The sequence below is a fragment of the Photinus pyralis genome, unplaced genomic scaffold, assembly GCF_008802855.1.
Source record: "Photinus pyralis isolate 1611_PpyrPB1 unplaced genomic scaffold, Ppyr1.3 Ppyr1.4_LG8, whole genome shotgun sequence".
Classification (NCBI taxonomy): Eukaryota; Metazoa; Arthropoda; class Insecta; order Coleoptera; family Lampyridae; genus Photinus; species Photinus pyralis.
Window position 1 is genome coordinate 14,356,918 of NW_022170819.1, and position 71,465 is coordinate 14,428,382.

The 71,465-nt window shown below is 37.6% G+C and overlaps 6 protein-coding genes across 16 annotated transcripts in view; 2 read left to right on the forward strand and 4 right to left on the reverse strand.

Annotated features, from left to right (window-relative positions):
• Positions 1-3,541, reverse strand: part of LOC116177673 (protein alan shepard) — a 148,760-nt gene extending 145,219 nt beyond the window's left edge. The window contains exons 1-2 of one of the 4 annotated variants that reach the window (XM_031496707.1): positions 3,161-3,541; positions 2,686-2,717 (exon numbers count right to left, since the gene is read on the reverse strand). The gene's annotated coding sequence lies outside the window, so the exon portion shown is untranslated. The remainder of the gene's footprint in view (positions 1-2,685; positions 2,718-3,160) is intronic. The other 3 variants (XM_031496709.1, XM_031496708.1, XM_031496711.1) reach the window with 3 other exon arrangements.
• Positions 3,542-8,148: 4,607 nt separating this feature from the next.
• Positions 8,149-9,511, reverse strand: LOC116177690 (methyltransferase-like protein). Of its 2 annotated transcripts, none has more exons than XM_031496739.1 (4): positions 9,354-9,511; positions 8,695-9,186; positions 8,473-8,645; positions 8,149-8,428 (listed from the first exon to the last, which is right to left on the reverse strand). In XM_031496739.1, the coding sequence occupies exons 1-4, from the start codon at positions 9,434-9,436 to the stop codon at positions 8,289-8,291; spliced, it is 888 nt and encodes a 295-aa protein (XP_031352599.1). In that variant the 5' UTR covers positions 9,437-9,511; the 3' UTR covers positions 8,149-8,288. The 2 variants fall into 2 exon arrangements, with proteins under 2 accessions (XP_031352599.1, XP_031352598.1); XM_031496738.1 differs by having other exon boundaries at positions 9,236-9,476.
• An 893-nt stretch (positions 9,512-10,404) lies between these two features.
• LOC116177666 (tyrosine-protein phosphatase non-receptor type 4) lies at positions 10,405-25,251 on the forward strand. 5 transcript variants are annotated; one of them, XM_031496695.1, is made up of 17 exons: positions 10,405-10,650; positions 10,703-10,873; positions 10,924-10,992; positions 11,046-11,159; positions 11,208-11,356; positions 11,407-11,623; positions 13,255-13,375; positions 14,611-14,698; positions 14,748-14,900; positions 14,952-15,200; positions 18,570-18,724; positions 18,854-19,083; positions 19,133-19,333; positions 19,808-20,083; positions 20,141-20,490; positions 20,540-20,824; positions 23,934-25,251. In XM_031496695.1, the coding sequence occupies exons 3-17, from the start codon at positions 10,989-10,991 to the stop codon at positions 24,015-24,017; spliced, it is 2,676 nt and encodes an 891-aa protein (XP_031352555.1). In that variant the 5' UTR covers positions 10,405-10,650; positions 10,703-10,873; positions 10,924-10,988; the 3' UTR covers positions 24,018-25,251. The 5 variants fall into 5 exon arrangements, with proteins under 5 accessions (XP_031352555.1, XP_031352552.1, XP_031352553.1 ...); XM_031496692.1 differs by having other exon boundaries at positions 11,046-11,356; XM_031496693.1 differs by having other exon boundaries at positions 10,703-10,828; positions 11,046-11,356.
• A 1,228-nt stretch (positions 25,252-26,479) lies between these two features.
• LOC116177700 (zinc finger HIT domain-containing protein 3) lies at positions 26,480-27,132 on the forward strand. Its single transcript, XM_031496752.1, has 3 exons — positions 26,480-26,651; positions 26,706-26,848; positions 26,895-27,132. Exons 1-3 carry the CDS (start codon positions 26,584-26,586, stop codon positions 27,071-27,073), a joined length of 390 nt encoding a protein of 129 aa, XP_031352612.1. The 5' UTR covers positions 26,480-26,583; the 3' UTR covers positions 27,074-27,132.
• Positions 27,133-29,037: 1,905 nt separating this feature from the next.
• Positions 29,038-54,471, reverse strand: LOC116177671 (beta-glucuronidase). 3 transcript variants are annotated; one of them, XM_031496704.1, is made up of 10 exons: positions 54,328-54,471; positions 31,432-31,644; positions 31,198-31,383; positions 30,976-31,142; positions 30,273-30,926; positions 30,085-30,228; positions 29,779-29,863; positions 29,548-29,724; positions 29,357-29,495; positions 29,038-29,310 (listed from the first exon to the last, which is right to left on the reverse strand). In XM_031496704.1, exons 2-10 carry the CDS (start codon positions 31,630-31,632, stop codon positions 29,132-29,134), a joined length of 1,932 nt encoding a protein of 643 aa, XP_031352564.1. In that variant the 5' UTR covers positions 31,633-31,644; positions 54,328-54,471; the 3' UTR covers positions 29,038-29,131. The 3 variants fall into 3 exon arrangements, with proteins under 3 accessions (XP_031352564.1, XP_031352563.1, XP_031352562.1); XM_031496703.1 differs by lacking the exon at positions 54,328-54,471 and adding an exon at positions 44,819-45,092; XM_031496702.1 differs by lacking the exon at positions 54,328-54,471 and adding an exon at positions 31,767-31,900.
• A 16,693-nt stretch (positions 54,472-71,164) lies between these two features.
• Positions 71,165-71,465, reverse strand: part of LOC116177674 (cytochrome P450 9e2-like) — a 1,862-nt gene continuing 1,561 nt past the window's right edge. The window contains exons 5-6 of the mRNA XM_031496714.1: positions 71,436-71,465; positions 71,165-71,386 (exon numbers count right to left, since the gene is read on the reverse strand). The exon at positions 71,436-71,465 is cut by the window's right edge and continues 237 nt beyond it. Of these exons, the coding sequence (XP_031352574.1) occupies positions 71,214-71,386; positions 71,436-71,465 (203 nt within the window). The 3' untranslated portion in view covers positions 71,165-71,213. The remainder of the gene's footprint in view (positions 71,387-71,435) is intronic.

The window sequence follows — 71,465 nt, forward strand, 5'->3', positions numbered from 1 at the left end:
GTTTTATACCCCCCTCCCCACCGCGGGGGGCTGCCGTAGGAGGCGAAAACCCCACTTTTTCGGGCGGGAAGTTATTCCACATACGGGGTTGGTACTTTCGCAATCCGCAGCCGTTAGGGAGTGGGCACTTTTCGATTTGGCTTCGGAGGTGTCGAGTCGCACCTCCCTCTCATCCCCCAAATTGTTCATAAATGGCACTTTCCTCTTACTGTGGCGTTTATTCGAAAACTACGAGGGCCAGAACGATGCCGTTTCTTACGTTGGATTCCTATATCGATCGATTGTACTCTAGAATCGACGGCCATTTGGGCTCGCACTACCCCATCCCCTTCCGCTGCGGTTTGGGCGTTGACCTTGCAGATCCATTGCGCTTCCGAGGCAGCGGGTCGCACCACTCCTCGATTTGTGTAAATGCGCGAAGCCTGAAATGTGTCTTGTGCGAGGCGAAGCCGAGCAATGTGTCAACAGCCCTATACAAGTGTGGAATTGGGTGTCACCTACATTCGGCCGTTGCCCCCCCCCTCCCTCCCAATCGCCTATGCGCATGCGCAAAACGCAACTTTCATATATATGGAGCAATTGAATCCAAATTTCTATGGTAGATCCCTCTAATAAAAGCAAACTAAATGCATACCTACGCAGAAAGTGGTACTGCGCATGTTCAAAACTCGACTTATTTATGTTAAGTAAATGATCAAGTACAATTAAAACAGAGTCGTATGCCATTTATAGCATGGAACGAAATGAGATACCAAAATCAAATAGGTATATATTACACCGAAAAAATGAAGAGACAAACGTAAAGAAAAGAAAAACTCACGCTAATCAAGTCTTAAAATGCGAAGCATTTTTACCAACCTATACGATGAAATTGATTTTAAAATTGACAATCGATATATTGGTGTTTTTTTGAGCCGAATCAAATCTCTTTTTTTGTATTTTACACGTTTTACGTATCATTACCTAAAAACAACTCTCTTAACAATTAAACAAAAAAAAAGAAATTCTGTACGGTAAAACCTCGGGTACAACATTATAAAACGGCGTATGCTAACAAAACGGCGGTGATATCTATACATATCTAGTTAATTTGACATAAATAAATAACGCAATTAAATTTACGTTACCCTACGCTTACTTACAAAGCTTTTACACCCCAGAAGAATCGTATACCAGAATTTCTAAAAATCTTTCGAAAATTATCTCAAAAACACCTCTAGAATCTCTGAAGTTTTACGGTACATTTTAAGGTACAGAACCAGTGGGGGTACACCGGTGGCAAAGTCGGTTGAAATCCGAGGATGTTTGTAAATTAAAATTTTGGTTTATTTTCTATAAACATGTGATGAATTTTTAAACAAGAAAAAAAATCTTCGCACTTTCCATGTACAGAGAAATACTTCCCGAAAGACTATATGGACACAAGCACTTTTATTGTTTAACAATTTACCATACGCACTCCCCGCATTCGATTTTTGATTTGTGCTATGCAATGTATACGATGTACTAGAAGCATCTGTTGTTAAAATTAAAAAAAACATCCAAGTAAATTAAAAAGTTGATATTGCGCAGTCTGCGCATGCACACAACTGATTTTTACATATGCGATATGTTTGTCTTTACTAGATGCATCTATGGTTAAAATTTTAAAAAAAAGTTGACATTGCGCAGCTTGCGCATGCGCACATTAATCGCCAAGATCTCTCTTGGCTCAGGTGTTGGGGCTATAAGCTACCGAACTATGTAAACAGAATGAAAACTGTAAGAGCTCGGACGGACGGACAGAGAAAGTGTCTGCAAGGAACATACGCTAAAAATGGGGCGTCTCATTCCTTGGACTGTGATTATTTGAAATGATTTACTCGCAATTTTAGCAAAGGCGAAATTAGATAATGATGTGCTAATTTTACATCATTTTTGGGCGTAGCTCACCAACGAAAGAGGGTCAAACCCTCAGTTTGATTTGAAAAAAAATATCCTCGTGTTGTTCCCCTTTAACTCAATTTATTTATCGACAAACTTAACATGTCACACCCTGTAGACACAAATAAAGGAATGAGCTGTACCCACTTCTGATTAAGTTTCAGAATGGATAAGTATGACTTTTCCTACTCCAACATGTGGAAAATGTGATATCCTGGGGTCTTTGAACGTGAAAATAGAGAATCCAAACTTAGGAACTGAATTGTGAATGAGATTCCCACTTGGGGTAAGGCAAATTCAATGTTAATAATTCATGAACATGAATAGGTTATCTATTTAAACAGAATTAGCCTCGGAATTAGCGATGCACAATACTTTTGATATTGATATCGTATAGATTTTGGTGGCAACGCCCCCATCCCCCACATGCCGCGCATTGATTTTTTGAGACTTTCGTTTATAGAGTTTCAATTACGAAGTGATTGCAATATAATTGCGTTTTCCTTTTATTCGGCTCGTTTAGAAGCAACCCGACTCCCTCGAACCCGTTTTATTGTCCTCTTCCCGAAATCGGAGTGCATTCACCCTATACACCTCACTTAACGACTAAAGAAAATTTTGAAATTACACAGCCTCAAAATCAAGCCTTCCTTAACAGCGCCAACCGTTATCAAAGAAGGCCAAAGAGCATGCAAATAGCGTAATTTAATCTACTTTATTTATAAAATTTCAATATTTTTTTATATAAAGAAAGTTACATACCACATTCGCTTAGGGGAATTTTCGACAAGTCTCTGAAAAATCCAAAAGAAAAAATAATGACCAAAAAAACGTATTAAGTTCATTTAAATATTTAAAGTACCCCCAACTTCAACCGGCCTCTTATGGCGACTAAAAAAATAAATAAAGGCGCACAAGGCGTATAAATCAATAACGGCTTACTTTATTTCATAAATTCCTTCCGATGATAATAATAATAAAACGTGCAGGATTTTTTAAACTAAAATTTTTACACTAAATTAGGAAAAACGAAATGAAAGATAAATTAAGAACTCCACCCTCTTGCAAAAAGTCATTGATCTAAAAAAGCAAATTGGGAAAGTGAAACGGAATTTTCGTAAAAAAACTGATAATGTCGGGCAAATTGTTCTGGGAAAAAAAACCTACTTTTATAAACTTGAAAATTGAAAATCAAAGGCGGCCGGAAAAACCAGGCAATTAGCATGCGAAGTCCTACCTTAACGTGTAGAAAAATTGGTGTCCAGCAAATTTTTTGTGCACATTTGTTCAAGGCACTTTTGTTGTAATTATTATAAAAACACTCGGTTTGTTCAGTTCAATAATTTAGAAAATTGAGAATTCTCCGAAAACGTCACCGCCCTCTACTTTGACAGATGTCAAAATCACGCCCTACACACACGTCAAAGATTTACGAATTATATCACTGATCACTTAATTTGTACTTTAGGAGCGAGTATATAAATTGATATAAAAACAATTCCGTCCAAAACTTACGTGTCAATTATCATAGAGTAACACCGCTACCCATTTAGCAACAAATCCCCATCACACCCCAAAGCTAAAATGACATTTACATCGTGACGTCATACAACAACACGGTATACCGACTTCTTCGATAAACTCGTGCGCAATGCGCAATAACGCATTTGCAGAAAACCAGGAAATGCACAAATGTACGGAAATTTGAAAAATCCAACCGACCCCCTTTTATCGCACACACAAACCCTAATTTCATAACGGGGTAGAACGCACTTTTACTAAAGAGACAGGAGCGCATTCGAAGGTGTAGATTTGCGATATTTTTAATTAATTCTTTTAGAAGTGCGGGTTTATCGTACTAGAAATAGGCAACACAGCTCGCAAACGTGTCTTTCATTGTCTAAGATTGAAGATCTTGGATCCTGTATTTTCTTTGAAATACAATTTACTGGCCGTTATAAGCCATTTTCCTTCTGTACAAAAATAATCAATTTCTTTTCACATGTCTCCTGGAAACACACTTTCCAGGTTCTGGGGAGTACGTAACTTCGGACTCGCCAAAATAAAGAGCTGAGTCGGTGTAAGCCCTATCAACTGGAAAGTAGCTGCCTGTGTGTTTACCGAGGAATCTCCCTGAGATGGGCGGTCAACACGCTCAGCCTATTTAAGAGTGCATGACCGGACGGGATATTCCCGGCTTTTGTACAGAAGGGCCTGGAGTCGCTGGTCTTACATTTGTTGCACCTCTTTAAAGCCTCCCCGTCTTTTAGGGTATATCCCCGAAGGTCCAAAAGTTGGAGAAAGATAAGAGTTATGGGATGTGCCAAATATGACATGGCTAAGATTACAGGCCCATTAGCCTATGATCGTTTTTTCTAAAAATGGTGGAGGCAGACATAAGAAATGGGGTACTGGGCCTAGAGCACTACTACATCCATTCCAACATGCTTCAGGGCTGGTATGTCCATGGAGACGGTTCCTCAACGCCTTGTGTGAAGGCCGGTGAGGGGAATGTCTAACGCGGGAGGGGGGGGGATGGCATTAGTGTTGCTGCTGAAGGCTTTGGTATTGCTCGGAAGAAGCAGGGTCATTATATCTTCAATCTGGACGACGGAGATGAGCTCCTTAGCTTCCACTGCTGTGGTGCCTGGCAAGACGAGCTCTCCTACACTTTGAACGAGGATGAAGAGTATCTGCGTATGTATACACGAGGCATACGCCATACGCGGACTAAACCACAACGAAAGCGCTCATGAAGGGGGCTCTTGAACAGGTGTATAGGTGATACAGTAGCCATGGCCTTTTCGTTATTCAGGAAAAAACCGGGGTTGTTCGGCCGTTTACGAACAGAAGGAGAGCGGACGTTAATAGGTTCACTATTCAAGGACGTTAATTGGGTCTGACCACGCCAGAGAAATATTTGGGAATCATCATATACTGCCGCCTGACCTAGGAAGCGCACATGCCTATGGGCATTATGTAGCAGGACTTTTATAGCTGTACAGTGTGTTCTATTTTGGTTGATACTGCAGTGTATTTTCAGCTGTTTATAGACACTCTTTGCCACTTTTCTGTGAAACTGTTAATATCACAAACAGAATGAAATATAGCTAATTTTATATTTCTAAGATACAGGGTGAAGATAAGTTTCACTTTTTAGGACGTTATTCCATGTAAGATAGAAAAAAGGTAAATACTGCCTATTTTAGATATTTTACGTAGAATCCAGGGGTGTAAAAAATGTTGGACCACCATTTCTGAGGTTTGACACAAACTTGCAGTATTTGCAGGTATTTTTGAAATGCAACACTCTGTATATCTTTCGTTAACTTTTTTGCAATTTTTTTCCTGATTACATATTGATGTATCACAATCTATATTTTTTTTTATTTGTGCCATGGACAAAAAATAAAAACTTTATTTTTTTTACGTTTTTTAAATAGTAGGTCATGGATTTATAGAGATTTTGTTTTGTTTATTGTATTTAAGTATAGTAACAAAGACTATAATAAAAATCTCCGACCAAAGAAGCAAATCGTTTCAAAATTTTAAAAGATTTGATATAATGTACCTATAATAGCTAATAGGTACTAACGTTTAAATAAAATGGTACTTATATCAAAGAGTACCTATCTCTTTGCTAATATGTATACCTATAATCATTGAATATCCAATATTCAGTGCTATAACATTGAATAAGTATAATTATAGGTAACTTATTCAATGTACATAATCATATAAAAAAGTAGGTATAGATTGTGATACATCAATGTAATCAGAAAAAGAGTGTAAAAAATTGAAGAGAAGATATACAGGGCATTTCAAAAATACCAAGTTTGAGTTGAATCTCAGAAACAGTTACTCCAAAATTTTTTTACTACGCCACTGATGGATTTTCCATAAAAATATCTAAAATAGGCTGCTCTTACATTTTTCTAACATAGGTAGTAAGATAGATTTAGTCCAAAAAAAGTTGAACTTTTCGCTTCCCCCCTTTATCTCAGAAACAATAAACGTAGCTAGAATGATTCTGTTTGTTTTCACAAAAAAGTGGCACAGGGTCGCGAAAACCGCAAATCTATATCTCTAAAAACAGCTTGAGATACACTGCAGTCTCAACCAACATAGGACACACTGTGTATACATATATAGAGTTGGAACCCTCGATTTGGTTTTACACTGTAGTGATAAAGCCAATATGTACCTACTGTACGGCGCATTTGTATGGTGGCCTGCCATGCCTAGGGAACCTACCCCTACAGGTAGCACTTAGGTAAGGTACAGAAACTTTGCTTGTCTAGGAGTCACTGGAAGCATGAAAACAACGCCAACTTTGGCCACAGAGGCGCTTTTGGGACTAGAGTGTTTTACTATATCAAAAACCTTCGCGGGCATAGGTAATTGATTTGTTTGACAGTTTTTACGCCTCTGGCCTGAAGTCGTGGTTATGGATTCTTCGCTAGAGCCGTAGTATAGATCTCGCTTTGGTGCCATCTACTAGTTATATTGCGGTTTAAAATGAGGAAAATTGTTCTCTTACGTCCGTACAATACACAACAAAAAAAGAATTATATAATTTGGTGCAGTAGTTTTGAAGTTATGCGTGTACATACATTTCGGCGATTCACATTTCCCACCCGCACGTTTGTAAGAGAGGTATTCCATTGGGGTAAAAAATGACACCCCTCCCCACTTTTTTTTACGGAAATACACGTTTTGAAACACTAGGACTCCGAATCAAACAAAATCTCGATGATGTCGATCTGTCTGTACTCTCAATGGGGGCATCCCGGCTTCATTTTTTTACCTCTGATCTACATAAAGTACATTAAAAATGAAAAGACCCGTGTGTCTTCAATTTTTATTTGCGAGTAAAATAAACCCAAAAACTATTGAAAAGCTGTGTTTTAGTCCGAATTTGAAACCCTTCTGTCTAAATACGTCACAAACCTACAACCTATCACGTAGAAGTGAGCCGGCAACCTTGTGCGAGGGTCTGACGTTTGTCGGATTTGATGTTCTTTAACTGCATCTAATGCGAAAGTGAACGACAAGTGACATAAGTGTCTGGTGACCACAGCCGTCTATAATTATAGACTACAGCCGTCTATAATTATAGACGGCTGTGCTGTGACAGGTGACGCAAGTTACAAATGACATTCTCCTGCAATATTGCCAATTCGTTATGACATCTGAATGGTTCTAGGAGCTGATTGGTCGGGCTTATTACGTCACAGAGCCCGCCACAATCATATCGTTTTGAATAAACCCTTAAAACCGCACATGTTCATTTTTTTTTGATAATTAGCCTCTAATTTTAAATAAACTTTTACTGTCCAAAAAATTGTTTTATGGTTTCAGGTACACGCCACGCTTATTAAATTAGAACTACGGAATTTAACTATACTGATGTAAACCCCCGCCCATTCCGGCTAAACCAATTGGAACCCAATTTGGTACTTACACATATCTTTAGACATAAAAGGGCAGAATCGCGCATGCGCAGGTGGTATCTGTGCTAGCCACAGCAAATTTTTCTTTGGTGCGCGTAAAAAAAACGCGCGCGCTTGGGTTCGAACCAGCGTTATCAACCTCTATGGAGTCTCTAGAAAGCACTGGAACGGCCCAAAAGAGTATGGGTATTACAAACGCTTTCTAGGCACATTTCGGAGCCATCTAAGGCCCTTTTTCAGAAGTCTCTACACTTACTTTATCAGAAAAGAGAATACAATCTTCGTGAATGTTGCTCTATATGCATACTGAAATAATATCCGGTCCAGGTCTAGTAGGTAGACACGCAAGTTTGTTGATTAACGATCAAGCGGTAATAAATATTATCCCCTGCCCTATCAGGTTTCCAAAAATTTTGAATCCTGTTTGCAATTTGTTAATGCTCCAAATTGTATCCTTAAGCCATAAAAATCTTGTTTTAAACAAGAATTGTATTAGTTGGTACCACTTGGTATGATAATGTATCTCTTTTACACCTTAAATCCCAGTATTTAAAATGAATATGGTACAAAATAATCTAGAAGACGCAATACTTTGCAATCCAAAACTTTGAAAGAAATTCGTCTCAATACGCAACAACTTTAAGAAGGGGGCAGTGTAATGTACTTGTGGCATTAGACTGTGAAATGAGATTTTATTCAAGTTCTGAGATTAAATCAAATGTAATTTTACATTCTTTACCCACAAATCACCGCCAAAAGCAATGCAGCCAGCAACAAACAATATTGAATTTATTTTAAAAAGTTAAGTGAAATGTACAGGTCCAGTTGGACATGCTGCGCAGGTTCAATAGATGCACATAATTGACACCCTTTAAAATAGTCCTAAATAGCTATATAAAACAAGAATTTGTATCACAAAGGTTTCTTATATTTTGCTTGAATCCAAACTCGATACATTTTTAACATTCTTCCCCTATTGACTTGCAGCCTCCTGTCAACATGTATTTCTTCTTTAACAAATCCAACCCTTTCAAATAAATTCTTCACCTCATCTAAAAAAGAATCTAATTACCTACTTATTGCAAATTCCGTATACCTTCAGTAAAGAAATACGCCTGTGTTCCATCCCCTCTTACATAAAAATTCTCCTCCAAGCACTGGCCCGGCTTAAATCTCAACTGTGCCAAATCATACCGACCGTAATCTCTAAACAGTACCATTCCCCCTGGTTTTACATACCGATACAACTTCTTCATGATGGAGACGACTCTAAATGGCGACAATGGTGAACTATATCGACGCTACCCTTAACACTTACTTCTCGGGTTTAATTGCAGATAACACAAAAATTAGCACAACAATATCCAGAGAGTTTTCTTCAAAGGGAACGCACCAATTTTCCGCAGTCGCATCCAAAGCAAATGCGTTACATCGATCTGCGTGGTACTCAGGATTCTCACGAAGCAAATCGATCGCCTGCGATGAAAAATCGCAACAGTACACAAACACATTTCTCTCCTTCGAATACTGCAGTATAGGGAAAACGGTATTGCCGACTCCACAGCCTAACTCGAAAACCGTTTTGGGTTGCTCGTCAGACGTACTAAAATTTAGTTCGGGAAATTCTGTAAATAACCAATGCCTGTCTTTGAAGAATCTGTTCGTGTGTATGTTATAAAAGGCGTCCCAGTGCTTCGATGCGTCTCTCTCATACGTTTCTGCTTTGACACGATCTAATTTAGTGGTACTATTCAGAGTCACCTTCTTTTGCGCCTCTGCTTCCTGAATGGCGTCCCACTCGACGTCGTCCCTACAATAACAAAGGACTAAAAAGTATTTTCGGGTTGCTTCGCGCTTACCATGCATTAAATTCAAATACTTTCTGTGCATCCAGTAAGTATCTCGATCCATGCAATGGTTTTTTGCGATATTTTGTATGGCAAAATTTGATTAATGTTATTAAACTGTAGTGCCTACCAAGCATTATGTTGGAAAACGTCTTCTTCATTTATTAAGAAACGATTACCAAAATGAGGCCTTTTAGAACTTTCTGTATCCATTTTTCTAGAGGTTATGTTCACATTTTTGTGGTTATGTTAACTTGACATAAGTTGATTGTGTCTAAAGTACCGTATTATGTATACTGGGGCTAAATTTTTTATATACAGGGAAGTGGTTTGCTTCACAAACTCTTTAGTACTTATTCACAATGGATAAATAATGCAAGATTGGGTAAATTAAATTTTTACAAAAACCAATACTATACTGTATTCATTATAAGAAGGTAGTAGATGGCGCTGTGTTTGAAGATAAGCACACACAGGAAAAATATAAAACTGCACCAAATTATTGTAAAGTAGAAATATCCAGCACTGCAAACAGAAATAAATCTTTGACACAAACATTTAATGACACTTCAACAGTTTAGATGGCAACAGAAACTACCAGCTTGCAAAATTCGCCACTCGTTTTATGTTTCAGCGTAATACTGACTCGTGTTTTAACCAATCACACTGAAGGTCAAAGCTTTCCTATGCTTTCTACCGCTACCTTCTTTAAAATGAATACAGTATAATTCCGTATTTAATTAAACTGTAGAAAATAAAATACCACACTCATTTTCGTAAGAGATCGTAAAGAACGTTCAATGTTATGTTTGTAGTGTACTGAACGCCCAGATTCTACGCTTCACGATTTCACGACTCACACTACAGTAACATGGAAAAAAAATCAACTCGGCAACGATTAAAAATTGCCACTCCGAATGGCTATTCCCTCCAAAAACTTAACAGATTTGCTTAAATTTGAAAGTGGAACGTGATAAAAAATCAAAAGCAGAAGGCCTCCTTACGTTAATTGTAAACAAGAACGTTTTAAAGCACAATCCACCTATACACGCCATTTGTAAATTACAACAGCGCCTCTGAATGTCGAAGTATTCATGAACCAAACCATCCTGTATAGTGTACACAAAGAACGTGACAGCCTGTATATGTTCAAATTATAGCAAATGTTTACGATTAATTAATGGACCTGCCATTAAAACGTCACGTATCATATGATATGTTTACTAAATTCCATCCAAAAAAGATAAAGGTGATCTTTTTATGTACAACCGCCTCTGTCCTAAATATTTGGTTCACAATTCAAGAAATGAAGGCAACTTTTTAAAACTCGCGCGTTTTGCGAATTGTCATCACAGATCACAAGACGGCAGCAAAATGGATGTCGTTGAGAGTAATCGCCGAAATTAACGAAACTAATAAATGAAGAGGTAAATGTTGGAATTACGTTCGCGATGTTCCCTTCTCAATTTCCGGATTTAGGTTAGAAAATGCCGACTACGAAAGAACGATCCCGAAAAGAACGCGAAAAATGAAGATGAGTCACTAAACCACAGCTGATAGGATGTGATATCCCCATTCAAAGGGAAAATTTTATTTTTATTTGAGGTAATTTATTATCAACGTAACTACATTACTCCATCCTACTATAAAGTAATCTTATCAATTACAACAAGACCCATTCATAATCCCTGGTATTTTAGGTTAGGTTTTTTTTATCTATTCCATTAGATAAATATTTAATTTGCCAAGGATCATATTATGTGAAATGTGTAATATTTCCCACTTACTTTGTCTGTGGTTTATTTCCAACGAGTTCTTTTAGATTTGTCGTTATGTTTGGACAGAACGATGATCGAAAGTCTTTCTAGAAGAGCGTTGAGTGGTTCTAGCGGGACATATCACGTACATGCACTAGAACTGGCTGCCGCACGTGAGCGTAAGTTGAAGGGTCTAAATGTGACCGTAACGTTTCTTGATGACACAGAGCACACCTTTCATGTTGAGAAACGTGCAAAGGGCTGTGTACTGCTCGATCAAGTTTATCAGCATTTGGAACTGGTGGAGAAAGACTATTTTGGATTACAGTTTTCCGAGAAAGGTTGCATACCGATCAATAATAAGCCCGAGTGTATGGTGAGTACGTCGCGTTAACCGAGCTCATTTTCTATTCGTCCACTTTGCAGCGTTGGCTAGATCCGTCCAAATCGATTAAGAAACAATTAGGAAACTGCCAATACCCGTTGTTTTTTCGGGTGAAATTTTACGTATCCGATCCTAGTAAATTACAAGAAGAGTATACCCGATATCAGTTTTATTTACAAGTTCGTAGAGATATTTTAGAGGAACGATTGCATTTACCGCCGAGTACTGCCTGCCTTTTAGCTAGTTACTCTGTTCAATGTAAGTCAAACATACTTGATTTTACATGTAAATCAATGAATCGATCTGAAATTGGCAACGATATACAATCTGCTAAAAAAAGTTGTGAATTAACACTATACTATTCAAGAACACCCCTAATTATGAAACAAACCATCTTGCCATTAGATATTCAGGTTTTATTTGATTATATAGTAAGTTTGGCAACCATGTTGTACAGTACAGGGTGACTAAACGATTGCATGGAGTGCTATTCTTGTATGATAATATGGTGCAATATTTTGAATTAATTATACAGGGTGTGATCACAAAGTTGGGGGTGAAAAAGTTCGATTTTTTCTCATTCTACACGAAATTCTACATGTTTTTTTATATATGTTCACCAAAAAAGTTATGGTCTATCATTATAAACTTGTAACATTTCATACTTGTATATCTTTTAAGGGAACACCCTATATATTTTTGTGTCATCGTTTAACTTATTCAATAATCTTTAACTTTTATTAACAATGTCATGTGGCTATCTCCAATGGTTTTCGAAATATCTGGATTTTCTTGGTTTGTTGCATTTTTATAGAGTAATTTGGCAAATGAAGTTACTCATAAAAAAAAAAGATTTACATATAAGCAAAACAAATGAAAGTAAATAAATTACGCTGTGTCTAAGACATAAATAATTATTTATTTTGCATTGTTATTTCTAATTATGAATATCATTGTTCCATGGGAGTTATGATCATTCAAGTTTTTTTAATTTTAGGTATCAAGTATAAAGTACAATATAAAATCATGCCCACTAAGTAATTGACTGAGCCATATTTTGTAAGGTGTTTCTCAAATGACACTATTTTACAAAAAAAAGTTACAAAATTGTACAAGTATTAGTAATTATTCTTTTTTAAATACAGGGTGTAAGGAGCAAAATTGTTTCTGGTCACCAGTGGCGTATCAAACTTCGTTTTTTTATATGGGATTACTTGAAAAGTACTTATGTTTTGTGTAACATGTTATACCCTTAACTTTATTGATTTCTGTTTTCAAAATTTGACCAATTTTCATTTTTTAGAGAAACTAAATCGCGCTGGCGGTTAAGTTTTGTATTGAGGCACAGAGTAAGACCTCTTTCACATAATTTTTTTAGGTAGTTTATCAAAAAAATAAAATTGTTGATTTTATTAAATTTCAAATTACACCCGCTTCAACAAATTATAGTTCTAGATAGCTGAAACTACAAAATTTCCATTGATATACAAAAATCTACACGGCACATATGGAAATTTCAAAGAAAAAACGAGTAGAACCGCCAATTTGTAGAAAAATGATCTTTTCCAACTCATAGTGTGCCATGATAATACAAAAGATGTTCACTTGTCACAATTAACAGTAAACTGTCGTCAGAATCAACATTGCGAAAATTAATTTTATTTCTTTATTTTTTATTTATAACTTTTAAAAACCATTAACGCTCAGGCATGTTTGATCAGTGAGCGCAGACCCATATATTTATGTTGGTTACATATGATGTAACATGTCACTTGTCACATTGATCGTCATGGCATATGTCACGTCACCTCGGTGAGCGCTCCGCCTTAGTCTACTTAAAGAATTCTAAAACTACCTCAAAAATTATCTTTTCTTCTGTATTATTACAGCAGAAATTGGTGATTACCAACCTGATGAGCACGGACCAAATTACCTATCTCATCTCCAATTAGTACCTGGACAATCGGATGATATGGAGAAAAAAATTGCTGAGCTACACAAACTACACAAGTAGGTAGAATTTTTTTCTTTTTACAGAACTTGTACGTATCAATCATGTTCCTCACACTAGCAGAACAAATACATGATAGTGTTAATTAATTTCCTGGCTTCTGGTCATCATGAAAATCGGGGGCATATTCCAAAATCTCAATTAATTAAGCGCGCTCCTAGTGAAACCACTTACGACTTAATCAGATGTTGTTTACTGCAACTCATTTAATTAGTTACTATTAATAGACTTATATGGGCGAGATCAAATTTTTAAATTATACTTATAATTAACCCCCATTGTCTCTTGGAAGTTATGAGGTTAGGTAAAAGGTCTCTTATCAAACAGATACTGGCGTAAAACCGCCTGGCCCTGCAGTTTTAAATCAACAAACAATTTTTTTGGTAGCTGTTCGAATGGGATACGCTTTTAACTTTTATTAAACAAGAATTGTCGACCAACGGCGAGCAATTAAAAAATAAGACGCAATTAAAAAATAAGTGACGTCACTCTCTTACTATCTTTCTCACTTCACTATTCTGAAATAGACGTTGGAAATTAAATACTACAAACATGAACTGAACAAAAACATTACAAGCACAATAGAAAATTACAATTTAAAATGTACAATACAAACCCTTTTCCACACCACCCAGGAGGTAGAATTAATGGTCTGCTTTTTTAACGTGGTATCCCCTGTACGCCTAATCCACCGAATATTTACAACTTAAAACTAAATATTTACATTAATTATTTATACTACACTGTTTTACAATTACGCAGGCAGTGAATCATATCCCTCAGCCATCCATTGACTTTTCGTATGATGCACGATATTTTTTCCTCTCCGGTCTTGAAATTACATCAATTAGTTTATAAAAAAGGGCGCTTATTTGAGGTGTGGTGGTGATTCATTTTTTGAATGTTTACTAAATATGTGATGACTTTTTCTAATCTTTTTTATTTTCACACCGCGCATCCTGACAGCACACGGCATGCTAGACTTCATAAGTTTCTAAATATTGAATCACAAATTTCTCTATTTTTTTTGTATACAACGATATGCATAGGCATTGACTCTTATCTCGAACGCACTGTTTATATGCATACCCTTTTCCACCACATCTACAAAGGCAACAATTTGGTATACAGGTTGCCTTCAATGAAACTCCACCCAAAAAAATGAAGTCACCCTGTTCTGCTAGCTTTAGAGTGACTAAAACTGTTTGTGGCTATACGTGCTTCTATTTTACAGGGGCCAATTGCCAGCCGATGCCGAATTTAACTTCTTAGATCATGCGAAACGTGTCGATATGTACGGGGTCGAGCTACATCGAGCAAAAGTAAGACCGATCCACCTATCTTCGGCTTTGTTAAGCACGTTCTTTTTAGGATAACGTAAATAAAGATTTAGAACTGGGCGTCACCTCGATAGGTTTAGTTGTATTTCAAAACAAAATACGCATTAATACATTTTCGTGGTCGAAAATCATGAAAATATCGTTCAAACGAAGACAGTTTTTTATACAGTTAAGGCGCGAATTGGTAATTTTTTCGCCCGGTGAATGATTTTATATTAAAAAAATGATGTTGCAGTCCGAATCGTACGATACGGCTTTAGGTTTCAATATGGAGACGTATCGTTCGTCGAAGACTCTTTGGAAGGCGTGCGTCGAGCATCACACGTTCTTCAGGTTACATTCGCCGAAAATTCGAAGACGCTTCCCTTTGTCCCTAGGTTCTAAGTTTTATTATTCGGGGCGAACGGAATTTCAGACGGTGTCCGAGGTTAAACAGCGAGGACGATTGGAGCGTAAATTTGTCAGATCGCCCAGTAAATATGTGGTAAGTCAGTAATTAGCACTTAATTTTGCCATTCTGTAAAAATAAGATGTGAGACACTCCTGCGTTCGTATTTGATTTGACGCAAATAATAAAGGATTTGTGTTTTATCTGCTTGTTTTGTTAATGATATCATAGGGTTCTCAAATTGCTTCGTGTTACTTAAGGTAACAGGTAATGTGAAGTATGAGGTGGTATATCTCTACAAGGCACAGGTCCCGTTACAGTACCCCCTCCTTGATCATATGAATACAAAATATATTTGTCAAAAGTATAAATTTACACCAAATTAGATCTCATTACATTACCCCCTTCTTGTTTGCGAATCGGTGTGATTCGAAAATGATTCCAATTCAAAATCGGAGGCCCCAGTACCATGCCAAGTCTAATACTATAATGCACCCATCTATTTTCAAAGTGTGTTTGAGACCTAATAGTAGGGGAGGCCACAATGCTAAATGTGGATTTACTCGAGCGTTGTAGAGAACTATTGCAGATTAAATGGTAGAAAGAAAAATATAACTGTATGCTCCACGTGTTTTTGATAGTGGTGGTATGTTAATCTATCGGTAGGGGAGGATGAACGGAAGGGTAGAAAACTGGATTTATTCGAATGCTTCAGATATTTAGAGCGTTGTATGTATGAATTATGACACGACCGCCTGTGATCTCAGTCAATTGACATGCTTCAACTGAACTGAATTTTATTGACGATTTGTTTCACTTTGGGGTGTGGAAATCGGCAGATTATATTACTTCTGTTATTCTTGAATAATCAAATTGTCAGATTATTGAAGTGCACGCTTTTCAACACGTAGTCAACCCACCTTACTTTAATCTGACGCGCTTGAGTAAATCCCAAATCCCCTATTGGGCTTTCCAGTGCCGTAACTAGATTTCCTTACCTCTCACGCCCGTTATTTGGAAAGAAACAAAAATAGAAAAATCGAAATGTATTTTCCACAAAAGTACAGAGCAAACACTTGTACAGGGTGGCCAAATAAGAATGCGAGGTACTGTATCTGGGAACCTGTCCATCGTAGAGGCTTGCGGTAAAAGTTTATTACTAAAACGGCCACGAGAAAAACCTGGAAAATATTTTTAAGTTTGTGCAATGGCCGCTAGGGGGCGTAACTGCAATCTGGAATCTAAAAAAGTGATGTTTCTATGAATTCCGCTCTATTAACCTAACAAAAAAATGTCCGGTCTTTGAAGTTGACAATAATCTGAACCTTTTTTGTTTGAAAATTTTTCTTGTATCTCTAAAAATGAAGTGGTGGGGGGGTATTCAGAGGTTTCCATCACTTTTTTAGATTCCAGATTGCAGTTACGCCCCCTAGCGGCCATTGCACAAACTTAAAAATATTTTCCAGATTTTTCTCGTGGCCGTTTTAGTAATAAATTTTTTTACCGCAAGCCTCTACGATGGACAGGTTCCCAGATACAGTACCTCGCATTCTTAGTTGGTCACCCTGTACAAGTAGTTGTTTATAAAAAAAAATAAATAAAAAAAATATAAAATATAAATAGTATATTAAGATACAAGTGTATAATCAAGTCTTTAAAGCACGCGCAACGAGTTTAAGGGCACGACGCAAAGCGGAGTGCCTTTAACGTTGCAAGTGCTTTAAAGACTAATTATACGCGTGTATCTTATAGTATTTTTTATTATACCTGCAGTATAATTTAAAAGTAGGAAATACAATGAAGTCATATTGACGTTATACTCGAATACATGTCTAATTAAGTGGGCTCGGTGTTCGTAATTTCACGATTGCCATGGAAATGTCACTTGACGTTTGCTTATAAAAATCATCGTCTTTGTGAATTAAACGATTTCCATTGAAAAAGATAATACACCGTTCATTAAATCGCTTGTAAAATCTAAACAAACGTTGGTAGGTGTAAAATCCCAATCCAGTGAAGCCTATTATAAAGAATATGAAAAGTTGTTTCCATGGATTAATAGGAAGTTACTTACGAATACAGTCTTAAATGAATCGATAATGCTGGCATACATGAAGGAAGTGTCAAAGGTATTTAAATCTTCTATATTTTGGTGCATTCATTCAAAACTTCCAAGCAATGTTGCGATTAAAAAGTGGAACAGATTTGGAAGCATACCCTAAATTACGTGCGTTTGTGAAAGCTTCAACCAAAGGATGGGTACAAAAGCCAAAGAAATGTTCTGCATTTACAGAAAGCGACCTAAGAGGATTTTTTATTTCATCCAGATGACAGTTTCAAAAGTCATACTTGAAGTATCGTTACTTAGCAACTTTAAAGCACGTGTGTTTTAAAGGCCTTTTTTCGCACGCATTTGAGTGTTTAAAACGGAGATTGTGATTCAGGTATAATAAAATAGTTATTTATATAACAAGAGCGCGAAGTTCAATTTCGCGCATTGAGACTGAAGGTATTTTGACGAGGCGAAGCCGAGTTAAAATATCAGTCAAATGCGCGAAATAACTTCGCGCTAGCGTTATATACAATATTTTTTCTACAACTGAACCGATTGTTAATTAAATTGATGTTTAAGTTCAACTTTGTCCCGTGCGCGAAATACTTTTTTTCACTGTTGACGATTTCGCGCACGTTGTCAAGAGCAACCTTACTTATTAATTAACCGATTAAAAATCTAGTACTTCGCGTTTCGAAATCCGTCAGAAAATGACAGGTTTTTTTGACAGTTGTAGAAAAAAAAATTTTCACGTTTCTATAAACATCGCCAGACATACTTTTGTTCACGTTCGCTATGAAGCGGTACATGTAGAAATTTCCCTATGCTGACAAAAAAAATGTTCAGGAAAATTGAGTAGGGTAGGGTAGGAAAAATAAGACAATAATGTTTATTTATTACACAGTCTGAGCGTCTCCCCGAAGAAGAACTTACAATACGAGTAGGTACAGAAAACGCATTTCTTTTACTTGGTATTGTATTTTTTAAAGATTCGAATGAAATACACGTGTGACCTTTCATTTAATTTTGGAAATTGCGATCTGTTACAAAATCGGCTCTAGCAGCCAGAAAAATGAAATTTTTATATATAAAAATGAGAATGTGGGTTTGGAAACTAAATTTTTGTGAGACTTGGTTGAGTGTTCCTTTCACCAGGCTCATTTAAATGCGTCCAACAGTGATTTTTTTAAATTAGATCTCAAACTTAAGTTCAGATTCTTTGTCTTGTTTTTTCTTTTTACTTACATAAGATAACACCCAATCTTAAGATTACTGTATTTATTTGCAGGAGATATGAGTCGCTATTAGTCAGAGAAAATATTTTGACGACGTCATAAAAGAACCTTGATCGTCTCACAATCTGATTTTTGCATAATGCCCAAAATCAATTAGCAAAAAATGTTTTAATTTAGATTCATCAAACTGTTACACCGGCGAAAGTGGAGGATAAAACGAAATCATTAACGATCACGTCGCGGCCGTCTCGCCCATACGACAATAAAGTTACATCTCTGGGAGCGAAGGAGCCGAGAAAAGCTTGGGAAGATGACACACACCTTTCGGATGAGTAAGTAGCTGGCCTGACTCAGCAAAAATTCGCGCGGCATGCAATTAATCGTAAATCTGGGTGAATGTCGTGTGAAACGCGCAGGTGTTTCCACAAATTTTATGATCAGTTGAGCTTTTGACGTTACAGCGATGGCGGTTTTCTTGAGAAAACCCTGGAGGGTCCATTTTCACCCGGTCTGGCCGGTAGAGTGCTGAGTTATGCGGACGAGGAGGCGCCGTCGCCGACCACAAATGAGCTATACGATACACCACCGTACAGCGCTAGTCATTCGCCAACATCGCAAATGGTTGAAGAGGGGTTAGTTACGATAGTGCTGCATCCCGACGAGGATGGCAAATACGGATTTAACGTTAAAGGTAATGGGGCGAATCGCGAAATTGCTGTAGTTTAAGTCGTTCGGTGCAGGCGGAGCGAATAGAGACATACCCGAGGCCGGTGATCTACCGATTTTGGTGTCGCGAGTCGCGCCGAATACCCCTGCCGATAGATGTACCCCTCGACTTTCAGAAGGCGATCAGGTGGTGCAGATTAACGGCCGCGATGTGACGCATACTCACCATCAAACGGTAGTTCAACTAATTCAGGAGGCTCGTAGTACAAACGAAGGTACGCATAATTCGACGGGTAAACATGTGTCCTTGGAAACTCCCTGAAGATCCCTGCAATGAGATCCCATGAAAATTTTACTTTATGTAGCGTTTTTAAATCCATGACAATGCTTATTTGTCAATTTCCTAGTGATTTTTTTTCTGATTGGTGTAACGTCAAGTTTAAACTCAGTCTATCGCACTTACTCTAATGGTGATTTATGACGTCTACTTACGAAAATCCCGGTCGCGCTCATTTGATTAAAAAAGGGCAAATTTATAGAACGATTAAATTTTAATGGTCTAAAAGTAGAGGACTAAATTCGTCAACATATGCATTCTTTTCTATCAAAAATCAAACTAACATTTTAATCTAGTAGCGCATGAATGTTTTACACGCGGATGTTATTTTTTTTCTACACCCAAAACCGCCACCAATTTCTCCCTCGGCCTGATTACAATTGTGGATAAAAGCATCGGCCCTCTCTCTTAGGTAAGTTGGTTTTGGTGATTAAACCGAACGTGCTGTACACCGGAGAGGAGTACGAAGAGCCGCCTTACCAGTATGTACCTGTGGGAGAATTAATACGAACCCCATCGCCGAGCAACGCCCTCGAACAGAGCATGTTACTGCTAGCGGACGGAATAGCGAGCGGCGCTCTAATATCGCAATACGAGCTGCTATACCGCAAACATCCGGATCTCACGTGCGATGAGGCGGTCAAGCCGAAAAATATTAACAAAAATAGGTATCGGGACATTTTACCTTGTAAGTAGATTTAATCGAGCGATTCCCCGTCGTGGTGATATTCGCGCGGTGTTTCAGACGATACGACACGAGTGATTTTAAAAAACGCGTCGAGCGGCGACTACGTGAACGCCAATTACGTGAACATGCATGTTACTAGTACGGACGTTACCAATCGGTACATAGCAACTCAAGGACCTCTTCAGTCGACCACCGAAGATTTCTGGCAGATGATCTTGGAGGAATCCTGCACTCACATTATAATGCTGACGCCCATATTGGAAAGAGGGCGGAACAAGTGCCACATGTACTGGCCCAATCTCGGCGAAACTATGACCTTTCCCAACTGCACTCTCAAGTGCACGTGCGAAGAGACTGACGATTCCGGTAGTATTATTTTTAGGGATTTTATTCTTACAGATGTTAAGGTTGGTAACGTCCTTCATTTAGCGTGTCGCGCTCATATTTCAATTTCAGAATAACGCCGAACGAGAGATCAAACATATGAAGTACGTCGATTGGCCTGATCATGGAGTACCGGATTCTCCGGAAGTATTTCTAAATTTTATCGAGAGGGTGCGTGACGCGCGGAAGGAGAGCGCGGCGCCTTTCGTGGTCCATTGTAGTGCGGGAATCGGCCGGACGGGGGTGCTGATTTTGATGGAGACGGCGATGTGTCTTATCGAGGCCAGCGAGCCTGTCTATCCATTGGATATTGTGCAAGCAATGAGACAGCAACGTGCAATGATGATACAAAATGCTGTATGTATTGAATTCATATCATAATCTCTTTCAGGAATTTCAGGCAGGTAAAATTATCGTCTATAACTTATTTTTCGTGCAAAGGTGACAAGATTTGAATTTTTTCCATTTCCTGTCACGTCCATTTTTTTTGTGGCGAAAAATTATATGTTTTTAGCGCATCATTGAGGGCTCTTCTTCTTGTCTAATTAACATTATTAAAGTAAATTCTTTTGATATTTTAATCTCGTCTTCGAGAAAAACTGAAAAGGGACTTATTTCTGAACGCAAATGACCTTCCTGGCGTGCCCTAACAACCAATAGAAATCCCGCATTTCTCTCACAGAACGGAACGAAACGTTTAGGTCCCAAGAGATCGTGACAACCGCCCTCGCTTTCCGCTTGTTATCGTCAAACATACTTCCGTTCACGTTCGCTGTGAAGCGGTACATGTACAAATTTGCGTTGACAAAAAAAATTTTTCTTCGCCTTAAAAGAAATTAGGGTAAGAAAAATAAGACAATGTTTATTTTTTGCGCACTCCGAGCGTCTCCCCGAAGAACTCTCACAATAGGTACAAAAAACTCATTTTTTACAATTTCTTGGAGAGTGGGTTATTGAGACTAAAACGGTGCGCGCTCATGTTACACCTGCAGTGGCTTGGAGTCGTCTGGCAAAAAATTACTCACGTGTACTATCTCTTTAAACGTACCTAGCAGCGAACAAACTTGTACTATTAGAAAAAATTAAGATATCACGGCAACACTGGATTTTTACATCGGTTCAAAGTCAAATAACAGCATCCTAAAAGAATGTCTAAATTAATCAGGTGGTTCAGAAAGTGAGCCGTACTTACGTAAGTAGTGATACCCAAGTTATAGCCTCCAAAACGGAGAAAAATGCAGAAACTCATCCAAACTAAATTGAGGATCCACAAGATATATGTTAAATCGGCAGAATAATTATACTTGGAACTCATTAGTTTTATCCTACCCACCGCTTAACGTGCTGTAACTAGAATACTGAAAGAGGAAGAGGCTTTCGTGGAAAAATCCGCCGACAGGGGTCGGCATAACGCAATCACAGTTTACAATTTAGGTATGCGGGCGAATCTCAAACAATAATATTGCAGTGATCTGAGAAAATAAACTGTTAGTAATAGCATCAGCGAATACAGGTAAAGATAGAAGGAGAAGAATAGCGGTAGTTAATGTATCACGTGTACGGATCGGATGTTGTGGAATGCGCGGCATGCCATCCACTAAACGCTTGTCCAGCTAGCTCAAAACAAAACAACCTTTAAATTGTAAATATTTTCCTCGTAGACGTCCGGCTCCCGTCAGAATGAAAAATCTTGACTTTAAATTAAAAATTTGGGAGACTCAATAGCCTTGATCAACTTCCGAAAATTCATTAATACTTGCCATAATTCTTGGGCACGCAACTAACATGAAAACCTCCATCCGGGTCGCACAATGGATTCGAATAAACACACAATTAATTGATTGTCAGTGACAAACAATCTTATAAGCTTGTTCAGACATATTACCCCGCACACAAGCGGTCAACAATTAAAATCAACATCTTAAAATCACCTACAGTTTTTTCTTAATAGTCCAAATAATCTGGTCGTGTAAGGTTTGTGATAGTAGGCACACTAAAACTGATACAAAAACACTCACTGACAGGGTCAAGAATCTTTACCTTTCTTTATATAACGATTGGATGACAAACAAGACTGACTTGATGAATACAATGACACATTCTTGATGGCTGTTACGACGGTACAAACTTTTAACTTTTAATAAGAAGAGAAATGACGAACGCATCTTATACTAAATAAATAGGGCTGACTGTCCTAGAATTTAGCGTAAACAAAATTTTCACGTTCTCCAACCGTCACGAAATTCGCAGCCTCGTTTTTACGTTGTCTCTAAAATTTAAGGAAACGCCACTTCCACCTTTATAAAGTAAACTCTTTCTTTAAGAATTTTCAAATAAATCGCGTTTGTACCGACTCACGTTGCCAGCACCCCAACACGTGCGTTAATTAAATTTCGCCTAACAACAAACTCCTTATCGCAACGGCCAGATGCAACACACAAATTCGACCAGATGTGTCTACTTCTAGCACCATATCTAAATTGAATAATTTACAAAAGCGATAAAATTGAAACGAAAACTACTCAATTACACAACTCCAAAAGGAAAACCAAACACTGAAATACAAATTCAAATGAAACGAATTAACAGGATACACAATATAAATAGCAAAATACCTTATATTTCAAGTTTCAGGTTCCCCATGGCGACAATATTTAGCCCTACCTCCACTCCACCCCCAAAATCAGTTCATTATTTTGGGTAAATGGTTTTGGCGTGCTTTCATCTTATGATTCCCAAGCGGTAACACTTATTGCATATCGCGGTTGCTCTTTCCAAAGAGATGCGAATGATTGTTATAGCACCCACGCGATACATTTAAAAATTTTATTTGGACAAAAGCACACGAAAGTGCAAGCGTAGGCCTCACTCAGGCGTTTGATTAAGTTCTAAAATTCGGGCACATATTTCAACACATACACGGCGACGGTAATTTCTGCACTAGGACAAAGTTATTTATTGCACAAAGCGTACGTTCATCATTTTATTGGATTAAAGGCTACGCACAAATGCTTTGGAGAGCACTTTCTGAATGCTTCCTAGAGTCTCTTAGGTGTTTCTCACTATACATACGGAGATCATATCTCTAAACTTTTTCTGACCTCTTTTCTGTGGTTTATAGGCCTTCAACGCTGTGGCGAAGACTCGAGTAACTATGGAAAGGGCCTAGACAGTATAGGAAAGGCGGAGGAATGTTGTTGAAAGCGCTTTTCTTGGCATTCTTTTTTTCTCTACAACCTTTTGCTGTTTTACAACTTGCACGTTAGTAAATACGGGATTAGAAAAGGACCCTCCCCCCCACACTTGGTATGATTGTGGAGCAGGCTGTAAGCAAAAGATGCAAACGGTTTATGTTGTAGAACGGTACATTTTCTTTCGATTGCCCTCAAATGAGTTGCATTCGAAAACTGCAACCATCGATTCTTTTAAATCGGGTCGAAATAACGAGTTGTGATTTTTATTTCAGAGTCAGTATCGATTTGTCTGTGAAAGCGTGCACGCCGCGTACACGCAAAAAGTTGTAAAACCGAGGAATAATATTACGAGGTGAGCTGAAACGTGATCCGGTCCATTATAGTATCAAGTCGACGACGATTTGCATCACGGTCGGTTTAGTAGTGAATTTGTATATGATCTGAATGTTGTAAAGAATTGCCATAATTATAATAATTGTTATGATTTAATTTGTACTGAAAAATACGGAAACTATAGATATTTTTTAGTCGTATGGTGTATATACGTGCAACAATCTGTCGGCATGGCTATTGTCACTATAAAATTTGTAGTATTATTTATTTTTTATCTTGTGATATCTCTGTACAGTAATAAGCTTAAAAGCCAACGCAATTTTTTGTCTATTGTGATTTTTTATAAAATTTTTTGATATATTCAACACTATTTTTAATTCTTCCTGTACCTAGAGATATTTACTTACAAAGTGTGAATATTTATCTTCCATCCAAAACCACCACACAAAAAGTGTTTGTGATTTTATGCCTTAGACGGTAATGCCAACATAGCCTTAAAGACAATCATCCATCACAGGCTTCCTTAGCAGATTGCTAAATTGAATAGTTATGGAAAACCGGAGAGTGTTTCCTAGTGTTGTGTGAAGAATGTTCCAAGATCATCATCTTTTTGTATACTGGAAACACTTCTAGTGCCATATTTATGCGTGAAAATACTCAGTTTTGGACTAATTTTCGGTAACATATTTTGCAGTGTTCACGTTTAAAAAAACATTAGTACTTACATTAACATTTTCAAAAATGTCTTATCTGATCTAAAACACTGCCAAAATGTACAATGAGAATGAATTCAGTAAGGGCTTTGTTTTTCGAATTTGTATTTGGGCGCATCTTAAAACATATCAAATGAAAACGAATCCATTTCTGAACACTCTTCTCGACGGGTAGCTAAATTGTTTACAAAAATTTGTATGTGTTGTGTATACATATTATAATTATTTAAATGTAGATGTTAATAGGAATGTTGTTATTTTGAAAGATATTAAATTATTTTTACAAATTTTACTAATAAACTGAATAGTGTGCGTTATTTAATTTTAAAGTGCAATTATACGAGGCCATGTTCGTAATTTCTTAGCGACAATTAATTGATTGGAAATAAAAGTGTTGTAATTTTCGTACTTATAACTTGAATGTTTTCTTGCAGTCATAGTAGTTTTATTTTTTTAATGCGATCCACTGTATCTGTATTACTAACAATTGTGTATGCAACATAATATTATGTAATGTAGATATATGCTTATTCTCGAGTACAAACTTGTGTAGCTCACTTAAGTACCTCCCTTTTGTAATACGAACGTATTCTCTTAGGTTTTAAGACAGATTGTATTACACTTATGTAACTTTATTATGTAACAGATTCATATTGTGATTGTATATTGTTTCAAATAAATTTCCAATATTACATCTTATCTTTCGAAAAATAGAAAAACAAAATTTCAAGCGCTGTAAAATTGCGTTTTTTTAATTCATAAACAAAGATTGTATTATAGTAACAATACAATATGTTACTCAAATGTTTCAATAGTACGAAGTTAGAAATAACAATGATCTGTAATGGCCTTTGGGTAATGGCAACCCAGGTAATATTGAATATTTTTATAATATAACAGCAATATTCAAAAAAGCGTATTTGAACATGTCTTAAATATACCTAGAATATATAGGTGCCTTGTAAGACATACTAGGGCATTGTTTAAATAGTTTATTTAAACAATGACTAGGGATATGCGAATGGGAATATAACCGTAAACTTAATTCTGAATATTCTTAGAATATGATGCATAATTATATACCACTGAAGATATGCTGAGTATAAACAGTTTATTCCGGATATTCTTTGTATATTTCTGACATTTCGGAAGTTAAACTTGAAAAAACGGTATCCCTTCTCAATATTCTACAATTTGGAAGTATGAATATTCACAGGGCATTATAAGTTTATTAAGTGTATAATGATATACTATATAATATGACTAATAACTGCCGATGACTAATCTTTCATGGCGTCTTGATGTCGATCGGGATTTTTGGAATGTTCGCTATACTGCCCCCCTACCCTCTTAAAACTGAGTCAGTCCTAGGCAACTCTAGTTCTACAGAGCGAATTTGCGCGCTACCTACTTGCACGATGTCCCACGAAATTTTTGACAGTTGATGGCAACCTTCATTTAATCGGATTATTTCCAATTCTCGCATGTCCCAGGTATGGTTAAACGGCACAGAATGTGATAAATGAGACTAAAATTCAATGCGATTAAACATTTATTATTGACATCGCCTGATATCGAAAAAGAGTTACCCATGTTTTATGCAATACAGTACGAATGAAGTATCAACACAAAATGCGTACCACCTTGTATGTAGTATAGTTGCTGAATGCCGCCATGCCACGATTTAGTGTGTTGCTCTCATAGATAAAATTATCTATGGTTGCTCTCACAGAGTTGTATATAAGTAAAATACAACTGTGGTTGCTCTATGGAAATATGGCAACGTAGCGTTCGCGTTCAACAATGTTATGTTCCTATTTAATTTTGTTCAATTTTAAATTTCTGTTCAGGAATAGATTATTTATTTGAATTAGCAATGAAGCCCTGTATTATTTGTAAAGATAAAGAGGGCAAATACAAGTGTCCAACCTGCTTAGTTTATTAGTGAGTACTTTCTGCGTTCATAACCTCAAATTTGACAAAATAAACTTTTTTTAGTTGTTCCGTCACTTGCTGCAATGAACACAGAAACACAAAATGCACGTTGACTAAACGGAAAGAAGAAGAAATTGTTGAAGATAGTAACAAGTACGAATTTAGGGCAAGAGATACGATTCCCCACAAGAAATTAAAGCTGCTCGGTAAGACGTAAACGGTTATTAATCAGCTGCTGACATTAATTTTTAGAGGAAGATAAAACGTTAAAAAATGTACTTGCCAATCCTCACTTACGTTCCTTATTGAAGACTGTCGATAAATCCGAGCAACCGGAGACCATCATGCAAAAGGCGATGTTAGAGCCTATCTTTGTAGAATTTGCGGATGCTTGTTTAAAAGTGGTTGAACCGGAAAGCACTGATGATTAATTTTTATGTACTCGCAACTAATTTATATATTTTTTCTAATATTTAGTAATTATAAGTTGGAAGTTGTTTTATTCTCAAAGGGCAATGTAGGGATCGCTCACGGCGTCATATAGATAAGTGTATACAGGCTGTTCTACAAAATGGGCCTCGGGTTATTTAATCATTAACAAACTCATACAGTGATATGAGTGATATTCATGTATAATAGAAGTAGACATAGGGTTATTTCCTATGTCTAGATGATAAAAATCTCCTGAAAGACGCCTAATTTTATGCAACCAAAGTAACTACCTACAACAAATGAGGATCTGCCTGTTATATTAATTAATTTGAATATTATCGCTATGACTTCCCCTTTCTAATTTCGGTTCGTGTGCGATGCCGATATTTAAAGGAGCTTATTTTCTGTGAAGGTAAAGCAACAATATTCTAATTAATATGACAGCCAGATCTTTATTTGTTTCATGAAGTTATTTTGGTTGCATAAAATTAGGCGTCCTTTAGGAGACTTAAAAGTAGACATAGGAAATCCGTACGTCTACTTCTACATGAATATCACTGTATATTATTAAATGATGCTCTCGTTCTCCGGATTTAAGTTGGACTTTTTCCTGTGATGTGAATTAAAAACAATGCAGTGGGGTCAAAAATGGCTACCACCCCCTGAAATATCTGATGCATAGACATTAACATTTAACAACCTGTATTTTTAGCGCATTTTCCAACTCATGTTAGGAAGGCTCTATTATGGCCACTTTCTCCGTCCGTCTGTCCGTCCAAGGCCTTAACTACTTCTACAGTTTTCAAGATATGTAGGTAGTTCATTCTTTTTGCATTCGGTAGCTAATAGCTCTGGCACCTCAACCAAGAAAAACCTTGACGATTAATGTGCGCATGCGCAAACTGCGCGTTGTCCATTTTCTTATTTATGGAGATATTTTTTTAAAATTTTAACCACAGATGCTTCTAGTAAAGACAAGCATATCGCATATTGGAAAAATCAGATGTGCGCATGCGCAGACTACGCAATCTTAAATTTCTTATTTATAAGAATATTGATGCCATAACTTATATTCCTTTGTACACACAACACAAGTAGTCCGTTGTATGACCTGTCCGGAAGTACTGATGAATTCATGGAAAATGCGCTACAGTTACTCGCCTTAAGGTGGGACTTGAAGCGGGCATTCGCTACAGAAACGAGCGTGACTGGTAGCACGACCCCTTCACAAATTCGCAGCGCCACCCGTAGCGGGAAGTTATTTTCAGTAGCGGCACCACGCAAGACAAGACAAGTTTTATGCGAGGAAAGCGCACGCACCAAGAGAGGCCACCGTTTTTAAAAAAAAATGGGGTCTAGTTTGAGCAGACCGTCCATCTCAGTGCACTGGAAGTTACAGCTATTTCTCGGCTATTTATTTCAGTTTCGTCACTTGCCGTTTTTATTGCACGAAGGTACATTAGTTTCTTGAAATTGCGTTACATTTATTTTTGCCGTTTTGTCCTGACAACTTGTTTTCAAACAAAATTTTGCTTTTGTTTTCTAACGTCATTTGAATTAATGTTTTGTCGTTGAATTTTAATTACGAGTTTTAGTGTTCGAGTGTATTCTGTGGTTTGAGTTACCCAATATGTGTTAAACGTTAATCGTTGATCTGGCATATTTTTATGAAGTGCTGTCAATACCTATCATACTCCTGAGCTCGAAAAGAGATAGTGAAGAGGCAGGTACAGGGATGGTAAATACTGTAACCCATAGATATATTAAAACCCTGTAACCAAACTAGTAACGACATCTAAGGCTCAACATCTCAAGTGTAGGCTTGAATATCCCGCACGAGGGACAAGTTACTATTCTCAGGGGTGGAAACCTGCTAACAAAAGCTTTTCGGTTTTGAATCTATGTACGATACGAGTTGCGATTCACTATTTTTCACCTGTGAGTCACCTGTTGTACAGGCTAATTACTATCCGACAAGGACTCCATTTATTTTAATACTTAAAATGAACACTTAGTCAAAAAATTACACGCTAATAATTAAACAGATATAGAATTTATCACAGTTCATCACGAGCAACGGGCAGAGCTAAATATTGATATAAGTCGCTGGGTATACTAATGTTGTACAATTCCGCAGACAATAGACTGTAGCGTTTACGTAAGTGATGAGCGCCCGCTTTGGGCTGACGATCTCGCGTAAAAATACCCTTTTTATTTCCTCCAACTCTCGTGTAAGCTGCCAAAAAAGCATTAGTTGTGTATATACTTCGGTTGTTACTTACTTTGAGCAGTCTTAAAATCGGCAAAATTCCATACGAATTCACCTATGAACCAGCCCTTTGCTCTTAATTTGTCGAACGCCTTGAAATGATCCGATAGTACACCCACCTGGTATTCTTCGGACCATATGTAATCGGGAAGCTGCAATTCAAATACAATCCAATACTATTTACTACAGTAGAGCTGTACATACGATGTGCAATCCAGCCATGGTATCCGCTCCATATTCTGATATTAATACTGGTTTGTTATACTTCTTGTGCCACGCGGTGGCTTCGTCCACGATGTTACCGACAATCATGTCGAGGCGTCCAGGAGATTGATACCAAGCGTTGTATCGATTAAAGCTGATAATATCAAGGTGGAAACCCTTAACACAAAGCCGAATCAGCTGAAATGTGTGCGAATAAAAAAATTCACTTACCGACTTGTCTTCATTGACACCTCTGGCGATTGCAATAGTTATGGGCCGTGTATCATCTAGCTCCTTGATATGTTTGGCAACTTCCCTAAAATTCACACATTATAGTTGTTGTTTTTTTTAAATTTTGACTTTATTTTTGAGTGGGCGGGATTTCATCCAAGGCAGCTCTACCAACCCAACCCACTATACATTTACAAATATCCATGCTCGAACCCGGATTCGAACCAGCGACCCTTTAGCAGCACAGTTCAGCTTTAACTGAACTGCGCCACACGGGCCGATATGATCCGATGTCTACCTACTTACCCAAAGTATTGTCCGGCAGTCTCGGTTTGAGTTCTTGGTTCGTTGGCAATTGACCACATGATCACGCTCGGATGATTCTTATCCCTCCTGTAAAGCTCGCTCAGCGAATCCTTGTGCTTTTCCAACAGACGATATGAAAATGCGCTAGGCTGGGGTTCAAAGTTTCACCTCGTCAGAAATATACTCACTCCGTGTCGACGCTGGGACATTCGTCGATGATCATTATTCCGAACTGATCCGCCAAGTCCATGAGCTCGTCGGCGTAAGGGTAGTGCGATGTTCGGTAGGCGTTTCCATGCACCCATCTGATCAGGTTGTGGTCCCTGATAGCGGTGGGAAGATCGAGACCCTTGCCGCGAATGTCGGCGTCCTCGTGTCTGCCGAAACCGTGGAAGTATACCGGTCGATTGTTCAATAATAGGCTGGTGTTTGTCCACGAAATTGTTCTGATACCGATGGGCTGCCTGTAGATGTCCAATAGTTCACCTTGAATGTTGCGCAATTCGACCTGGAGGGTGTAGAGATAAGCGGGTTCGCTGTGCATCATGTAAGGCCACCATAGATTGGCGTCGGGCACTTTGAGCGCACCTTCACCAAAGCCGTCCGCCCCGGCGACTTTATTGCCAAACTTATCTAGTAGTATTACGATGCAGGTTACGTTATTATTTAAGGGGTAGCCGATGCTGTAGAAAACCAAGCCCGTTGTTCCACTGACGTCGGTGCGTACCGTTATATCGTCAATGTACACTAAGGGGGTCGTGTACAGTACCACCGGTCTGTGTATTCCTGCGTAATTGAAAAAATCGAAGGTGTAACTTTGGACCAACTTCTTCCCTTGATCCCTGAAAAATCCGTTCTGAATTGTAAAAAGATCAAGCGCAACCCTCTTACGTGTTAGCCTCGCGCACCGCTCCTTGCGGTACCGTATCCTGCAAAAGTGTGTTATCGCACGCGACTGTAATTCTATTGCTGCCTCCGAAGTTTAATAAGGGACTGATGTCTTTCTGGAAAGGAAGATGGCCCATTTCATGGTTCATTGCCAACTTCCCATTGACCCACTGAAATCACCCATTTTTAATACCTATCCAATGATGGCCGCGCAATCCAACGTACCACTTGCGCCGCATAGGAAACCGAAGAAAATCTTAGCACGACTCGTTTCTCCTTGGCCCAGGACTCCGGCACGAAAACTGTCCTGTCATACCATACCAAACCAACGTGATCCCTAATGTCCATACGGGTTGTGATATCGTTGTAACTCGAAGGGACGGGCATCAAGTGAACTTCCAAACCGTCAATCTGCACAACTAGCATAATTCACCATGCATTTTGTAACGCAATACAAACCTTGGAGAGATCGTTCTTGTACCAATACTGTCGAAACCCGACGAGAGGATCGAGCATCGGCGACACGGCAAAATTCCAGATGCCGTCCAGTCGCAGAATTTCCCTCGTTTCCGATTCGCGTGGAAACAACATTCCCTCGGGAGAAATCGCGAAATCCATGCCCATTATCAGTGTCCATATTAACAGAGCGATTGTAAACATAGTCTGGTAAGTCTGAAATGAAGAGGAATAATTATCGATGGCGCAATGCTGACTGTGTATGTTAATGTACTATTGACGGTAACGGTAGTTAATTACAATGGTGATAAAGCACGGGGGAGATAGAAAACACTTACCAGAAGTACGCATTCGTTTAGTAACGGTTCGCAAAGAAAGCGTCTCTCTTTTTGCAAAAGGTCTTATTTTTATTTTTAGCATTGTTTTATTCAATATTTACAATGCAAACGCATTTGTTGCTCGTAATCTTATCAGTACCAAATGTTTTTTCGTGCCACAAATGTATCCACTTTCGTGATATGTATGTTTTATCGGTCACGTTACTCGCATTTTTGTGTCTATGTGTAAGTCGGTGCTTAGAATTATCACGATACCCTCATATTCCATTTCCCTGACAATACTTTGTGTGAGAACTTAGACTGCTCTTTCCATCCCTAAGTATGAGAGTAAGATTGTAGGTTACAGATTAATCTCAGTTCTAGGAAGTTACATCAATTCGTTCTGAGAAATACCCAAAGGTTAAGAAAATACAGTGGATTACCCACTTTTTTTGGGAAGTTTATATTAGTTGCCTTCAGTGACCTTAAACTTGATTCGAGATAAACACAGACCTTTACGCAATTTCTTATTTTGTCCGTTCCAACACCGAAAAACGTATTTCTTTTCCTGTGTATCCAAGAATATTGTTGTCCGTTCTGAACTTCATTTGATTTCGTGCTCCGCGTACGATTTATAATAAGACTTACAGATGTTACGTTATCACGTTATCTACTTTTACTATTAAAATGTCAATTTAACATCTGGTTTAGGTCTGTCGTCGTCGCTCGTCATAATTAACTCGTCTTTATTTTGGGGCGTATCGTCCATGTCTTTTTTGACACCAGTCTTTGAGTAAAATAAAAATCCTACCTTATCACGTCGAAAAGTCTAAATGACGTCCATCAGGGCCTGCACAAAAACCTAATGGACCAACAACAATTCCTCGTTGGAAAACTTTTACACTAACATAGAGAGAAAATAAGCACAAAACACATAAATTACACATCAGGAAAAGATTAACACCGGAAAACAGTTGACACTTCAAATGAAAATTGAATTTGATAGCTTTGAACGCGCGTTAGGTAACTTTACCTGGACGATCATGTGCCGTAGGGTTCAATTAGCAATTAGTTTAGGTGGGAAAGTTTCCATTTTACACACAAATTGAAAAATCTTATATTTTACAGTTATATAGATAACTCATCGATAAGATTTCTAGCAGATTTCACACGCAAACACGAATTACAATTGAAAAATCCTGATTGAAATAAAAATGAACAAATTCGGTTTACCTTATTTACATGGCGTCTGAATCTACCATTGGAGCAGTTCAACTTTAAGGAACTGGAACAGCCTCGAATTTTAGCGTTTGTGGAATGGAATCAAAACAAATGTCGCTTAAACCTGACTCGTACCGGAAGGTGAACTTCTCGGGTTACAATCTTCTACCAAAGCACAGCGTGCATAGTTCTTGTTTTGCACTGCTGGAATTGAAATTTAAATTTGCGAGTGATAAGTTTTTGCGGTTATTGTATTCCACAGTAGAGCTGTCAATTTATGTACCTACGATTCACTTAAACTATTGCAAAAATATCGTGTAAATTTTTTTTCTGAGGGGGACATGTAACGGTAGCTCTAATTTTGGATTTAATTTTTTTCGCATTTTTGATAGACATGGGTAAAACAGAATTCCTGGGGATTTTTTAGAGGTGTGCATTGTTAAAGGTTTATTATAGAAATCCACAGGGTAGAAAATATGGACGTTGATTTTTCCAATAAATTATATTTGGTGGAATTGTAAAGAAAGCTTCGTAAGCGAGTCGCGGAATTAACAACCGTCTCTTCTGCGTCTCTTGATTCCTATAAAGTATTGTTCTCTTAATGGGTTCCGGAAATCTATATAAAGAGCAATTTTATCTCACTAGGGTTCGACTTGCAAAAAATAGCAAGTTACGTAGCGATTAGATTAATGTCCATATTGTAACATGGCAAATTAAGCACAATCCCCATGCATGGTTTTTAACTTCCAATAAAATTGGGTTTTAAAGAAAAATGGTTTGTTTAATTAAGTTGACGTCGTATGGGAAAAATGGGAGCAGTTAGAAAGAAGAAAAAACGTGATCGTTGTGTAATCGTGTTTCTGTCACATAAAGGATAACCGCAGTCGCGATCAAGGACAAACTAATTCAGCGCGCCAGTATATTTTCGTTACCATAAAGAGCAGAGGACCAGATGCTTCGTTGGGAACTAATCTCGCCTAACAAACTCGTTACTCTTCTTCTTGCCGTTGAGAGGAATCTCAACGGCTCTTAAACGGATTGCGTGGAGGTCCTGCAAGCGAGTGTTTCTCTTTGCGCCTTCTGCCGACTGCTTCTGGTAAAGCACGCGGGGGTGTTAATGGTTAAGGGCGGTACAGGTGCGCGTGCATATGTAGCTAACGATAGTTCGAGTGCGTTGGCGTACCCTTGTTGGTATACCGTAAACCCTTAGGGAGTGTAGCCGCAACAACGTTTTAAATGAGGTATCATTATTCCATTTATGTAAAAATAAAGGTGTGGATCTTTAACAAATCATCGGCAATTTATATTGATTGAATTTGTACGTTCTTAAAGGTATCAATCTATGGGCAATTGAAGCCGTTTTGTATTGCATGTATTTTCCTATTTAAAAGCGCACTAGAATTGGATTTGATAGATGAAAAATTAGTTTTTCATTTAAGGTGGGTTCATTGTGATATAATTATCTAACACATGAAATAGACAACTTAGAAGGACCCCTTGCAAGGTTTTAGCCTTTTAAATTTAACTGAGTTGTTAAAATGATGCCTGTTTGACTGTTTGTTTTTCTGCATCCCACTTTCCTTTAGATCTCGCATTCTATTTTTGCTGCCTTCTCACACAGGTTTTTTCTCGAATTGAGTTAATACGGCTCCCGAATTTTTACTGACGAACCGGTTTTATTTTCGTTAATTTCCCAGACGAGTTCCCCTGAACTAATCTTTGCAAACGTTTCAATGCGAGGCTTTTAGCGCATTTCCACAAAAATAAAAAAAAATGCGCTATTGTGGCCACTTTGTCCGTCCCTCCGTCCGTTCGTCGGTCCGCCCGGCTGTCCGTCCGTCCGTCCGCTCGTTCGTTGAGACGCTACTAGTTCTTTATCTTAAGAGCTATTGTTCTACTTTTTTCGCTATTTGGTTCGTTATGGTGTCGAGTCTTGTACCAAGGAAGGAATTTTTTTTGTACCGCTTACAAAAAAAGTTATTGTAAAAAAAACAAAAAACCGTTTTTTACATGTTCCATAATTTTACACTTTTGCCGTTTATTAACGATCCTAGAGATCGTTTATAATTTTGCATTGCTATCTGTCGTCTGTCTGTTGGTCTGTCCGTCTGTTCCTTTGTCTGTCTGTCCATCTATCTGTCCGTGTGAACGATAATTTTGTTTAGAAATGTCCGATCGCTTTTACATCTCCGTTAGTTATGAACTGAATTGCATGAAATTCAATATGGGCATAGCTTTAACCATATAATACGCAATGCCAAAAGTTGAATCGAATCGATTCAAAATTCACAGTGCCCTTTTCGCACTCGACCATTTATAAACCGAATTGCAAACTTTTTTACTTATAAAAGTATTTGAATGAAATTTGATACATAGGCACTTGGAATAAAGGAAAATCAAACGCCAATTTCAAAATTTGGTTTTGCGCATGCGCTGTGCCAACTTTTTTATTTATGGAAGAATTTAAACGAAATTTGATACATAGGCACTTGGGATAAAGGAAAATCAAACGCCAATTTCAAAATTTGGTTTTGCGCATGCGCAGTGCCCACTTTTTTATTTATGAAAGCATTTAAATGAAATTTGATGCATATGCGCTTGGGATAAAGGAAAATCTAATGTTAGTTTCAAAATTTAGATTTGCGCATGCGCAGTTCCAACTTTCTTATTTAGAAAAGCATTGAAATTAAATTCTTCTTATAAAAAGAAATTAAAGTAGCACGTCAAAAATGGATTGCACATGTAAAACGCTATCTTTCATATTTGTGATCGGATTTTTACGATTTTAACAGAAGTTGCATCTTACAAATGGGAAATGAATAAAAGTGGAAATGCGCTTTTTGTAAATCGTTTACGATTACTTTTTAACTTGTTAAAATTCTGCACTTTTAATAACCAAACGAGCTCTACCACGGCTCAAGACGTATATACATATAACTTTAGTTCATCGCAATTAGCTCCTGTCACACCACTCAATTAATTCCAACACCACTCCTATTTAAGACATGATCCAAATCAACCAACGAAATCGCTCTACATCCCAACTGTGATTTACATCTCAAATCCACGCGGCCAACTCCCGTAATCAACATTGTATAGCAGTTCCTGGGAACTTACGCTAACCTCGCGCCAAACTGAATAGGATTTTGCTAGGGATTTTGGATATCAAAATAATGTTAAGAAAAGCAAATTGAGTTGGAGCCGCGTATGTTTATTACCCGTTGCTATTAAACCACATTAATCTTAAGTATCATCAGTTATTCGAATAACCGGTGCCCAAACAAAACATTGAAAACGCCATTATTAAAACAAAAGAAAAATTCCATGACATCTTGTCTTCGTTTTACTGAATTAAAGTGCGCCTAATTCTTTTGGAAAATTGTTGATTTAAAGGGAAATAACAAATTAAAAAAAAAACACTATCTAATGGAACCACATATTTAAAATACCTTCAAATTGCCCCCTCAGTGTTGGGCCTTGTAGTGGTTGTGGGGTTTGAGCGGTTCAGTGATCAAGGGGGCGTGTAACGCTGGGCTCGATCCGGCGTATGACGGCCCCAAGTGAGAATCCAGATTAGTTCAATTCGTTGTGTATGAATCTGCCTTTATTATTGTCTTTAACTGTTTCGTCCGTGCAGAGGTAAATGCTGTAGTGTTAAAATTACTTAGCGGCATTAATCTCGAAATGCACATCAGTCTAAGGTTACCGTATCCAGGACGTCCAGATACCTTCTGGATTGGAGAAAGTCCCGCTAATTAACAAAGTATTTCATTTACTTTATGTAAGAGACTTCGGAATTTTATTTTTCATAAATGGGAAAGGAGTGGAGTTGCTTTTAAATCTATTTGAGTTGGTTACTTTTGAGCATATCCATTCCTTTAGTAACGGAAAATATGAATAGAAGCGTACCTTTGAAGGAATTTCGGAAATTTGTTGAGGGGTCGGACGACTCTAATGAGGGAGGTAGTACAAAGGGCCCTAATTTGAGGCCTAGGTACGCGTGGATCCATTTTAATCCAGAATCCAGACCCTTCAAACCAATGAATTTACTAGGTGAAACATGAAGCCGTTTTGTAGTCCATGCCCGTCTGTAACTGAACCCTCCTTGGAAACGATTTTAATCTCCCATTGTGTTCGTCTCGCGCCTTACACGCATAACAGTTTAAGGGGACGCTGTTATTGTGTAGTGTGTACCTACGTACACTAATTGTGCAGGAAACGTTTTGCATACATTTGCATTCTTATTACGAGAATTGATGACCCTAATTAGAATGCGATGGGGACTTCAAGAAGATATTACATTCTACTTTCAAGGTTGGTCGGGCTCGCCATTTCTTCATTCCGGCTTTTTTTTTCACTTGCACTCTCGCGACTGGATTACCTATCATTACGTTTTGACGAAACGCGCGTTATTTCTGAAAAGGAAACCGGAAGTAGTTTCACTTTAACCGCCGTTGGCCAACATCAATTTTTCTGTCTAACTGCACTGGACAGGACGTCTTGCGATGGAATTTACGCAAAAAAAGTACCTGGAGGTAGGTATCAATGATGTCAGTTACTACAATGGAAATCACGCCCTTGAACTTTCGGTAAGGCATTTATTAGCATTCCACGTAATTTGTAATTATTGCCCAGCGTTAAAAATACCGGGATGCGATTAGGCATTCTAGTTAAGTTCAAAACGCTTTTATCATGTAAATATTATGCAAATGGTGGAAAGTTTTATTTACAAACTAGTGCACTTCCGCTTTGTAACAGTTTTCGTATAATTAATGTTTTGCGTACTGCTTATTGGAAGATTATGGTTATTTTCAAACAACCACTGTCGCAACTTCTACTCAAGGGGTTATCACAATCAGAACTGTTGTCTTCTGTTCCGCATTGCTCGTAATGAACGCAAGGCGTTTTAGCATTTGAAGATTGCGTAATTAATGTCCGGTCCAGTTAGGTCCGACACTTCCTTATTTTGTGAAAGATGCGTATCAGACTTACCCATTAGGTCGGACCGTAAAAGTGCTAACAGACCTATTAAAAGAGGTATTACGTGAATGCGCTCTAACGGTTTGGGATATTAAGTTAATGTCATGACGAGAGAGCTACTGTCTTTCTAATTAGCTTTTTTTTAAACACGATTTACCACTCTCCAGAAAAACTGACATTTGTTCGTTCTTTGATGTATACAAAAATTGACTAACGAGTCCAAGCTGTAGCACTCCGATTTCGATTCTGGTAGGTACACGGGAAGGTATCAACATGTCGAAGGTCTTTTGTAAGAGTGACCATTTTTGTAACAGTTTGTAAGTACCTACATATAAATTGTTATTATCGGTTGAGTATCACTGTAATCTTTGATATGGCTCACTGTGTTTGTCGATTCAAGGTAGTTCAATTACAAATTTTGAAGTGTAATCATATTCTGGCGATTTCACCTATTGTGTAGTGTGTTTGTCTCATTTTGGAGGCTTTAAATTGGATTTATTAAATACGTAATTTATTTAATTTTGAAAGTTAGTGGATAATTCGTCTTCAAGGATTATACCAACGTCAGTTTTCTTGAAAATTGACCGTCTTTTGCTAGTAATTCATTATCATCACCTATCAATATATGATGGATTTGATTTGAAACGACTTTTTTGGGGCTATTCCGATCTCCTTAAGGGACCGATGTACTTTGTTAACGTATTTGATCGTGAATTTGGTTACAAGTAGTTGTGTTCAGCACAAATAATAAATACATTTCGACAATATAAAGGTTCCGATTCTCTAAAGGTTTTTTGTACTATTTAAGTGACTAAAGAATAATAATTCTTAGACCCTTGAAGGCACGGTAATGAGTTGAATAAACAAAAAAATGTGATTACCCTATTCTTTACAGTAACGAACGGTAGCAAAATCGATGGATGAAATGTCCTGTACTACTTATAGGAAGTGCAACGAGCGATCGCTTTTAAGTTTTGAAAATTTTTTCGAATTTCTATTTCGTTCAACATAAGAACATTTGTACCGCTTCATAGGAAACGTGAACGTGAGTAGGTCTGGCGATAAGCGAAGCGCGTTTGGAATACGGACTGAGTAGATGCGATAAGCAAGGGCTCGCCAGTTCTATTAACTAAAGATGTGTGGTGAAAAAATGCGCCTCACTAAAGACCTATTCCCACGAGGCTGGTTTGTTTATAAGCGCTGACAATCAGCGCTTATTATCTAGCCTCGTGAGAATAGACGTTAAGTTCCGTTTCGGATTTTCAGCTGGCCATCTAGCTATGGCCATCGAAACAGAAAAGTCAGCATTCGCAGGTTGGCTTCGACCAATTTTGTTCGTGAAAATTTGATCGTTCACCAACTTTTGATTAATTCTAATTGCGACAAAGCGCGAGTTCCCTGTACCTGTATTTTTAAAAAATCACATGGAATTTCCGTAAAACAACTCAGAAAAATGGATATTAAATTCGCGGTAATAAATAAAGAGCTCTTTAAGGGCTAGTTAAAAAACATCCCTGAACTTTTAGTAACCTAATTACGGGACGTATTGTGCTATAAATAAAAGTCTGTTATCAGTGGCATGCGGTAAAAATTTAAAGACAATTAACTTATGTACATTTTGCTCACAACAAAATCCAATTAATAAACGGACAAGTGCAGTGGGAATTTGGATTTTTATTTCTGTGCCTAAACAAGATCTCCATTCATGCTTTCGAGAACCTAACACAAGTTTGTCTGTTTTCGAAATCAATACGGACTACATTATACGGAAGTTTCCATTCAACGAGAAGCAGATTTTACCAGAGCGCCACCAAAACTTTACCTGTACCGTCACGAAGCAATCCATTTTGTAATATTCCTAAAAGAACTGACCTGTGAGAAAATTAATAGCATGAATCAGATTTGTATTGCATTTATTGACAATTATCGGATCCATACAAAAGAGTTTGGTTATTTTTTCATTAGTTGGGAATTTGTATTTAATTTAAGTGATACAATTCCTTTGGTTGGATTCAAATTTTGTATTTTTAGGAACCAAACTAATCGTTTAAAGCAAGGAAAATGAAATTGGATCGATTCCCTTTCCTAAGTTCAGGGCCAAAGAGCTCAAATTCGCGTACTTAACAAATAACTTCTTCGTTCGTAACTATTCTTTAAAATAAAAATCAAAAAATTTAGTTTAATTATTTCAAATCTACTCGTACAGTTCGAATTAATTCCTCGCAGAACAATCGCTCGACAGAACTTGGGCGTGCGCGATCCAAAAGTACCCCGAACACGAAAAAAAATGTTCCCCGGCTTGGCTTAATATTATTTTGTTTGCGATTAACTACTCCTCGGAAAACTCAGGAGTTTAGATTTTCTGCACTCTGTTGTGGCTTGCAGCGGCATTTTTTTACGGCGCAACGCTACACGCTCGCGGTCTAACGCGTAATTCCCCACGGCTCTTCACCCAACGACTCCTTTTCCTACCACCCGCCCACAACTGAATCCAATGATTTTCGACTTTGAATTAACGGAAAATTTTTATGGATTCTGCAAAAACTACGTTAGATAAGGGCGGATCTGATTCACCGCCAAGTACCGCTAATTAAAATTGTGTCTTATGTCCTGACAATCTGGTGCCCAAATAAAAAAATCGAAGAAATTTCAAACCAAATCAACTGCTTTACTGGACTTCTTACATAATACGATAAAAATCTTAAAATTTTTAGATCTGGCATTACCTTATGTACAGTGTGTTCCAGGAAGTCGTAGCGGTATACACAACATTATTTATTATTTTAAAAGAATAAAAATGGTTGCTTGTCTCGAGAAGCTTCCGTTTGGTGTAGGTAAAATGGCCATTTTTACACAGGGTGGTCACAAAATTATGAGGAAAAAACAAATTTCGTTGGTTGAGCTAAAGCGGCATGTATTAATTAGCTTGGGCGGGCATGCGGAAAAACACATCTCCTCTCTGTATACTAAGAACGAAATTTTGCGCTGTTCTGGCGTTATTTTTCTTTTGGTTAAATTGGAGGAGCGAAATATTTATTTATTAATCAATTTTGTCTGAAAAACGGTACTACACATTGTACAGGAACTAATTGGGCCTTGATTATTGCCTAGGCCAATTTTTTTAGCGCTTTCACTGTAGCTGGGAACTGTTTATTAAGCCATAGAAGTTGGAATCAATCCATATCGTATTTTATAATAAAAGCATTCAAAACATAATTGCTTCAAGCAGCTACGACACTTGAGAAAAGTAGTTTCTGTGCAAACAGGTATTTCATACCAAGCACATATTATATTAAGAGATACAGTGGACAAACTACCAGAAAATATAGCAAAAGCTATAGTGTTGTCTCTAAAATTAATAGCAGCTCTGATTTTGGATTTTCCCCGCGATTATTCAACCTAAATATGACGCAAAATATTACTACCGTTCTGTACTTTTACGGTTGGCCGAGAATTATTTTTTCTGACCGCGCGACGCTACGCTCTCACGCTCTAACGCGTAATTTCCCACGGCTCTTCCCGTAACAACTACTTTTCCTACTGTACCCACCTACGCCCACACCCATGTCGTAATATGTTCAACCAATGGTATATATTTGATTCAGCCTACTGAAAAACAGTCGAATTTGCACTAACAGAAAACGACTTCTGCAAAAACCACATTAGATAACGACGGATAAACCAAAATAAACCAACCAAATAAAAAATCCAAAAAAAATTTCAAGTCGAACGTCGGGCTCCCGTGACATTTTTCCACAAAAGTCTTAAAATTGTTAGGTCTGACGCTATATTATATACAGTGTGTCCCAGGAACTCGTAGCCATATAGACAAGATTATTTATTATTTTAAAAGAAAGTCATCCCTCTATAAAAATGGTGGCTCGTTCGAGAAGCTTTTGTTTAAGGTAGGCAAAATGGCCATTCTCACACAGGGTGGTCATAAAATCATGAGGTAAAAACACATTGCTGTTTTTTTTATATTGATTAGGTTGGTACAGCACAATCTTCATTTTTTCATTAACTTGACCGGTCGTGCGGGAAAGCGCATCTCCTCTATATCATCAGGAACGAAATTTTGCGCTGTTTTGGCGTTAATTTCTTTTTGGTTAAGTTCTATGGAACATCCTGAACATTGTAAGTAAATGAATACAGCTCTGATTTTGGAATTCCTACGCGATTACACAAAATTACGCAATCCGCCGGTAAGCGAAACTGTTATTGAAAAGTGTTATCGGCAGTCGGGCAACTGATTATGCAGTTTATTTTTAGTCCTCTCTTCTAATTTTCCACATATCAACCAATTTAGAAATAGAACTTTGATTTCTCTCGTAGAGTTCGGTTATAATAGTTTCATTCTCGCATGGAATTCACCAAAGAAAACTTTGGTTGCGGGCGTTTTAACGCACACACATATTATTACTTCACAAAAAACCACCCCGGGTAATTTATAGGACGATCGACTTAACTACACAACCGCTATAACGACCCTTGACGTTAAATATGCTCTGTGGCTTAAACTGTAAGCAATTTTAAGATTGTTTATTTTAATTATCGACCGGCTGTGTGCGGGGTGTCATGCCCAATACAGCTTTGTAAGTTTTTCTTTCTTTCAGTTCTAATTGGTTCATGTCTTTCCGAATAAATTTTTGTCATTGTCAACAATTAATTATGTGCTTATTCGAATCCGTTGTCCGACCCGAATAGAGTTTTCATGCCAGATTTTTCTTTTCACGGCCGGATGTTAATGCAAATTTGTGTAGTTAATTCTTTGGAATTTTCGGAAGTTGATCGAGGCTGCTGAGTCTCCCAAATTATTAATTTGAAGTCAACATTGAGATTTTTCTTTTTAGCAGATGCCGAAAGTGTACGAGGAGATGTACAATTCTAAGTTTCAATTTTCTTTTCTTTTGAGCTAGCTGGACAGGTGTTTTGTATGTGGTGTAATGGCCGCATACCATTGCATACAGTAAGGTATTACTATATTTCGAAAGCGGTCCACTATTAGGTGATCGGATTTTCCCTTCGGAGTCCTGGGGATCCTTCATTACCTTTGGAGACAAGGAGCGAAGGAACTTGAATGACTACGCGAATGTGAAAATAAAAAAAAACGCAAAATTTATCGTCGACAAATTTGACATTTTTTTGAAGTGAAATACGAGCAAGAATTTAGAGAATGTTAAAATTTTGCATTTCTTTGAAATCATGAGAGTATGAAGGAGATTTGGATTGTAATGGTAGGGTAATTGAAGGGAGGAAGTACGATTAGAGGGTAAAATACTAATGGGTCGACTTAAAAAAATGATTATTGTCACGGCGTAACTTGTTAGTTACTAAAAAATCACGCGTGAAGGATTTCCACTTTCGACGAACTAATGAGTTCACTTTGAGGTAACGAACAATCACTACATTCAATTGTTTTTTTAAATTTGATCTTGTTATTATTTTTGTGATTACGAGAGCCGAGCTTAGTAAGCGACTGCAGTTGAGGAAGTGGTCAATTACTACTAGAACAATTACTGAACGACCATTACAGTTGCTAGTAGCATTCCCGGTTTGATTTTACGTTTCATTCTTTGGGGAGATTTAAAAAGAATAAGATAAACACTACTAAAGAATAGATTGTATTATTGCGGATTCTATTTTGAACAATAAAATAACTTTGTAAACAATCAATTATATATTATATTTTTGGAAATATTTCATAACCAGATTATAAACATTTGAATTGGATAAAGGTCAACGCTCACTTGAGCGAAGCGCGGCGCGGCGTTAGTGAGCGCCGGCCTTAAGGTTTCAAAATGATGCGTTACTTGTCACATGCTATTTTTAAGTCGGGGCTTCTTCGTGATGCAGAATTAATATTACGATTCCTTTCTTATCAACATTGCAAAATTAACAAGGTTAGTAAGCCCTGTATTCGGTGGCAATTTGAGTTTGAAGTTCTTCCATTAGATCTACAGGATGCCAAAAATTGTATTTCTGTTTATCATTTTACAAATTCAATGCCACAACATGTTACTGAAGGTGCTAACTGCCGAGGTTATCCAACTCATGATAGACGAAAATATAAATAAAACCTAGCAATTTAATTACTTATATTGCACCCGTAGCGTATTTTGAATCTTCTTTGATCTAATTTGTTGATAAAAAAGATGAGCTTTCGCAATGATGAATGGTAGAGTACAATAGTTTGGCATAGGTGCATCACCTCGCGAGAAATATGTAAATTTCGTTTACCAATAGGATGAGACCTTTGAATATCAATTTAGAAGGTTATAGAAAAACAGTCTCGAATAACAAATTTACCAGTATCAATTTTCACCAACACCAGTTTTTCGAATTTTCGCGGAGAATGGCCCGAAGGGTAGGTTAGTGGACGCAAACAAGTTTTCTGTCATTGATCCGAAGATGATCACATAAACTAATCTGAATTCTGTTCGTAAAACTACAAAAAATAAATCCTGTTTGCCATTTATTTTTTTATTATTAAAAGTAGGTACCTGCGTGGTCTCGACCGTGCCTCGAAGTTAAATTAAAAATGAATGAAAACCTTGTTGTAGTATTTTATTTTGGCATTAAATTATCGTTGTATCATTTAAAATTAAATATACTTACCCCAATTGCCGTTGGAAAATCGTCCCCAGGTTCCCGAAAAGCCGCGGCGAAGGTTACGTTTTATAGAACGGAAAAGCTTTGTGAGAACCGAAAATGATTTGACACTGTCGCGCTTAATTAAGCGTAAAATCACGTTTAAATTTCAATTTGATTAATAAGATGGGACCGCAGTAATTCGACTGAGAAATTGACCCAGTAATAAAAACGTTTACGTTGACCTAATAAGTTTGGCCTCAATGCTAATGGTAAATACTTACGTTTTCAATGTGCGGTAATCCTTCCTTCAGCGGTTTCTTTTCGATTCTCGCGCGTAAACAGAATTCGCGCTCCGCGTGGTGCAATCACTAGCTTGTTGTGGTAGACTGATTGTGCTGGAGTTTTCGATAAGGAAGGCGACATCACGCAACTACTTTATATATGTTGCATACAAAAGATACAAGACTAGCGAGTAGCTTAAATGGGTGGTCCTTCCCATTCCATTGTATCAACGGACAACATCGTCTAGACGGTCTTCAAACACTTTTAGTTTTGGTACCAAAAAGTAACTGTCGACGCCCAACGCGAAATACTAACAATAAACACCTACACTCAAGAGCTAATTAGAGATTTAAATTTGGAATTTCCTAATTAAAGTAGCATTAGTCTGAAGGGATATCTTCAACTACACGACCTGTAGAAAAATCACGCAACATCACCAGCCTAGATCTTCCGAAGGACAGTGGTTCAAGTTCCAAAAGGTTAATTACTTTAATTTATAAAAATGAAAGAAACGATATTTTAATTGCCTAAACTGTATTTCATGGTCTCTGAACCGTTTCTTCCTTTACCTCCACGATCCCGTTCAATCGGAGTCCCAAATCCGTTCTTCATATATCTTAGTATCAGCAGATTGCCAGGTTATCTTGCCGATTGCTATTTGCATTTCTCTCGTCAATTCGTCGGGGTAGGTAAACCTCGCGCCAGGAAAGATTGCCGGTCATAGAACACTTGATTCCGGTCTACAATTTATGTTTTTCTAAAGATGTGAGCGACTTCCGGGATAGTATCGTGTCAATGTTGAACAAAAAGACTTTTCGTTCAACATTGACAGGATCCTATTCCGGAAGTCGCTCGCATCTTAAGACAAACATAGATTGTAGATCGACACAAGGTGTGCTGTGACCGGCAATCTTTCCTGGCGAGAGTTATAGGTATACATGAAAGTGTTCTGTACAACAATGCGAGACCACTTTGTAGCTTCCATTGATTGTCCATTACAAGCATTAAATTGATTTACCATTGAATGTTACGTCCTGCCGTTTTTCTATAGCATCAACATTTCTCTTTTTTGCCTCACAATTTGCTCGCTATCAAGTCCGAAACCCACTTACAGTTTTGTACTCCACAAAATTTGATGTAGAATAAAAGGCATTTTTTTTTGTAAAATTATAGAAACACTTTTTTCAAGGTCATTTTTTTTTCAAATCTAAGTGCCTAATTTAAACCATTCAAACTTCTAAAGCGTAATACATGTACAGGGTGTCCCATTAATAAAGGTCACAGGCCATATCTTTGCACAGCTTTGGGAAACAAAATTTGTTAACAAAAGAGATCAAGGGAAATCGCTGGAAATTATTTTTAAGTTTCTAGCTTCATGGTTAAGTAGAAAAATTACTTTTTCCTAAAATATACATGCATAAAAAATACATGCATCACAATCTTGTGTCAATTTTGCATTTTGATGCAGCACATATTGCTCTAGCTCATAAAAGCTAGAGGGGTGGGTGAAGGGAACATCTCTTTAAGGAGTTGAATGTAACTTTTTTTTAATATAGGTCTCGTTGAAAAGAGTTCTCTTCGTGGAATCCGATTTTACATGAATAGGGTCTTTTTAGTAAATGTGATGATTGGTAGAGGGCGCGATGTGACATTAACATAAACTTTCCAGGTTTTTTTGAAAATTTCAAATGCAACGACATCATTATTATATGATATGATCAAATAAGATGAAAAAGTGGACGTATCCGTGAAAAACTAATTTTGATATTTGTCTCTGAAGCCGAGATATGGCGAAAAGATGATATTCACAAATTTTAATTGCAATATTTATATGCATCCAAGTTGACTTTGAAACAAAAGAAACACAATACCACGTAAAAAAACTGTCAAACATTGCCATTTATTTCGAGTGCATTTTGAAGACACTCGAAATAAATGGCAAGCATGTCGTATGCTATTTCATTTCAAATGGGCATTGTGATATTTTGCACGAATACGTTTAATGAACGAAGGCGACAGGTTGTGATAAACTTTAACAGTTTTTTTTACGTGTATTGTGTTTCTTATGTTTCAAAGCCAACTTGTATGAGCATAACTATTGTAAATTTTTACTATATGCTTAAAAAACAGATGCGGTTTTCACTGATATTCTCACTTTTTCTTCTTATTTGATAATATCATATAATAACCATATCGTCCCATTTGATATTTTCAAAAAAATCTGCAAAGTTTATGTTAATGTCACATCGCGCCCTCTACCACTCATCACATTTACTAAGTTAAAAAGTAATCGTAAACCATTTACAAAAAGCGTATTTCCACTTGCATTCATTTCCTATTTGTAAGATGCAACTTCTGTTAAAATCGTAAAAATCCGGCCACAAATATGAAAGATAGCGTTGCACATGTGCAATCCACTTTTGACGTGCTACTTCAATTTCAGTTTATAAGAAGAATTTCATTTCAATGCTTTTCTAAATAAGAAAGTTGGAACTGCGCATGCGCAAATCTAAATTTTAAAACTAACGTTAAATTTTCTTTTATTCCAAGTGCCTATGTATCAAGTTTCGTTTAAATTCTTTCATAAATAAAAAAGTTGGCACTGCGCATGCGTAAAACCAAACTTTGAAACTGGCGTCTGATTTTCCTTTATTCCAAGTGCCTATGTATCAAATTTCACTGTGCACTGTGAATTTTGAATCGATTCGACTCAACTTTTGGCATTGCGTATTATATGGCTGAAGCTATGCCCATATTGAATTTCATGCAATTCAGTTCATAACTAACGGAGATGTCAAAGCGATCGGGCATTTCTAACCAAAGTTATCGTTCACACGGACAGATAGAGGGACAGACAGACAAAGGAACAGACGGACAGACCAACAGACAGACGACAGACAGCAATACAAAATTATAAACGATCTCTAGGATCGTTAATAAACGGCAAAAGTGTAAAATTATGGAGCATGTAAAAAACGGTTTTTTGGTTTTTTTACAATAACTTTTTTTAGTAATAAGCGCAGAAAAAATTCCTTCCTTGGTGCAAGCCTCGACACCCTAACGAACCAAATAGCGAAAAAAGTAGAACAATAGCTCTTAAGATAAAGAACTAGTAGCGTCTCAACGAACGAGCGGACGGACGGACGGACGGACAAAGTGGCCACAATAGCGCATTCTTCTTTATTTTTGTGGAAATGCGCTAAAAAGACTATTCATGTGAGATCTGATTCCACGAAGAGAGCTCTTTCCAAGACCTATTATGTGAAAATCGGTTAACCTAAACCGAAGTTACATTCAATTCCTTAAAGAGATATTCCCCTTCCTCCACTGCTAATATTTTATGAGCTAGAGCAATATGTGCTGCATCAAAATGGTATAAAATTGATACAAGATTGCGATGCATGTATTTTTTATGCATGCTTGTTTGGTATATTTTAGGAAAAAAGTCATTTTTCCACTTAACCATGAATCGTACGCCCTCTAACGACAAAGATAGAAGCTTGAAAATAATTTCCAGCAATTTCTCTTCGCCTCTTTTGTTAATAAAATTTTTTTCCCGAAGCTGTGCAATTAACGATTCCACAGATATGACCTGTGACCATTATTAATGGGACACACTGTACATAAATAAAACGATTTCTAAAGTGGCAACACTTATTTTCAATTGCAGTGGTAATTGGAGATGATTTTTATATTTCTTTGTCGGGAAAAAAATACAGTGACACCCGTTATGTAGAGGCGCTTCGTTACGAAAAGTGTTGTTTCGGAACTATTTATTTCTCGTAGGAGTTGGCCCTCGGCATTGAGAAGCAAAGGAAAATTTAATATTTCAAAGTTTCAGCTTTGTTAAGTAATTATTCGACGATTTAAATCCGCATTAAAGTTGCAAGGTGGTGAAGTTTATTTCATTATCGCAGACCTGATGCGATTCAGGTAACAAAGAGTATTACTGGACTACCGAATTTGGAAATTTTAATCCGGCAAATTAAGAAAGTGTAATTATTAGTCGCTAAATAAATGATGGTTTCATTAGAAGCGCGCTTAATTGAGTCAAATTTTAAGACCAATGGGGGTTTACAGTGTAGTTGAATTCCGCAGTTCTAATTTAATAAGCGTGTACCTGAAACCATAAAACATTTTTTTGGACAGTAAAAGTTTATTTAAAAATAGAGGCTGATTAGCAAAAAAAATAATGAACATGTGCGGTTTTAAAGGTTTATTCAAAACGATATGATTGTGGCGGGCTCTGTGACGTAATAAGCCCGACCAATCAGCTCCTAGAACCATTCAGATGACATAACGACTTGGCAATATTGCAGGAGAATGGCATTTATAACTTGCGTCATCTGTCACAGGCACTTGTCACTTTCGTGCTAGATGCAGTTAAACATCCCTCTCAAAACGTCAAATGTGACAAACGTCAGACCCTTGGGTAAGGTTGCCAGCTCATTTCTACGTGATTGGTTGTAGGTTTGTGACGTATTTAGTCTGAAGCGTGTTTCAAATTCGGACTAAAAACACAGCTTTTCAATAATTTATTTTGGGTTTATTTTACTCGTCTTTTTATTTTTAATGTACTTTGTAGATCAGAAATAAAAAATGAAGGCGGGATGAGCCCATTACAGATGCTTATCGCAGGACGCCAAATTCAATAAAAAAACAATCGAATACGCTGTGTCGGCTGGACAACTGTCGATCCCTCCATGAAATGGCCGAATTTTTATAAAGATAAAGCCGCTGTTTAGAGGGGATCGTTTGCTTTTGGTGTTTTAACCGAGATGTAAGATCTCTATTGACAATTTCACTGTGCACGTGTACGTTTTGTACTTTTATCCATCACAGTACTGATAAATTTTCTCTTCCGTTAATTATAAGAGGGGTATTGCTTTGCTTTGCCTGTAGTTGATTTTCCGTAGCTACCGCTGATTAATTTATGCTTTGCGCGGTAATTCTGGACTACCTGACTACTTGTGGCTACCGATTGTGTCAAACCTCTGAGACCGGTCCGAAACCGCCGACCTTGGTGTTGGCCTTTAATCTTCTGGTGGCGCTCGAGTTCGCTCGTTTGTCCGTTCCACCGACATCACTCGCCCTCTGCGTTACTGAATTCCAATCTTTTGTAAACTTATTTTGCTTTAAATTAATTTTATTTTTGATTCCGCTAATTATATTGTTTAATTTTCATGCCATTTGTGCGCGGACTTCCTACCGAAGTTCGTCGCAAACTAGTTTTTATTAAAAAAAATGATGAAAGCCTCATGTGAAACCGAATGGACTTCAGCGCATTTTTGTGTGGCAGATCAGTATTCCATTAGCTAGTTCTGACTTCACCATCAATAAGATCTTGTTGAAGGCTACCATATTCCCTTTGTAGGTACCTACCCACCTCCAACGTCCCGCATTTCGGGTTTAAAGTGTTGACTCTACCATCAGTAAGACCTTGTCGGGAACTACCACATTTCCTTTGTCGCTATACTCAGTTCCGACGTCCCGTTCACCAGCAATTCGCATTTTGGTGAATTTCGCTAAAACCCGCCACAAAATAGTACTACTCGATTATTGGGTACTTCTCATAGCTTGGCGACATGAAAAAGAGAGACCGCGATTAGAGCTCTAAGAAACTTTTGGGCACCCAAAGTCGTACCCCTCGAAGACATGCGCCTTGCAAAAGGTGGTTAATTTCGCCCTTAGGAAAAAATTTCGTCACGCAGAAGTTGTGAGCGTATACAAGATCTTTCCGTCGACACCAACTTGAAAACAATCGGACCAAAACTGTAGAAGAAGATATGAAAAAAACTGCAAAATCTCCAGGTTAGTATTACACGCTCGAGGATGGCGCTCAGATGTCGCCGACCCCACATAATGTAGCCCCGTCTCTAAAGTTGTTAATTACACGGCCCCGATAAGTACATGTACACTCCTCGTCTTTCTACAAGCGTTCGTCTACACTCTACGGGCTTGCATTTACTGCTAGCCAGCCAGCCAAAGTGAGATTAAAAGCTACCCTTTTACAAATAAATTTGCAAAAATGCGCCAAAAACAGGCTTTTCTTCGACTAAAACTTTCAATTTTGGCGTTTGGCGAATAAGAACTATCCTCCAACAAGCGATTATTCCGTTGGTATTGGGTCTTGAGACACCATAAACACCATTTTGCGTTTAGCGCATTTGTAAAAAGGTAGCTTAATCTCACTTTGACCGGCTGGCTGGTTGGCTGGTAGCGAATGCGGGCCCGTAAAAGATCTTATTGATGGTGGAGTCAAAACTGGCTAATAGAATACTGATCTACCACACACAAATGCGCTGAAGTCCCCTCGGCCTCAGATGAATTTTTTATAATCTCCATTTAGATCTACATCTAACTACATCTAATTGTCTCAAGAAGGCAACCAGACGCAGGGACCAAGCGTTGCAGATCGGAGAGAAGCATTCCAATGGCTGGCTCAGGGCAGTTTGAGAAGAAGCCTAAAGCGGCGGGCTCAGTCGAGGTGCATTATGACATGCAGTTGTTGACGAGATGGGGCCCGCCTTTGCTCGCGTGGCGGGGTTCCGCTGGAATCTGCAGGGTGGCCGAATGCGAGGACCAGTGTACCTTGGACTGGTTGGAGATGACCGCTCCTCTGGTTAAGCCCTGGGATGGCACGTTCTTAGAGTAACCAAGGTGATGGCTGTGTTATACACGGGTTCCCAAATGACACGACCGCCATCTTGAAGCCTCCAGGGGTAGATCCTGGTTTCAGGATAAGCCTATGGAGGACGTTGCTACGCAGAGAGGAGTCTGGTAGGGTACAGGTTTCGTACGTCACATTTTTGCCGAAAGATAGTGCTCCGGCTGCGCTAGGTAAATGGGTGTGTGTGGGGGGGGGGAGGTTCTGGGCTCCGAACAGGGGTCGGAATAGTCCGCATCACTAGGGGATGGGGGAGCCTAGTGCATCAGTGATGGACGAGGTAACCTTCTTACAGAGCAATTTGCAGCACAGTAAGGGGGAGACCTGTTTAATAGGCGGTCAACTTGCTGTTAAGCAGATAGGCGTGTGGCTCATACAAGAACCTAGGATTTACAGGGGACGCGTAAGATCGGGGTGAATGACTATCTTTTTTTTAAGAGGGACAGCCAACTGAACCCTAGGACTTGCATTTATGTCGATAGACGTATCGAGTCTTATCTAATGACTGATTTATAAAGTCACTCTCCCGGTCAGGGAGCCGTGGATGAGCTCAGATCGCCCGTTATACAAACCTGAGGACCTTGTATGGTTTAGAGACGGGTGAGTGTCCCAGACATCTGGGTGCCAGAAGTCGACATCGAGGCGCCATCAAGTCGATAAAAGATTAGTCAACGCTGATAAGAAAGGAAAGTAGATGTGACGCATTTTTTTCGGGAAATATGATATGCCGGCTTGCCAGGTATTTCTCGAGAAAGTTCCCCGATATTTACGCATACCGAGTGCCACAATGGTATTTTTTCCAGAGCGTGACGTAAATATTCCCTTGCTACGAGCGAATCCAAAAAAGGGCAACCACAATAAGTAATTGTCGAAGAATAAATCCCTCTAGAAGATTCATTAGAGATTATAGGATACTGATCGCATCAATTTTGTAGTTATAAGACTTTTAGTATCCCTTAAACGTGAATACATTGAAGTTATTGAGTAAAAATGAATTATCCGATTATAGTAATAAGTGCATCTAATTACAAAAGTATTTTCGCTTCTCGTTTTCTCTGTTTTTAACCTTGCTCGCGTATTTTTCGCTTTCAATAAGTGAAACGTCAAGCAGTCATTAATCGATTCTAACATGCTTTTTATATTTTGATGTTATTGAATAGAGGGATATGACATTATACATGTTCTTATATCGTTTCTTGTGTGGTAGAGCTTCTACTTTGAAAAATAGAAAAACAAATCTTAACTTTATAATGGGAAAAATTGGAAGGATTTCGCAAAAAACTCCAAAGTGATATTCAATAAATAAATTCAAAATAAACCTTCTCAGTTGAGTTGAAGGCGCCGGACAATAATTATCCTAAATATGAAGATGAATTTGCCTTATTACGAATTTCTGCAGCTTCAACTGTTCTGATGTCAAGGTGCGTCTTTGCTGATAATAGCTTAATTATTTGAGATAAACGTGCGCGTTCGGAACACGTGTTGCACGATTGTAACCTCAAAAATAATTTGTCATCGCTCTAGTTTGCGACAGCAAACCACTCGTAAACCGCTCTCTGAAAATGCACCGACTATACTATACCGAATACCATCTCACGTATTTTCCAATGCGCTACGAAAATGAACACGAGTAAGCATTTGATGCACACAGAGCGTCAACGCCAAGTTGAGGCGATTATTATCTGGGAAACCAATGCGAAGAAATTTTTGAAAATTTGCACGTTTTACGTAAATAATTTTCATTTGTATACCACCTTCGGTTATACCGCAAGTTGACTCATAATGCTTCCTTATATTAAATGTGGCCTGCAACAATTTGACGTTTAAGGATGGGCAAAGGGCCAATCTTTGGAATGTAATTTCGTTGGTATCTCGCATCCCCACTTAGGAATGCGACATCATCAGGTGGGGAAGATTGAAAGAAGTGCTACCAAACCGGACTGCTCGTATCCAAAAACTACATGAAATGTTTTTTACTCCGTGAGTTATAGACGTCCCGAAAAAATAAAGAAAAATCGAGTATCTCAGACATCAGGGCGACATGAAGTATATAAAAGATTAGTCACCGGGGATTAAATATCGTTTCGGACAGATGTCCATACGTTAAATTTAAAATATAAAGGGATGTTAACGCCACCGACTCACAATACGGAGTATTTCAAAAGATCGTTCACTTACAACATAGCAAAAGTTTATAATCAGCTACCGGATATTCTGAAAAGTATGTCAATAAGTTGCTTCAAACCGAAGTTGCTTTCGTTAATGAAAGGTGGCCTAGCAATCAATGGGTAAATAATGCAAAATAATGATTTGTTGGTGTAGTAAGAGCTAATGGTTTTAAAGTAAGTACCTCTTCTTTATTTTCTTTGTTTTTTTTTGTTTAGTTGAATACATTTTTTTTCTCCTCTAATAATACATGTAGTAATGGGGTTAAGTGGAAGAGCAGACTGTGGCATTGCCGCAGTGTTGAACTTCGCCTTTAATGTACTGGAATAAATCTTTGTTTTTTTTTTGAATAATAAAGGCAATATTATTATTATTATTATTATTATTATTATAAGGAATGAAAGCGGAGGCGACAGATTTTGAAATATGATACGCTTTAAACACTTTCCTAGAATATTCGTGATTTTTTTGTTATTAAATTGAGGCATGGATGCCGAAGTGATTATACGCGCTCGTATGGATAAATTTACAAGTTACAAATTCTATACAAATGAGTGATAAATAACAATTAACTGTGATACATCAATTGAAAATAACTAAATCACGTAATTAAATGTGCGTTACAATACAACTTATTTACGATCTCAACCATACAAAATATAAACAATTACTTACCTTTTTTGAAGTTCCCGCCACAATTCTGGACAAATCCAGTTGAACAATGCCAGTTTGAACTTGAGTTCAGTTCATCGACAATATTGTTAAAGATTTGGGAGTCCATCTAAACTAAGGGATACAAGCTTGTGCAATTAATGTTTTCAGTTTCAATCTGCTCATAATTTCAAAATAAACGCATGCAACATTGCAACCCCTTAGGAAATAGTCGAATGTTGCCACGGATGAACGAAATGAGGACTGGAAACTAAAAATTCCTGTTTATCGGTGAACCTGAATGTAATACAATCAATTGCTTGGATTATGTGCAGAGATGGGTATTGGATTTCAGCGTGTGGCGCCCCTTCAGTCGTAAACTCAGATCTGCAGATTGAGAAGGGTTCTATTTACATTGTGTAACTCCAGCAACGTTACATTCTACAAACAAAAATATGCAACCGAATAAGAAAAAAAATCCTTTTAGGAAACGTTATTAAGAATAATTAAAATTAATTAATTACAGAAATTACATAATTAGTTCTCTCATAATGGTAAAGGTCTGCCAAATAATAGCTTTAGTCAAGGTGAAAAACAAGACTGCCTAGTTATTGTGGTGCCGGAAATATAAATTACCAATTCTTTCTGGACGTTCGATTGAAAGAAACTTTTTTTAGATACCCAAATGCCAGCGATTGAATTTGGTGCAATGTGAGTGTGCGTAAGGTCAAGGTGGATGAAATGACCCCGGTCTGAAGTAAGAGGCCATTTTTACTATGTTACAGAGACATTAATCATTATAGTCAGTGATTTCATCAAAAGAAAGAAGTCAGTAAGAAGGGTTTGAAAGATTATTCAAGAGTACAATTAATAATCAAACAAAAACTTTGACAACGAAAACCCAAGTGCAAAACTAAAGAAAAAGGTCGATGAAAACAATGGAATCACAACCATGTATTTTTTAAAACCAAAATAGCTTAGTAAATAGTTGGGTTATACGGTAGTTGCATGCTATTGATCGATGTTCACCTTGCTAGATGATTACGGGGGGGGGGGGGGGCAAATACCCACTGCATTGAATATCGATACTGCTTAGGAACATAGAATCTCCTAGTAAAAAAAGGGAAAATAAAGGGTAGCGGATAAGCATCTTTATGGGTCAGCGTATTCGCATTTGACCAAACATGGGAGAAATATAGTAAATTAAATTGGTACGACAGCATTATCGCCTTTTCCTAAATAAAGGAGATTACAAACTCACTGGATTAATTGGCCAATGTTCCGTTAGAGGGAAATGTCAATTCTCCTTATAACTTATGGTTTAACAGTCAGTAAAAGCGCGAACTAATTATCTTTAAACTTCTTACCTGGCGCCGTTTCATTTAGACCCTATTGACACCCGTATACACAAGAGAGGTGCACAGTTTTGATTAATAAAGTTGTTTTCTTTATCGTCTAATCGCGCCAACGCAATGAACGTTCTGCACCTTGGACCACAACGCTTGCGTGGTAACAATTTCTTTAAACGCGACCACGCTAATCCAATAACACAATAACACGCACATGTTTGTTCGCATAAAACGACACTTTGCTTAAAAGTAACTCGCATTGGTCGAAATGGTGGTGCAGTATTTCTTCGTGGAATAACTTCAACTTTTGCAATAAAATGTCACGTACAACTACGCGACTGACCAAATCTATCGTATTTTTACGCGATCTCAAAATGCTTAACTCATATAGTTGCGCTTCGATGGTCTAGCGAAGAATTCCTCTCTCCCCCCCAATTTTCACTTATCCTCGCAAAACAGGTTTCGGCTAAGTTTTTTTTATACATGTGAAGGTATAGCATGAATTACGCCCCCCCCCCCATGCTACGTCAGGGCGGTTTTTAGTATCGGCAACACTGTGGCATTTTCACTTTTATCTGTGGCACACTAGTTTGTTATCTCAACGCGCTTTGCTTTCTCGCACATTAGTTCCGTTCTCTTTCATTATGGAGCGGTTACTATATACCTTAAATCAAAACTAAAATTTTCCTACAACAACCACTTGTTACAGAATCTATGGTAGGTTCTAACTCTCGGCGACCTAAAATTCTTAGCGCTTAAATCTAGGAGGCCCTTAAAATATTAACGAGAAAATAAGGGCATACATCGTTGTGTCCATTGACTAAATTTTAAGTAGTTTGGACTTATATATCATAAAAAAACTATTAAATAGTGTTACAGAGATATAAAGTTGTATTTACTCAGACAGAGAACTTTATTATTTTATTTGTTTAAACAAGGAAGACAGGAAGTCAGGTTTATCACGCTTTGGAGTCCAAATTGTTGATAATAGTGCCTAATGTCTAATTTTTTGCTTGGAGAGTGCCAAATGTTGGTAGTTGTTCGAAGTGACTAAGTGAGGCAGAGATACCTATCTGGCTATAAACACGGGCTACCTATTTCAACTGAAAAAAAGAGTTGATATGTCAAGATATTCTCGCGTAGGTGTATTATGATAGCTTCCAATTACAGTTTTTATACTTCGATTACCTATAAATATATTAATGAAGTTCAAGGTAATAACAAAGCAGCCATTCAACCTGAAACTGAACGCGTTCGAGCCTGATTTATAGTAATTATAAGCGTCCTAATGGATGCGAGCTGGGATCAATATCCCGTATTGTATCGCAATGCATTTATCACACTTTGGACACTCAATTATGTACCGTTAGCTCCTTTAATTGAAACGAAACTTAAAGATACAAGCGCGTTACAGTTCCTTAATGGCCACCATCACCGAATACATACTAATTTATTATTTATAAATGACAACTTGTAGAAGCGTGACTGACATTATTTATTTCTAAAGTTCATTGCAACCACGACATGTAATTAATTAGTACTCCCATAAATCACTAATTCGCCAATTACTTTTTTTGCTACTTACCAACCTTGAGAGCAAGATCAAGATCATCGCTTTGTATTTCTTCTGATTTTTTTGCGAAATTCACTCGTCTCCTCTTTTTCAAGGTGCAGTACATATCTTTACTTAATTCGCGTGACATTGGCAACAATTAATTAATTCAAAAACCACCCCTTTGGCGTTGATCCCCTTAAACGACCCCAGCTAGACATGATGTGATGTGTATACCGATAGTAAACACAGGCGTTAGTTGATTGATGACACGCAGTAATTTGATAAAGGAGCAGAAGGAATAAGGGAAGAGTCGTTAAATAGGTGAACTTGACGTTAAACGTTTTTTTGCTGAAGCTTTTTGGTTAGTATTTTGTTGAAAGACAGTCAGTGTTGTTGGTTGTAAAGTTCTTGTGGAATAAAAGTTCTTAGAGACAAAAGATCCTCCTAAATCATGCTGTTGTCGTATATAGAGTATCCAAAGCACGGAAAGGGAACATCGGAATCCAGCCGGCCGGCGCAGCGTACTTGGGCGAAAAAATCCAAAGATTAATACTTCTTTAATTAATTGTTCGATTTTGAAAATATGAGACCAGCCTTAAAAATAATTCCAATTAAGCGGGTTTCATTTGACACTAAATATAATCGGACGAGGTTTGCTCCAACACAATTAATTAACTGCGGTCTAAACCCAACTAAATAACCGGGTTGAAATTCGATCGAGACCGGAATCCTAGGATCAAGCGACAGGTCACTTTATCGTCAGCAGGAAATTACTCCACCTTGAGTCGATTTATAGCTGTCAAGCGATCTGATTGTACAGTAAATTTAGTATAATTGATGGTAAAATTTCGTCTCGGAATGGGTGTCACTCAAAAAAGAGAAGTAGAGGCAAGTTCGTTGTTCGGGAAGAACCGTCAGGCAATGCGCGTTGTACCGGGAGCAAGGTCAAGTTAATTACCTGTTAGTTATTTTGTTTTGTGTTAAAATTCAGGAGAGAAAATTTGCGTGAATATATTGGGTGACAATCGAGAGTGTATGTTACGGTGAAAGTGATTAATACGGCGATTATTGTAACATGTGGTCGTTTTAGGGTTTAAAGATTTTCTGTTAAATTAACAAAATTCCGCTCTAGGAAATTTTATACTTGTACCGCTTCATAATGAAAGAGAATCAAGCAGATAAAAGTCGAAACGTTATAGTGTTGCCGAAGCATGAGCGGAGCACTCTGCTATACCTGTATGTTGAGAAAAGATACATTTCTTTTTAAAATAATCAATTTGTACCTACAGTATTTTATATTCTGTATATTGATAGCGGTCGCTTAACGAAGATCCAGTTTTGTTTATCATTCTTTCAAGTTCAATTTGTACAGCGCTACAATAGATGAGATTTGTAATACTAAGTGTTGACGTAAAGTTTTGCTTTCAGCTTCAATAATGTTTAAGTTCGTTTGTTGTGATCGTTAAATAAATTCGCCTTAATCATATTCATTTTTGTCACCTATAATTACAGCTTTCCTGGCACTGTATAAAAAACAATGTGAACGCTTGGTTTGCGTTAGGGTCGTTTCGAATTTGAGATTCGGCAAGTACTCAAGTAAAGATCGGGTGGGAGAGTGAGATTCTTACTCAAACCTTCGAAGAGAATCTATGCAGGTCGAGCGCTGCATACATACATAAATCTATCGCGCAAATGAATTTTTAGCGAGACCTTCACGATTCATTACTACCGCTGAATTATTCGGTTGCAGTTGCTGGACATTCGACTTCACTTTTTGTGCTGATCCTTTCATGACCTTTTTATGCAGATGTCTTTTCTTCCTTGGTGTTGACAAATTTCGTTCTTGCCAAAGAAATCTGCAATTGAGCACGACCTTCAGTTTTTAAAAATTCCATAAGTGAGTCCAATTTGTTTGAATTTGCACTACCGGCACCTTCAGTTATTTTCTTCTCGGAATACCGGATTCACCGGAACAATAGATTTCACGGAAGGATAGATCCAAGTTGTAGGATTTACATTGTCCAAATTTAGGGACTGAAGGGATCTGAGATGAGACTGCAGCTCGTACAGAATGACCTTCTTGTCCTTACTTGTTGCATTTGAGATGACCAACTTCAGCAACTCTCTGACATAGACTTGGAGAAGAAGATCCTTACGACCACTAAGGTCTCTCTTACTTTGAAGTGAATATCCACAATCAACAAAAAATACAATAACTGTAAAATCAGAAACCGAACCATGCAAACAAACGTATTACTACAGTATAAGAGGGATATACCCTAGAAATCCAGCCATACAAGCCATCATCATGAGGAAGTTGGCAGACAAAGTGATAGAACCACAAGTCCTTGGAACTCACCAGTTGTGTTGGTCAAGAAACCATCATGAAAATACCGTTTCTGCAATGATTATTCCCGATTCACGATTGAATAATCGTGCTAAAGATTCCCATTTACCTGCTCCGATTAAAGTACAAATACAAGTACCTGTTCCGATACTAAAATAACCATAGAATTATAGTGGTTGGTAATTCTATGAAAATAACCGTCTCCTGTACGAAGCCAAGAGACTTTGCCAGCTTAGAAGGATTTGAAAGAATACACGGTACCGCCAATCCGGAAAACCGCGCTTGCAACCTTGCAGTAGCCCAAGAGTACGATCTGCAACTAGAACAGCACCCGTTAGAGGAGTCCGGGCAGGATCCTTCGACTAGTGGCAACAGTAGGATCTAAAATACAAATAAATTAACACGACAACATTCCAAAAAATATTAACACTTATCAAGGAGGTGATGTTTGTCGGCGATGTGGAGAACCAGGCCACCAAAGAAGGTATTGTAGGGGCGAGTTGAAACCATTTTGTTCCAGATGTAACCGCACAGGAATCCTTTTTAGAAACTGTCCTTGTAATCGATCAACTACCAATCCAAATAATTATATATGTACCTATGTCAAAACAATCATCCTCCGAAACCAGAACCGACCGAAAGGGCCTGCGGGTTGTTTCTGACAATAAAAATGGTTGGAAATCTCTTTTCGGCGTTGATAGGTAGATACGGGAGGAGCACGAACTTACATGGAAGCATAGACCAATGGTCTATAATGGAAGGTAAGGTACTTCAATTACTTAAATATAATATGTTACTAAAAACGCCCCAATCCATAAAAATCCAGTTAACAAATGATCCGGAGGTAACCACGAAAGAAATATGCAACTTTTGGAATTACGACTTCTTCTGGTTGTATGCTGATACATAATTTTGTAAAATTGTATCAAGAGATCATAATACACTAGACGGTGACAAAATGTACATTATTCTCTACTACACCTGCTTACCTTTTTTTGATTCTGCTACATTTTTCGAGTCAATGAAGAACAGAAAGGAGATTTTCGGAAAAGCGATTTTTTCCTTTTTTGTGTGAAACGGTTTTATGCTGTCGCTTCATTGTAATCCAGTAGGTAGAAAAGAATTCTGAGTCGCTATTTCCAATATAGCAAGGTTGCATCTCGTTTTTGGACCATAGCCACCGACCCACCATTTAAACCTCTTGCAGGATAAGGAATAATAGGACAGAATATAAAAAAGAACAGAAAGGAGGATAAAACCATCACAAACAAAGTGAGCGAGGTTATTGTCCATGATTCTGGAATTTTTATGGCACATACAATTGATAAAAATTTAGTTGATCTCCTTGACTTGTTTTTATGACACGAACTGAACGAGTTCAATGATTCTACCAGCAGGTGTAACTTATTGTGTTGATTTAAACCTGAGCATTGTTTATGTGCGTAAGCTCATCAACTATTAATGCAATTCTTTTGCAAATCATTGGCAATCAAAATCTATTTATAAATATAAAGTCGCGTGTCATAATGGTATTATTGGTCCATAAAATTCAAATTGATGTTAAACACTTTTTAAAAATGCAATTCTACTAAGTGACTCATTGTCTACGCGATATTGGCCCGTGCTAGTCTTCTTAGTAAACGGTATTGGGACCGTATTTCATTGCAAAGACGTTATACAAACGTTTCTTTTTTGTTTTTTTTTATAGATTTATAGATCGAAAAAGAATGGTATTTATTGTCACCAAAACGAAGTATAAAAGTCATTCTTCCGATTCTTCAGGCTTTTCTGACCGTTAAGCTTCTTCTCGTTCTTCAGATTCTACTGTTATTTTTTGGACTATAGAATTTTTTAATTCTTTTATTTTTCATTGTTTTCTCATTCCGCATTTCAAGTCATATTAGCATAAAAACAATTGCTAATTTTACATGAAATTCAAGTACTGAGGTTTGAACAAAATGGCCACCTTCAATTAAATAATTACACTGCGAAATATACGAGGCAAACAATAACAAAGAGTAACCGGTAAAACTACAACAAATAGAACAATGTTCATAAATAAATTGTTTGTGCACCAGAAGTTTTAGATGCGTCTTGACACAGCTGGAAATGTTTGAAATCCAAATGAAAATTATTGACTCTCCAGCTGTGCTCTGCACGGACCAGCTATGCAGTGTTACGAACGTCAGGGAAGGAGTTGCAACACCGGCCCCACTACCAGCAAGCGCTGACCTACACCCTACGTTGCCTATGCTGCTTCCGGCATCCTGTATATACAGTGTGTAAAGCGATGGGGTATACGAGAGGGAATTTCTTTTAAATATTGATTTATGAAAAAAATTTATTCTTCATGATATTTTTTGCTGCCTTTGAAAGTACGAATAACGTTTCGATAATCTAAAATTTATTTATAGAAATCTGGAAAAATAATAAAATTAATTTTTTTTATAGAAAGTTATTCTACAATCTAAATTATAATGAAGATAGCGTATTGCTATCAAACCACAAACAATCGAAACGTTATTGGTACTTTCAAAGCAACACACTGTATCTTGTTAATTATAGTTCTTAGCTGTATAAATAAATATTATATGTAATATATGTTCTCAACACCGGTTTAGATTTCCATTAGTTCTACCGGTACCTGTCCGATAAGAATTGACGCCCGAATAGTAACAGTGGATGCTACCCTAGACCCTAGCCACCAACCCCTGTTTGGACCCGATAAACCAGTCCAGTGACACCGAGAACATCATCGACACTCTGAAGGAACTGATCGAAGCCCTCCAAAAACCTCGAACGAACACGACGCCGCCGCCGGAACTACTAAGATTCGGGGTGAGCTCCATTCGGAATTTTTCGGTCGGGAGCCGAATATGAAGTCCCCATAACTGCTCCACCAAAAGAAGGCTTAGTTAGTAAAGCGACTGAAGTTCCCGAGTAATGAACACTTCGAGTTGTTGAAGGACCTGTTACACCCACGCATACGACAGTCCTTATTAGTGTGCGTTTACAATGAACGTATACGTAAGAAATACATAAAACGTAAAAATTTCGCAAAGTTGAACTGTATAGAAACATACGAAGGTGTTTACAATGAACGTAATTTTTACGTACGTATATGTAAGCGATATGTAAGTCTTGCGCATAGTCGCAAAGGTTGAAAATGTTTCAAAGTTACGTACGGTCAAATATCATACTACTTGTAGTATGATCTTTGGTTTATTGTAAACAGCGAAGTAAATTTACGGAAACGATACGGATATGTACGAGTTACGGTTTATGAAATATTTACGTATACGTTCATTGTAAACGCACACTTAACCACAACGCCCACGTCACCACTAGGTCTGGTGATCGAAGTGATCGAATCAAGCACGTCGGAGTACTGCTCGCCCATCGTAATAATCCGAAAATGGACGGCCGCCCAAGATTCTACATCGATTATCGACGTCTGAACGCGGCTACAAAGGACGAAAGCACCAATCTGCTATCAATACAAGGAACTCTCCGAGACCTGGGAACAACCAGAGTTTTTTCCACTCTGGATCTTAAATCAGGCTACTGGCAGGTACCGCTTGAGGCAGAGTCCGAGCATCGCACTGCGTTTTCCACTCCTGACGGTGCGAGCTACCAATTTAAAGTAATGCCATTCGGACTCAAAAATGCGCTCGCCAGTGCAAAACATAACAACGTTCAAGAACGCTACCACGTCAACGAGCAGGAGTGCTTAGCCGTAGTGTGGGCCATCGAAAGATACAGGTCGTATTCAGAAGCCTACTCCGCTCCCGGTATCCATTTTGTAGTAATTTCTTAGGGATTTTTGATCCTTTATATCGCCTTGAATTCTACTCACTTTTGTAGGAATGACGGTAATGTGATTAAAAATCCGTCCTGTAAATATTACTTAGTAACTTTTCTAAGGACTTTTCGACCTGAATTTCAATGCTAGTAGAGTTTTCTAGGAATCTAAGCCTAGTGCAATGTCGGCCACCTATTACCTGGTAACTTTTTTGATCTTACATTTGCATTTTATTTTTCTCGGAATTTTAGTCTAGTGATTTAGAGTCGGTACTATATCATTTCGAAAAAAGTGTACATAATCTAAACAAGTATAAATTGTGCAGAACTCTTGTGCAGATAAAGCGCATTTTTTTTAAACCGAAATAGTTTTTGTTTTGACATCACCAATGGATATATTTCTTGCAGACGTCTCAATCGCCCTTTGTGAGTACTCTCTTCCGACAATCCGTTCTTGAGGTATAAGGGAATATACCCGATCACGATGAGAGGTCGAGGAGGAGGGATATGGTTGGTAGAAATTAATTCCTTTCGTTGAGACCTTTCATTAGAGTACCGTGAAGGATAAAACTAGTTCCACTCCCCCCCTCTCCCTCCACCCCGTACATTGATAAGAGGACAGAAAGAAGGGCAGTAGTTGGTAGAAATCGGTTCCTTTCGTTGAGACCTTTAATTAGAATACAATGAGAGATAACATTAATTGGTAACCCCCCTACTGCAAAAAATTCCAGGATTCTAGAAGTGGGTCCGTACGGACGGACAAAACGCAAACAATACCACATTTTTTGTTAATTCTTAAAAAATGCGCTAAAAATGATCGGGCATATTTGAAGATCACGAAGAAAAGGTATGCGAAAAATCAAAGAATTCAAGGCACCTTCAAAATCTGATCCATCTAAAGAATTTAAATAATCGGAAAAAGATGAACGAGAAAGTTGAGAGATTTGACATACAATTAACGCAAGGATTGAAAAAAAACCTAAAGAATTCGAAGAATCTTAACAACTGTATGGTTGTGACAAATTTGAAATATTGGCAGTTTTTAAAGATATGGAAGAATACACAAATATGAACTTGAAAAGCTGAAACTGGTGAATCAGAAGATCCCTAAGCGATAAAAGAATTAGCAAAATATGAAAAATCATGAAATCTGATGAATCTGAACAGACGAAAGAACAGAAGAACCAAAAAAAGTACAAACCTTTCCTCTATTTCTCTTATTTAACAAGTCACAATGCAAACTTGCACTCTTGGAAGGTATTTATGTAGTACCTACTCATGTCATGATAAAAACACACACTTTCTGTTTAATTATTTACTGGTCATGCCTATATAATTACTCTGTTAATTTATTGATTGATCTTGCCCAGTTCCATTAGATATCAGTTTGTCAAATGCAGAAAAACAGTTTTTATGTAATAATTTCAATTATTGCAATATAATGATCGTTTATCAAAGTAGCCTGAGTTTATTTTACAAAATGAAAATCAATAATACGATTATTATTACATAATGGTGAATATGTACAATTTGCCAATCTGATATTATTGATTATATATTAATGTCATCAATCATCATCACTAAAACAAAAATCTTTGCCTAAATCAATAATTACGTCATTTACGCTAATATTAAGAACACGCTCTGATTCCATAAAATGGGATTCCACCTTTTTGGAATGTTCACACTGCTTTTCTAATTAGTTGCCATCAAATGTTCCCATCCCTTATCTGCGACGTGTTCTTACAATTTTAATTTTCTATCGAAATTACGACTATTTGATCCGTATTTGTACGAAAATATTAAACTAATTAGCCGATTTCGGAATGTAAGCGAGTATAAAGGGTAACTTTCATACTAGCTCAATTTGGAAATTGACTTCCGCCGTTATATGTCAAGGTAGGTATACCACCAGAAGATAATGGTTTACCATTGAAGAACTACCAAATTGATTAATTATGAGTGTATTACCAAAATGGTATTTTTAGATATTTTACAACATAAAAAGGCAAGTTGTCTATTGAAGATAAATTGGCATTGACCCGCAATGCAAATAAGTTAATTGCGGATATACACTTTACACACATTAGTTTACAGTTTATTGATCTAATTATAATTAACATTTTCTCGAGACGATACCATTTCAATGATATTGTTTTAGTCTTTGCGATAATTCAACTGTATCCGGAATTTAATTTATCATTAGTCAATTTTGGGTGTCAAAGGGTCAGGACCACTCAAATGTTAAATTGCGGTGAATTGCAAAAATGTGGGTCACAGTAAGTATGAATATGAATAATGCAATATTTGCTAAACACGCAAAATAAAACCCGAATTATCGCTTATTTTGTTTGGGAAAAGGTCAAACGTACGCGTTTGGTGACAGGAAGATAGGTCAGTGATTCCGTCCTTCATGATACTCGAATGAAAGGTTACGACGAAAATTGTTTTTTATCAACTCTCGTTCCATTTCCAGATCGGCTTTCGAAATTGGAGTGGAGAGAAAGAACATTTGGAGAAAACTTCAAGTGCAAGTATCGGGGGAAAATGTTCACAAACGCTTTCTCGCGTAATGTACAAAACGATTTGGAATTTTACCCCAAACTACCCTCTTCGGAGACAGGCTTCATCAAAGTTCGAGGAGACTGTACTGCTTTTAATAGCATAACCGAAAAAAACCAAGACAACTGCAGAGAGCCATGACCCACTCTGCACGACCATTTTTTATGAAATGTGCCCGCTGGAAGAAAATACACCTTAGTAAATCAATAATTTGGGAATGAGTAAAAGACAGGCCTGTCCTGAAAAGCAAAAACCCCACCGTTCCTCAAGAAAATCGATTAAACGCTTTTCAAGATTTATTTTTGTTTAAGCCAAAATAACAAATACATACCGTAAAACACCGTTGCACACCTATGAAAAATCGATATGTAACTTTACTTACAAAATTAAACAAATGATTTTTATGCCTGTTTATTTATGCAAATAGACGTTGGTAAAATTACTTATAAAACTAAATACGAAAAGTTTAATTGAAAGTAATTAAAATACCATGCAGCATGTAAGTACGAAGCAATATAAAAATTAACGCTTTCGTTTGGATGCGCCATACAGGCACCATTACGTTACATAGGGAAACCCTATATTAGAAAATTTTATAGGGAGTAAGTGTGTAAAGACCACCCAGTCTACGTCCCTCATCTGCTGATTTTTAACGAGACTGAGTCGACCCTGGAGAAGAAAAACGCCACCAGCATTACTACTGAATATCAAGCATGGTGTCTACAAATAGGGCAAATTATCCATTGATCTTTGCTCATTTTGTATATCATTATTAAACCACCATTTGACCAAAAAGGACATTAAATAGAAATCTTCAGAGATTAAATCGCGTCTAAAACAAACTGGGAAAAATACAATACCAATAACCACAATAACCACATTAACAATTTGACCTTTAAATTTTATTTGAGATAAATTATTACCTCATTACACAACAGCTTTTCCATAATGTGGTTATATTAAACTTTTTTGCTGCAAAAATGGAATTCTTGATGAATGAGGTCAGTCTATTATGAAATACAAGCGGAACGCAGGTACTGCTGTACCGAATAATTCATAGGAAAGGATATGAGATCGAAAGGGTTGAAAATTCCGAATTGTATAGGCACTATCGCATATTATTGAAGCTATGAAGTCGATTAAATTAGCAAATAAGGAGTACTTTTCTCTCAAGAGTGGGCGAAAAATTGAGGATCGAGTGATTTTCGATTGGAAAAAAATTCTTCGTCTGAAATAATCAATAACAAAGATACAAGAAGTTAAACGTTTAGTGTAAATTACTATACGATAAAGAATAATGTGTTAAATTGTATAGAATCACGGATTGGTTCCAATTTTAATCATTTCGCGGAAAATTTTAATAGTGGTCGCTACTGGGCATACTGAATTTTGCCAAGATTACCAATAGTACTGCCCTCCCTTGAAAAAGGCCCCCTCCAAGAAAAATGGCAAACTGGGTCGCTTTTAGGGTGAACCCTTGCTCTCGTACGATTGTCTCTTGTGGTATGAAATTTTCAGGAGAATTAAGGTTGTATTTCGCGTAGGATAAACGGATAGATGGGCAAACGGACGAACGGGCCGACGGAATAAACCAAATTACCCTGCACACGCGGGTTATGGTTTGAGTAACAATAATTTTAAATTCATTTTATTCGCATTATACGCAATGCGGACGTTTTATTTTGTATCAGCACCTAAATTAACGATGGACCATCCTGTATGTGTTGAATTTCATTTATTTTGAAGTGTAGATGTGACCGTCAATATGAAATTGAACACTATTTCGATCATGGTATTTGAATAGCCAATGTGATTTTGTTTATTGTTGTTAATTTTGTTTAAATAATCGCTTGTATTTTGTTTAAGTAGTTAACTGTAAAGGAATTACGCGTTAAAAAATTAAGTTTATTTTTTTGTAAAAGTATCACCGGTCGTTGCGATAAGAAATTCCGTTATCGCTGCGTGAACTAAATAAGTTTGTACATAAATCGGTAAATATAAAACTGGATCGCTTTTAGCGTGAACCCTTGCTCTCGTACGATTGCCTCTTGTGGTATGAAATTTTCAGGAGAATTAAGGTTGTATTTCGCGTAGGATAAACGGATAGATGGGCAAACGGACGAACGGGCCGACGGAATAAACCAAATTACCCTGCACACGCGGGTTATGGTTTGAGTACCAATATTTTTAAATTCATTTTATTCGCTCCGAAAGCATTATACGCAATGCGGACGTTTTATTTTGTATCAACACCTAAAATAACGATGGACCATCCTGTATGTGTTGAATTTCATTTATTTTGAAGTGTAGATGTGACCGTCAATATGAAATTGAACACTATTTCGATCATGGTATTTGAATAGCCAATGTGATTTTGTTTATTGTTGTTAATTTTGTTTAAATAATCGCTTGTATTTTGTTTAAGTAGTTAACTGTAAAGGAATTACGCGTTAAAAAATTAAGTTTATTTTTTTGTAAAAGTATCACCGGTCGTTGCGATAAGAAATTCCGTTATTGCTGCGTGAACTAATTAAGTTTGAACATAAACCGGTAAATTGTTTTAAATAGCAGAGGAAGACGGGAATCGTGGCTTCTTTTTGTGGTGGAGGCTTTTGGTTGACCAAGATACCTGTTAAAGGGAGTTTTTTTCCATCGCCAAAGAGCCAATTTTACATATGTAATTGAAACAAAGTCAGTGTAGTCTAAATCGAAATTTAAGTGCAAGTTAATTGGAATTGTGGAGGCTGATCAAGGCTGCTGAGTCAGGGCCGTAGCCAGAGGTTTGTTGCTATCAGGGCTTTGATTGTTATAGCCAGGGCTCGTGGTTGATCCATACTCTAAATGGGGTGATGAACCATACAGGAAATAAACAACTCGATTCCTCAAAACCTTCCCCATGGATATTTAATTATTTTATTATTATATTATTTAATTAAATTAAATATGCATGGGGAAGGTTTTGAGGAATTGAGTTGTTTATTTCCTGTATAGAACTTTTGATTAATGTCAATATGTCAGTGATGACAGGAGTAATTATAGATATTTAAAAATGTGACGGTGCGACCGGTAAAGTGACAGGTGCGGCCTTTAAAGTGACAAGCGGCAGGAAACGTCGTCTGCTGTGCCTCTGTCATGGAAACTCAAATTTCCTGACAGAAAGTAGGCATGAAAATGAAGGTTTCAGGACGAGTTTGGGTAAAGTGTGTTATGGCTTGCATTGGATATCATAAGGTTAAGATATTTTAACCGCTTATAGTGATCGGTTATAATTCCTTATACCTCAAGAGTGGATTGTGGGAGAAGGGACTTACAAAGAGAAAATAAATGTTTTAAAGAAAATGCGCTTTATCTGCACAAGAGTATGGCACAATTTATCCTTGTTTAGAATTCCATCGCTATTCTCCTGCCAGGGCGAAAATTTTGTCTGCTAGGGCGGCGCCCTGATTCGCCCCCCTCTGGCTACGGCCCTGTGCTGAGTTCTCTTTTAATAAAATATCGAGATTTTTAGTTGTGGCGGATGCTGGACGTGCCCTGGAAAAATTATAATCGTTTCTTATAAGAGATTTTGTTAGTATGTGTCTAATTGAGCTAGCTTGACAGATGCTTGTGGGTGGTTTAGTAACTATTTGCTATTGCGCATAGCAGTATACATATTATACTTAAAAGCGTAACGGCTGAAATTAATACTTTAAGCGGATAAGTTGAATTTACTCCCTCATACCAAGTGATAAGAAGTAGTCACTTTACATTCGAACGAAATAAAATATTCTACGTATTCAACAAAGGCGCACCTGTCAGGAAAGCTGAAGTTGTATAAATCTACCTAGGAATTTTTTCAATCTGGCCCGAATGCAAGGCAAATATATTTGCAACAATTTTAAAGTAATCAGTTTTATTGTAACGATCAAGTGAGTTCACTCGAGGCGAATGCGTTGCAAGTTCGTGATGATGACATCCGCTATTTGTTTAGCGACTCGTAAAATTTTGACTGACACGTCAGCCCGAGCTCTCGAAGTATGAAGTAGCTTAAGATACGATACAGAAAAGCTTTAGAGCTGTAGAAGAGTCCAAAGCATCGACTGCTGAAGTTCAAGCTGTCAAGGCTATGGTGACAAGGGAACAGTTCCGTTGTTGGAATTGCGGAGAAATTGGGCATTTTCAGAATCGATGTCGAAAGGTTCGAGGGAGATTCGTCGAATGGAGTCCACAACAAGAGCAAGAAAACTAAAAAAGGTCGATGAAAAGAGGCAAACATCGATCTGCTCTGTTACACTAATGGTTCCATATGTGTATGTGTTGAGTGGATGGAAAATCAGGAAAGGCAGTATTTCGGGAGGGATCTGGTTAATGACACGTGTAAAGGATTGACAGACCAACTCGCAATAGACTCTGCTTTACTCACAAGACAACAACAGGTGTAGTTTAACAGTTAGCTAGACGTCTTCCGCTAGCAAAACGAGAGGAAGCGGAAAATTTTATAAGAGACGTGGAATCTGATGGTGTTATTGAGCCATCTAGTAGTCTTTGGGCTTCGCCTGTGGTTATTGGTTAAAAACAAGCATGGGCCAACACGCAAGCTCACACCTGATGTTTAAAATATGCGATATGTTTCCTGTAGTAGAAGAAGCATTGGTTAACATTTCAAAAACATATCTCTATATATAAGGAAATTGACATTGTGCAGTATGCGCATGCGCACATCTGATTTTTACAATATGAGATATGCTCGTCTTTGTTAGAAGCATCTGTGGTTAAAATTAAAAAAATATACCTTTATAAATAATTATATCATATAGTATTAGGTATACTATGCGTAATGCGCTTTGGATCAACATGTTTTACATGCGCCTTCATTTTTTTTATTTGACGCTTCAGAGAAATCCCTTTACAAATAAGAAAGTTGGGTGTGCGCATGTGCAGATAACGTAAAATTCAATTCTGTCTTCAATGTAATTCATTCAAGGAACCTATAGTTTTTACCCAGTAAGTCCGGGCACGGGCCAGGATTTTACCATCTAAGCCCTGTCTGAGTCCGGGTCCGGCTTTTTTGAATTTGATGGTTTCGATTGGTGAAAAGTCCGTATTATGCTGGAAGTAATCTTACGCCAGCTCGGTGTGGAAACTATCAATAATCAAAGGGTTTCGATTTATCTAAAGCAGTGTGTTGTCGCCATTTCAGATAACTCAACTGCAAGGAGGAGTCATCACTCAACCACCAAGCCTCCCAACCACGTTCCGAAAATTCTTACAAATTAAATAGTTTATTAATCTACTTATCATCGCAAAAAGATGACACTTAATTTAATATTCGAGGTTTAAGCGAAACCCACACGCCCTCCTTTGGAAGGTTGTTGAAGTTCGTTTTGTCGGGTTTCAACGGGACGGCAGTTTTCGCATCTCGAACGATTTCGAAATGTTGCAAGATTTGCAATATTATCAGCTTGATTTCCAGTAAGGCGAAGCGTGAACCTGAGGGATAATTGGAGTGAGATCATATGCGCAATTGGGTGACACTTACCAATGCAAATTCGCGGACCTGACCCGAAGG

Bases quoted from the DNA above. Each gene is read 5' to 3' on its own strand.
- LOC116177666 (XM_031496692.1), top strand. The intron at 19,334-19,807 runs GTACGCATAATT...CCTCTCTCTTAG, and splicing joins GGCTCGTAGTACAAACGAAG to GTAAGTTGGTTTTGGTGATT. The intron at 20,491-20,539 runs GTTGGTAACGTC...TTTCAATTTCAG, and splicing joins TTATTCTTACAGATGTTAAG to AATAACGCCGAACGAGAGAT.
- LOC116177690 (XM_031496738.1), bottom strand. From the start codon at position 9,384: ATGAAGAAGACGTTTTCCAACATAATGCTTGGTAGGCACTACAGTTTA. The intron at 9,187-9,235 runs GTAAGCGCGAAG...TTGTTATTGTAG, and splicing joins GTATTTGAATTTAATGCATG to GGACGACGTCGAGTGGGACG. The intron at 8,646-8,694 runs GTAAGTGTTAAG...GTCGCCATTTAG, and splicing joins TCTGCAATTAAACCCGAGAA to AGTCGTCTCCATCATGAAGA.
- LOC116177700 (XM_031496752.1), top strand. From the start codon at position 26,584: ATGAAGCCCTGTATTATTTGTAAAGATAAAGAGGGCAAATACAAGTGT. The intron at 26,652-26,705 runs GTGAGTACTTTC...AACTTTTTTTAG, and splicing joins CCAACCTGCTTAGTTTATTA to TTGTTCCGTCACTTGCTGCA. The intron at 26,849-26,894 runs GTAAGACGTAAA...ATTAATTTTTAG, and splicing joins CAAGAAATTAAAGCTGCTCG to AGGAAGATAAAACGTTAAAA.
- LOC116177671 (XM_031496704.1), bottom strand. From the start codon at position 31,632: ATGTTTACAATCGCTCTGTTAATATGGACACTGATAATGGGCATGGAT. The intron at 29,864-30,084 runs GTAAGTAGGTAG...TGTGAATTTTAG, and splicing joins ACTGCCGGACAATACTTTGG to GGAAGTTGCCAAACATATCA. The intron at 29,496-29,547 runs GTATGTACAGCT...TTTGAATTGCAG, and splicing joins CCATGGCTGGATTGCACATC to CTTCCCGATTACATATGGTC.